The sequence below is a fragment of the Microtus oregoni genome, unplaced genomic scaffold (assembly GCF_018167655.1).
Source record: "Microtus oregoni isolate MIOR12 unplaced genomic scaffold, Mior012 000002F_ref0000024, whole genome shotgun sequence".
Classification (NCBI taxonomy): Eukaryota; Metazoa; Chordata; class Mammalia; order Rodentia; family Cricetidae; genus Microtus; species Microtus oregoni.
Window position 1 is genome coordinate 9,732,164 of NW_024543061.1, and position 72,089 is coordinate 9,804,252.

General features: G+C 37.9%; 3 gene segments (V, D, J or C); 2 read left to right on the forward strand and 1 right to left on the reverse strand.

Moving 5' to 3' along the window:
* The first annotated feature begins 14,045 nt into the window (after positions 1 to 14,045).
* LOC121435169 lies at positions 14,046 to 14,543 on the forward strand. The segment is given in 2 exon segments: positions 14,046 to 14,111; positions 14,233 to 14,543. Coding segments are annotated over 2 exon segments (360 nt in total).
* Positions 14,544 to 31,448: 16,905 nt separating this feature from the next.
* Positions 31,449 to 37,400, forward strand: LOC121434335. The segment is given in 3 exon segments: positions 31,449 to 31,497; positions 31,619 to 31,905; positions 37,368 to 37,400. Coding segments are annotated over 3 exon segments (369 nt in total).
* A 16,780-nt stretch (positions 37,401 to 54,180) lies between these two features.
* LOC121433118 lies at positions 54,181 to 54,945 on the reverse strand. The segment is given in 2 exon segments: positions 54,181 to 54,512; positions 54,878 to 54,945. Coding segments are annotated over 2 exon segments (381 nt in total).
* Positions 54,946 to 72,089: the final 17,144 nt, after the last annotated feature.

Consider the following 72,089-nt stretch of genomic DNA (forward strand, 5'->3'; position numbering starts at 1 on the left):
CTGTGAGAGGATACACTGCCTATTGTTGACAGTAATAAAATCCAATCCACATCCTCAGGCTTTACTCTACTGTATTTCAGTGTAAAATCTGTTCCTTACCAACTGACACTAAAAGCATCTTGACTCCAGAAAATTGTTTGGACACCTATTAGATCTGGAAATAAGAGACTTGTCTGGCCTCTGTGTGAGCTAATGCAAGTAAGTGTTACCATCATTATGTAGTAGACTCTTACTAGACATGTAGAATATGGAAATTGACTCTTCAAGAGTGACAGGAATAGTAAGTGAAGTTTGGGTGATCACAGTATACCCAGTGAATCTTCAAATAACAGAAAGTAAGATTATGTACAAACTTAATGATACTTTAAAATGATTTCTCTTCATCATTTATTTCATACTTATTCTACTCATGGCTTTTATTCATAATCTAAAATACACAACATGAAAGACACATAAAGAGAGCATGGAACCTTCGTAGAAATTACCTAGACTATCCATTTTGGTACTTGTCAGATTTGCCACAAGAGCTGGTGTTCTCTTTTTTTCATCCTGTAAACCTCACAGGCCCATTCCTGAAGAACAAGATTAGCAGTCCCACACATGAAAAGAGCATGCATCTGAATCAGCAGGGCTGCAGAAACCCCATTCCTCTGAATTTTTTCATCATTGTTTCTTTCCATATCAGGAATCCAGAGAAAAATCAGCCCCAAAACCTGAGCATGAATCCTCACTCTGAGAAGTTGATATGAAGACTCCTGAGTAGTCAAGGCAGAATGAGGGGCTAGTTTTGTCCAGCACTTACAAGAAGTGGTCCTTCATAGGGAGGAATATGCAAATCCTCTATTTGGTACAACTATGTGTAAAGTACCAAAAGGTGTTTTTAAAATCTAATCTTAAAAATGAAATAACATAATGTGTTTTCTTTGTTTGTAATAAAGTGGATGCAGCCCATACTGTTTATAACAAGTGTCAATTGGGCTCCACTTGGAAAGTCTTCATCTCTGTGAATGAATACATACATGATCTACAAGTCAGGGTATGCTAAGATACACCTAAATTTCATGCTGGTGTGTGTTCTGGTCAGCACTTGGTAGAGAATGGGCAGCCTCTTCCCAGGCTATTCTGAAAGACTGAAAATCTGTCCTAGTAGTACTACTGCCAAAGGAATTTTAGATAGTTGAAGTAGATCTTTGAATTAGAGTAAAGACATTCAAGAGTATAAGGACAAACAAGAAAGAAAAGGGAGTAAAACAAAATCATGTCATTTTAAGTGAAACCTAATGGACTTCTCTACAACAAGATGAAACAGGGAGAATTTTTTCTTTAGAATATGAATATGAAAGTCAATTATACAATGTAAACAATTTATTGCCAATAAATATTCTACTACAAAGTAACATTATCTGTTTATGGCATGTCTCACATGGCCAATGCATTTGCTACCAAACATGACAACCAGAGTTTATTTCCAGGACTCACAAAATCATCTATCATAATATGTATTACGAGCATGTTTGTATTATATCAGGCATGCACAAATATGCATGTGCACATACACACACACAAACACACATACTTAATAAAGAAATGAAGCTTTTTTTAAAGAATAGCCCTGGAATGTTGAGATTCCATTAATCAAAAAAAATGTCATCTAATTTGGTTTTAGGTAATGGGTTTTTGTTTGTTTTTATTGATTTTTATTGAGATCTACATTTTTCTATGCTCCACTCCCTCCCACTTCCATCCCCTTCAACCCGCTTTCAAGGTCCCAATGCTACCAATTTATTCAGGAGATCTTGTCTTTTTCTATTTCCCATGTAGATTATATTCATGTATATATCTCATATAGATTATATTCATGTATATATCTCATGTAGATTATATTCATGTATATCTTACGATCCACATCGTTGTCTACATTTTCTGGGATTGTGAATGTGGGTGGTTTTCTTTGTTTTATGTTTAAAAACCACTTATGAGTGAGTACATGTGATAATTATTTTTCTGGGTCTGGGTTACCTCACTCAAAATGATTTTGTTTTTGGCTCTACCCATTTTCCTGCAAAATTCAAGATGATGTTATTTTTTTCTGTTGTGTAGTACTCCATTGTGTAAATGTACTGCATTTTCCTAATCCGTTCTTTGGACAAGGGGCATTTAGGTTGTGTCAAGTTTCTGGCTATGGCAAACAATGCTGCTATGAACATAGTTGAGCACATGTCCTTGTGGCATGGTTGAGCATCCTTTGGATATATAACCAAAAGGGGTATTACTGGGTCTTGAGGAAGGTTGTTTCCTAATTTTCTGAGAAATCACCACACTGACATCCAAAGGGGCTGTACCAGCTTGCATTCCCACAAGCAATGCAAGATTGTTTCCTTCACCCCAAACCTCTCCAGCATGATTTCATCAGTGCTTTTGATCTTGGCATTCTTACAGGTGTAAGATGGAATCTCAGACTTGTATTGATTTGCATTCTCTGATGACTAAGGATGTTGAACACTTCCTTACGTGTATTTCAGCCATTTTAGATTCCTCTGTTGATAGTTCTCTGTTTAGGTCTTTACTCCATTTTTATTGGATTATTTATTCTTTTGATGACCAATTTGTTGATTTCTTTGTATATTTTGGAGATTAGATTTTTGTTTGATATGGGATTAGTGAAGATCTCTTTCCATTCTGTAGGCTGTCATTTTGTCTTGTTGACCATGTCCTTTGTTTTACAGAAGCATTTCAGTTTCAGGAGGTCCAATTTATTAATTGTTTCTCTCAGTGTCTGTGCTTCTGGAGCTATATTTAGAGAATGGTCTCCTGTTCCAATGCATTCAAGTGTACTTCCCACTTTCTCTTCTATAAGCATCAGTGTGGCTGGCTTTATGTTGAAGTCTTTGATCCATTTGGACTTGAGTTTTGTGCATAGTAATAGATGTAGGTCCATTTTCATTCATCCACATGTTGATATCCAGGTATGCCAGCATAATTTGTTAAATATGCTTTCTTTTTTTCAATATGATACTTTTTGCTTCTTTGTAAAAAATTAGGTGTTTGAATGTGTGTGGATTAATATCTTGGTCTTCAACTAGATTCCACTGGTCCTCCTGTCTGTTTTGATCCCAGTACCAGGCTGTAATAAGTACTGTAGCTCTGTAGTAGATTTTAAAGTCATGAATTGTGATGCCCCCAGAAGTTCTTTTATTCGACAGGATTGTTTTGCTATCCTGGGTTTTTTGGTTTTCTATACAAAGTTGAGTACTGTTCTTTTGAGGTCTGTGAAGAATTTTGCTGGGCAGTGCATTAAATCTATAGATTGCTTTTGGTAAGATTGCCATTTTTACTACGTTAATTCTATCTATCCAAGAGCATGGGACAACTTTCCACTTTCTGGTGACTTTAATTTTTTTCTTCAAACATTTAATGTTCTTGTCATACAATTCTTCCATGTGTTTGGTTAGAGTTATTCCAAGAAATTTTATGTTATTTGTGGTTATTGTGAAGGTTAATATTCCTCTGATTTCTTTCTCAGCCTATTTATCCTTTGCATAAGGAGGGCTATAGAATTTTTTGGAGTTAATCTTGTATCCTGCTACATTGCTGAAGATATTTATGAGTTGTAGGAATTCCTTGTACTTTGTCCACTTCTGTGAGAGTTATCTGAAAAATTTAATATTTACAGTTAGTCATTGGGCACTCTAGGGACAAACAGTTCCTTGTGGCACATATGAAGCCAACTTGTCCTAGGAATCTGGTTGTAAACAATGTTCATTTTTGGTTTGAAATATATGTCTAAACCTGTTTCCTTTTCTATTTACCCATTGTAGTACAGAGAAATTATGCAGATGCTAGATTGCATATCCTTATAACCTGAATGGAGGGTGTTGGCTAACCTCCTAAAGAGTTTCTAAAGTTGGAAACATAAAGGCCATAGGGAGAAATCAGAATGGAAAATCTGAGAGGAAACATTTTACCTAATAAATCTGATATTGATGTCCTCAATCGGATCTCAGAATCATTTATTAAGTGAAAAGAATAGCAAGAAGCAATATTTCATTGACTAGAAAAATCTGTTTTTTCATTTTATTTAATCTTGAATATTGGTAATGGCATGAATGCATCAAAACCATTTATTAAGATAACAGACCACAGCAATCCTATATTTGAAACCAAAAAGAAACTGGATTTAAGCCAATGGTAGTTTGAACTTCATATCCAAAGCCCCTTTCAATTGTTGTGGAAAAGATCTGAAGACTTGTACTGCTTCTACTCCAAATGTGCAGGGCCATAATGTGTAGTTTCCTTGTGTTCATCAGGCGTCAGTCCATATACTACTCTCAAGGGCCCTAGCCCAGAATATTAAATTAGGCCATCCCTTTTCTTTAAAATGTTTTTTGTGAGTAATCCTATCATTTAATACTGTTCTATGGAAACACTTTGTAGATCCTATGAAGATTTAATCAACACTCCATGAAAAGAAGTTGCAATGTAGTGTTATTTGATTTAAGACAATGAAGGGTGTTGGAAAATGGGTTTCCAAAATACTGTGAAGAATAAGCGATTTAGGTTGACAAAAACTGACATATTTTGTGATAATAATAACTATAGAATGTAGAATGTTCTGAGAATAACTCTTAATGAAGGAAGTGAAATAGTGATAGCCAACTGAAAAGACATTGTCAATCCAACAGTAAAACCATTGTATTGCAAGTGAAGTCTTACTTTCTGGAGATTATGAAAATGTTCTGTTAATTTCCCCAGGTGTGAGTCAGGTGCAGAACACATGAAGACTGTCTTCCACCAGTAATTCTCTTTATCTGAAACATGGGTATCAAAGAATTTACTTCTGCATGTCTGTAGAGAACAAATGTACTCCATATAATCACTGTCCATGTGAATGCACTATGTTTCTCTGCATTGTATAAAAGCATGTGAAAGTCAGTATGTGGTTGGTGTGGGTGTTAAGGACACTTAATGTAAAGTGGGGAAATTATAATTGAAATTGTATGGGTGGCCATAACCCACCAAAGATTAAAATCTTTAGTGGTTGAATTTTACGTGGTTCAGCATTTCACACTTTTTCTTAAGCTTGTAAAGGATTCAGATTCAGTATCAGCTTCTTCATGGTGGCTTGAAATCAAACCATTACAAGGGTGAAGCTGATAAACTCATCTATAAGTACAACCACACATGCAGGCACACCAGTCACACAGAATAAAAGAAACATTTTAAAAACTTAATTATAATATACAGGATGGTATCGAAATAATAAGCCTTGGCACATCAAATATATTTTTCAAAGCAGTTGTTGTCATTTGTTTAATAAATTAACATTTTGATAAACTCTTTATGTTTGTGAGCATACATTTTTTCCTTAATAAAACATTCAAATATGGTATGAGTACATGAAATACATCAATATTAATGGACAGAATTAGGCCATACTTGATACTTTTTATGTCTATTGTAGTCTTTTTGATGAACCCCTCAACAAAACTATTACCACAAGGTCATTTTAGACATTGAATGCCAGGCTCATCAATTTCTTAATATATCTACCTACTGTTTTTACTAACAACTCTCCTCTCTTCGTCTTCCTCATGATTTTCTGGCATTGAGTGGGTGGCTTTCTCAGCCTGCCTGATCTTTATCTCATACAAGATCTTTATCTGCATATGTAAAATCCCATCATTTAATCCCTCATGGAAACTCACACTATGACCATAATATCACTATTTTCAATGAGTTTATGTACTCTGTGTATCATTATGGTTCTAAATACCCATGTGTGGCTTCCACTTTCACTTTCTTACATGCTTCTCTTACCACAGAGTTTGTATCTCACCACCTTAAAACTAAACACAAGTACAAGTTTTCTTGGTATCTGGAAGATATAGTGATCATAGTATTTTCAACTTTAGGAAGCATATACATTTAGGACAAAAAAAAATGAGCCTTTCTGGGAGAAATCTCACATTCCTTAAACACAATAACTTGTGTTAAGGGGAATTGAAGTCATGTACAATAATCTGAAGTCTCAAGGGAATATAGAGCATAGATATAATCCCGGCAGAATCTAGGAAGGAAATTTATATGTATGTATACAGATGAAAAGGGAGATATTCCATGACTTTGTCTTCTCTATAGACATGTAGCTCTTATGTAGCTAATCAATCATAAATAAGTAAAGTTAGATAGATTGTTTACGTGAAAATATTTGTTAGTTACATGAGATCCTTTTCTTCCTTATAAATTATGTTTTCTAGTAGAATTCTCTTGCTCTTTTGGTGATCATTGTGAGGCAGGGGCTGCATGGTGAGATGTGAAGTTCAATCCCAATAGATATAGCTACACAACATGCCAACATCCAAAAATTAAAAAAAAAACATTTTGAAAATGGGGTTAAATTATTATAGGAGCCATAGGAAAACGGGTTTTGCTGTGAGATATTTTGCCTCCAAGTAATATCAGCAGATACAAATGTAAAGTCTCACCATCATTTTTAACTCCACAGGGAAGACACCAAAGAACATGCCAAACTGCATAGGGGAAAGCCTATGAAACTACAAAGCTCTGTAAAAAATTGAAGATAACAGAAGTAGTAGAGGTACTCCTCCCCAAGAAAGAGCACATTAATTGATTACCTGTGACCAAAGGGTTTTTCCTGAAAATAAATACGCAAGTACCATTATAAGAACTTCACAGCCTACCGGGTGGTGGTGTCGCATGCCTTTAATCCCAGCACTCGGGAGGCAGAGGCAGGTGGATCACTGTGAGTTCGAGGCCAGCCTGGTCTACAAGAGCTAGTTCCAGGACAGGAACCAAAAGCTACGGAGAAACCCTGTCTCGAACCTGTCTCGAAAATCAAAAAAAAAAAAAAAAAAAAAAAAAACTTCACAGCTTGTATTTAGAGATAATAGAAAAAAAATGTAGCTGCCTGGCCACAATGACATGTTCAGCTACCTATTAAAGGACCCTGTAGAGAGAGGCTAGGTGTCCAGACGTGGCGGAGAGGCCCGAGGTGCGGCGTCCAGACGAGGCAGAGAGACACCGCATTCAGGAAGGGCTTTGGGGGACTGGCGCTACAGCAGACACAAGCGGCAGGGACCAGCGCAGAGGCAGACACAAGCGGCGGGGACAGGCATGCAATAAGGAGAGCAGATCACCCTACTACAATTAAATCAAAGAGGTAGGCCTCTGGTTAGCCAGGTCACTGGCAAATGGGGAGCCTGGTCCTGTCCTGAAGACACTTCGGAGGGGTGAGAGGGTTCTTGGCCTGTGGCAAGAACCAGGAAACAGAGCGAGGGCATTTCTTAAGTGGAGCACTTGGCCAGCAGGGAAACCTGATCCGGTTTTTAAAAGACCCATTAGATAGGATCAATAGGAGGAGATGGGCAGGCGCCAAGGCAAGAATTCACCCAATAATCTGAAAAACAACATGAAAACACCAGAACCCAATGATCTTACAACAGAAGTATTTGAACAACCTAACACAGAAAAAGCGGAAAAAATTGACTTTATGAAGGCAATAGAGTACCTTAAACAACATGTAAAAAAATGCCCTTATAGAAATGGATGAGAAGTATAACAAAAAGTTTGAAGAAATGAGTAAATACATACATGATGCCCTGGGAAACCAAGAAAAAGCTATCAAACAGGTAATGGAAACAGTTCAAGAATTGAAAACTGAAATGAAGGCAAGGAAGAAAATACAAACTGAGGACCAGCTGGATATGGAAAATCGAAGTCAACGAGCAGAGTCTACAGAAACAAGCATAATCAATACAATACAAGAGATAGAAGAGAGAATCTCAGATTCTGAGGACACCATAGAGAAAATAAACGAACAGATCAAGGTAAACAGCAAAGCCAACAAATTCTCAACACAAAACATTCAGGAAATATGGGACACAATAAAAAGACCAAACCTAAGAATAATAGGAATAGAAGAAAGAGAAGAGTCACAGCTCAAAGGCCCAGAAAATATTTTCAACAAAATTATGGAAGAAAACTTTCCCAACATAAAGAAAGATATTCATTTAAATATTCAAGAAGCATACAGAACACCAAACAGACTGGATCAAAGAAAAACATCTCCTCGCCATATAATAATCAAAACACAAAATATATAGGTTAAAGAAAGAATTCCAGACCCAAAAAGATGAACATGGGATGTACTCACTCATAATTGGTTTCTAGCCATAAATAAGGGTCACGGAGTCTACAATAGGTGAATCTAAAGAAGCTAAGTAAGAAGGGGAACCCAAGGAAAAACATATAGTTATCCTCTTGGCTAAGGGAAGTAGACAAAATAGCCAGGGAGAAAATTGGGATCTTGGGGGTGGGGTAGGATGGGGATAAGGGGAGATGGGGAGAGAAAAGTTAGAAGGGAAGGAGGTCGGGCCTTGGGAAAACAGGAGGATTGGGATAAAGGAAGGTTGGACAGGGGAGCACGGGACCACAATTCTTAGTTAAGGGAGCCACATTAGGGTTGGCAAGAGACCTGACCCTAGAGGGGCTCCCAGGTGCCCAAGCTGAGGTCCCCAGTTAGTTCCTTGGGCAGTTGAGGATAGGGAACCTGAAATGACCCTATCCTAGAGCAATACTGACGAATACCTTGCATATCATCATAGAACCTTCATCAGGTGATGGATGGAGATAGAGACAGAGACCCACACAGGAGCACTGGATTGAGCTCCCAAGGTCCCAATAAGGAGCGGAAGGAGGGAGAATATGAGCAAAGAAGTCAGGACCACGAGGGATGCACCCACCCACTGAGACAGTGGAGCTGATCTATTGAGAGCTCACCAAGACCAGCTGGACTGTTACTGAAAAAGCATGGGATAAAACTGGACTCTCTGAACATGGCGAGCTATGAGGGCTGATGAGACGCAAAGGACAATGGCACAGGGGTTTGATCCTACGTAATGTGATGGCTTTGTGGGAGCCCAGCCAGTTTGGATGTTCACCTTCCTAGATATGGACGGAGGTGGGAGGTCCTAGGTCTTACCACAGGGCAGGGAACCCTGACTGCTCTTTGGACTGGAGAGGGAGGGGGAAAGGAGTGGGGGGAGGGGGAGAAGGGTGGGAGGAGGGGGCGTAGGGTGGGAGGAGGGGGAGGGAAATGGGAGGCTGGGAGGAGGTGGAAACTTGGGTTTTTTTCCTCCTTTTTCAATAAAAAAAGAAAAAAAAGAAAATATAAAAAAAAGAGCTGTAAAGGAAAAAGGGCAAGTAACTTATAAAGGTAAACCTATCAGACTTACACCTGACTTCTCTATGGAAACCATGAAAGTCAGAAGGTCCTAGATAGATGTACTGCAGAAGCTAAGAGACCATGGATGCAAACCCAAACTACTATTCCCAGCCAAGCTATCATTCACTATCAATGGAGAAAACAAGACATTCCAGGATAAGAACAAATTTAAACAATACGTAGCCACAAATCCAGCCCTACAGAAAGTAATAGAAGGAAAATTGCAACCCAAGAAATCCAACACTGCCAACACTGTCTACAATAACTCAGGCATCTAGCGACCCTTCACCAGCACATCTCAAAGAAGGGAGACACACAATCTCTACTATCAAAAACAATAAGAATAACTGGAGTAAACAAGCACTGGTCATTAATATCACTTAATATTAATGGACTCAATTCACCTATAAAAAGGCACATGCTAAGAGATTGGATACGAAAACAGGATCCAACATTCTGCTGTTTGCAAGAAACACATCTCAACCACAAAGACAGGCACCTACTCAGAGTAAAGGGTTGGGAAAAAGTGTTTCAAGCAAATGGTCCTAAGTAAAAAGCAGGTGTGGCCATACTAATTTCTAACAAAACTGACTTCAAACTAAAATCAATCAGAAGAGACCGAGATGGACACTTTATACCCATAACAGGAACAATTCATCAGGATGACGTCTCAATCCTGAATATCTACGCCCCTACTATAAAAGCACCCACTTATGTAAAAGAAATATTACTAGAGTCAAGGCAGACATCAAACCACACACACACACTAGTAGTAGGAGACTTCAACACACCTCTCTCTCCAAGGGACAGGTCAATCAGACAGAAACCTAATAGAGAATTAAGAGAATTATTGGAGGTAATGAAGCAATGGACTTAACAGACATCTATAGAACATTCCACCCAAATAGGAAAGAATATACCTTCTTCTTTGCAGCTCATGGAACCTTCTCAAAAATTGACCACATACTTGGATACAAAGGAAACCTCCACAGATACAAAAAAATATCAGTGTCCACCTGTGTCCTATCTGATCACCACGGATTAAAGTTAGAAGGCAACAACATTGCTAACCACAGAAAGCCTACAAACTCATGGAAACTGAACAGTCAACTACTGAACCACACCTGGGTCAAGGAAGAAATTAAGAAAGAAATTAAAGTCTTCCTTGAATTTAATGAAAATAAAGAGACAACATACTCAAACCTGTGGGACACAATGAAAGCAATGCTAAGAGGAAAGTTCATAGCACTAAGTAACACAAAACTGGAAAATGTAAAAGAAATGGACACTTTTTTAGACAAATATCATATACCAAAGTTACACCAGGACCAGGTGAACAATCTAAACAAACCTGTTGGTCGCGAAGAATTAGAAGCTGTTATCAAATACCTCCCTACCAAAAGAAGTCCAGGACCAGATGGTTTCAATGCGGAATTCTACCAGAACATCAAAGAAGAGCTAATACCTATACTCCTTAATGTATTCCACAATATAGAAACAGAATGGTCATTACCAAATTCCTTTTATGAAGCTACAGTTACTGTGATACCAAAACCACAAAAAGACTCAACCAAGAAAAAGAATTACAGGCCAATCTCACTCATGAACATCGACGCAAAAATCCTCAACAAAATACTGGCAAACCAAATCCAAGAACACATTAGAAAAATTATCCATTATGATCAAGTAGGCTTCATCCCAGAGATGCAGGGCTGGTTCAACATACGAAAATCTATCAATGTAATCCACCATATAAATAAACTGAAAGAAAAAAACCATATGATCATTTCATTAGATGCTGAAAAAGCATTTGACAAAATTCAACACCCTTTTATGATAAAGGTCTTGGAGAGAATAGGGATACAGGGGTCCTATCTAATATAATAAAAGCTATTTACAGCAAGCCAACAGCTAACATTAAATTAAACGGAGAAAAACTCAAAAGCCATCCCACTAAAATCAGGAACACTACAAGGATGTCCACTCTCTCCATACCTCTGCAATATAGTGCTTGAAGTTCTAGAAATAGCAATAAGACAACATAATGGGATCCAGGGGATTCGAATTGGAAAGAAAAAAGTTAAACTTTCGTTATTTGCAAATGATATGATAGTGTACATAAGCGACCCCCAAAACTCCACCAAAGAACTTTTACAGCTGATAAACAGCTTTAGTAATGTGGCAGGATACAAGATCAACTCCAAAAAATCAGTTGCCTTCCTATACACTATAAATAAGGAAGCAGAGAGGGAAATCAGAGAAGCATCACCTTTCACGATAGCCACAAATATCATAAAATATCTTGGGGTAACTCTGACCAAGGAAGTGAAAGATCTATTTGACAAGAACTATAAATCTTTGAAGAAAGAAATTGAAGAAGACACCAGAAAATGGAAGGATCTCCCTTGTTCTTGGATTGGGAGGATCAACATAGTAAAAATGGCAATTCTAACAAAAGCAATCTATAGATTCAATGCAATCCCCATCAAAATCCCATCAAAATTCTTCACAGACCTGGAGAAGACAATAATCAACTTTATATGGAAAAACACAAAACCCAGAATAGCCAAAACAATCTTATACAATAAAGGATTGTCTGGAGGCATTACCATCCCTGACTTCAAACTCTATTACAGAGCTACAGTTTTGAAAACAGCTTGGTATTGGCATAAAAACAGAGAAGTTGACCAATGGAATCGAATAGAAGACCCTGACATTAACCCACAAACCTATGAACACCTGATTTTCGATAAAGGAGCTAAAAGTATACAATGGAAAAAAGAGAGCATCTTCAACAAATTGTGCTGGCAAAACTGGATGTCAACCTGTAGAAGAATGAAAATAGATCCATATCTATCACCATGCACAAAACTCAATTCCAAATGGATTAAAGACCTCAATATCAGTCTGAACACACTGAACCTGATAGAAGAGAAAGCGGGAAGTACTTTACAACACATGGGCACAGGAGACCACTTCCTACGTATAACCCCAGCAGCACAGACACTAATGGAATCATTGAATAAATGGGACCTCATGAGACTGAGAAGCTTCTGTAAAGCAAAGGACACTGTCACTAAGGCAAAAAGGCAACCCACTGACTGGGAGAAGATTTTCACCAACCCCGTAACTGACAAAGGTCTGATCTCCAAAATATATAAAGAACTCAAGAAACTAGACCATAAAAGGCTAATCAACCCAATTATAAAATTGGGCACTGAGCTGAACAGAGAATTCTCAACAGAAGAACTTCAAATGGCCACAAGACACTTAAGGTCATACTCAATCTCCTTAGCGATCAGGGAAATGCAAATCAAGACAACTTTAAGATACCATCTTACACCTGTCAGAATGGCTAAAATAAAAAACACCAATGATAGCCTTTGCTGGAGAGGTTGTGGAGAAAGGGGTACACTCACCCATTGCTGGTGGGAATGCAAACTTGTGCAACCACTCTGGAAAGCAGTGTTTTGGTTTCCCAGGAAATTTGGGATCAACCTACCCCAGGATCAAGCAATACCACTCTTGGGAATATACCCAAGAGAGGCCCTATCATACAACAAAAGTATATGCTTAACTATGTTCGTAGCAGCATTGTTTGTAATAGCTGCCCTTCAACGGAAGAATGGATGAAGAAAGTATGGAATATATACATATTAGAGTATTACTCAGCAGTAAAAAACAAGGACTTCTTGAATTTGCATACAAATGGATGGAAATAGAAAACACTATACTGAGTGAGGTAAGCCAGACCCAAAAAGAGGAACATGGGATGTACTCACTCATATTTGGTTTCTAGCCATAATCCAAGGACATTGAGCTTATAATTCCTGTTCCTAGAGAAGCTAAATAAGAAGGTGAATCCAAAGACAAACACATAGGCATCCTCCTGAATATTAACCTTCGTCAGGCGATGAAAGGAGACAGAGACAGAAACCCACATTGGAGCCCCAGACAGAAATCTCAAGGTCCAAATGAGGAGCAGAAGGAGAGAGAGCACAAGCAAGGAACTCAGGACCGCAAGTGGTGCACCCACACACTGAGACAATGGGTGTGTTCTATCGGGAACTCACCAAGGCCAGCTGGCCTGGGTCTGAAAAAGCATTGGATAAATTTGGACTAGCTGAACATAGCGGACAATGAGGACTACTGAGAACTCAAGAACAATGGCAGTGGGTTTTTGATCCTACTGCACGTACTGGCTTTGGGGGAGCCTAGGCAGTTTGGATGCTCACCTTACAAGACCTGGATAGAGGTGGGCGGTCCTTGGGCTTCCCACAGGTCAGGGAACCCTGATTGCTCTTCAAGAAGATGAGGCAGGGGGACTTGATGGGGGGGGGAGGGAGGAGGGAAATGGGAGGCGGTGGCGGGGAGGAGGCAGAAATCCTTAATAAATAAATAAATTAAAAAAATAAAATTAAATTAAAAAAAAATAAAAAATAAAGGACCCTGTAATGATTTTTGTACTTCCTATGATTATACCATATATGACAGTCCTTGATATTAAGGAAAACATAAAAAAGGAAACTACGTTATTTATAAAAGGCATCAAAGGAAAGTGACACTTCATAGACTAGTGCTATCCATTGTAGCACTATGTAGAGGAACACACTTCCTACAAATAAACATAAATTGCTTCTCTGATCTGAGACATAAGAGGAACACATGTCTATAAGGAATCATTGGGCAGTCCTGTGACTGTGCCCAGCCATTGCTGATTTGCATGTGCCCAGAGGACAGCCCACTGTCCTGAGCATATCTTAATAGCCTGGTCACACCCTGTGTTGGAGTCAGCCTCACACAGATCACAGCACAGATATGAGGTCAGTCACTCATCTCCTGGGTTTGCTGCTGCTCTGGCTTACAGGTAAGGAAGACATCATTGGAAATGTATATTGCTTAGTATAGTTGGTCATGCCTGGTCTCAACGAAAGTTCTCTTAAATTAATTAACTGTGTGGAAATTTGTTTTCAATTTTCCAACCTCAGGTGCCAGATGTGACATCCAGATGACCCAGTCTCCAGCCTCCCTGTCTGCATCTCTGGGAGACAGTGTCACCATCACATGTCAGGCCAGTGAAAACATTTACAATTATTTGGCATGGTATCAGCAGAAACCAGGGAAATCTCCCAAGCTCTTGATCTATGCTGCAAATGTATTGAAAGATGGGGTCCCAACGAGGTTCAGTGGCAGTGGATCTGGCACACAGTATTCTCTTAAGATCAGTGGCCTACAGTCTGAAGATGTTGCAGTTTATTACTGTCAACAGCATAGCAATTTTCCTCCCACAGTGATATAAGCCATGACAAAAACTTACTTTTGTAAGCAGAAGTGAGAGTCAAGTCTGCTAAAACTGTTCATTCTGCGATCTCCAGATGCTAGGACAGTTTTACACTGTGAAGATATAGAAGTCCATGTGATGATTTTGAACAGAAATCAGAGGACATTTTATTTATAAACCTGTCCTCTTTCCAAACAAAAACATTAAAAACACAGGAATTCCTTCATTATTTCCAAGATATAAAAGCTTTTCCGGAGCAACAATAGTAGGAGAGTACAGACTCTCAGTTTTTCCTCTGTAATTCACCGGTGTGCCATAGAAACGTATTGATAACACATATCCCCACACACCATATAACTAATAAATGTTAAAATATTAATTTCCTGAAGCATAATTGCTACATGAAATGTTTTACATATTTAAATCATATAAAATAATAGAGTTGGAATTGACATGTGACATGACACTTGCCAAAACACCAGAGGCCAAAATATCACTTGCAAAGTTTCTTCAAACTAAATTTCTGAGGAATATTAATTTCAATATTCATCACACTTATATTTTCAATATAAACACTTAAAAAACACTTTGAATTCTTTGTGCTACCATGGAGACAAGTTTAATTGAATATAAGAAATCAGCTTCTAATTTCTATATTTAAAAGTCTTAAAAATGGCAGTCCCTTTTTCTGCAAAGTTGTAAAAGAGGAGCAAAAGAATATTTATTCAACTCAAAGACAATGATTGTATACATATATCTTTATTGTTGCTTCTTGCAGTATCTGTGTAATACAGCACTTAAGGAATATCTGTTATCATCTAAATTGACAGTTTTTAGCATATTCTTTCCCCACTAAGCATCACTTTTTGTATTACTACAGTCAACCCTAAGATACAAGCTATTTAATATGATTCTTCCAAAATCAGAAGCCTGCATGACTCTTCTCTCTATATACATGTCAGCACTAACCCAGGCATGTGCATTTTGTTTTCTATGGAGGACCCACCCTGGCTAGTCTCACATAAAATCTCAGTTGTCATCTTGCTGTGACTGATCAGTCTCTTTGGGACGCCTCCTCAAAATGAAGTTTCCTGTTCTAATGTTTGTGATGTTGTACAGTTCAGGATTACTGGTGAGAAAAGAATGAAGTGAGAAACTATCATGGTCAGGTAGGATAAGCCCTAGGTCACATGGTTAATTACATGTGTTCTCCCATATCTGAGAAGGCAGTGAGGATGCTGGGACCATAATCAGGTTTCTTCAGGAAAAGGAGTTAAAGCATGAGCAGGAGAAAAAACAGCAACCTCTTAAACTTTGAGGAGAACATCAAAATGGGATTCTTACCTCTAATTATTTCTGTGATAAAATCTCATAATATACACTGTGGATATGAGTTTCTTGAGGGTGTAATAGTGGTCATGAAAATATGTACCCTAGGTGGGAAGAACCCAAGATATTTAGCAATAGATATTTGATTGCATTTACACAGGAGGAAAGGGAAGGCTCTGTACAAATACTGTAGCTTGTGTTAACTATAACCAGTTATTACCTCTAGCTCAACCTACTAATTTAGAAGGGATACTCTGACATCTTTTACCACTGATAACTGAGTAGAGATCAATAGATATTATGTAACCAATAAAAAAAAACAGTGCATCAGAAATGTTAAGGTTATGTAAATAATACCAACACCTGTGTGGGTGAAAAACAAAAGATGAAAAACTAGTCTAAGTGAAATCATTTCTTTCTCAAATAAAATCACATGCAATACCTTCAATAAATAACAGAGTAAATGCTCAGATTCCCAGACTATTGCAGAAATCATGACCTGAATCACAGGAGAGAAACTACAAAAAGTTAAAAAAAATAATAGTTGAGACAAACTGGCTTGAACAGAAAACAAGATTCCTTACGACAGTTATATGCAAGATAAGTAAAGGAGAAGCAATCTCTTGTGACAGGTATCCAAAGACCAGTTCAGTGGGAAAATTTTAGAAGCAACAATAGCCTGAAAAGCAGCAGGAGAGAAGTACTTGGAGAAGTGGAAATTTGAGTTCAACTGGGCTACTGAGACCATGCTAAAAAGAAAAGAGGGAAAGAAAGCAGAGTACGTCAATAGCTGATAAAAGACCTAATTAAAGAAGATTTCACTGCTTCTAACATAAAGTTAGTCACCAGGAATATTGAAGAGTTGTGATGATCTGTGAAACAAATCTCAGCACTCTGAAGTTTTCAGAATAAGCATTGTGATAACTAATCAGGGACATATATAGAAACATAACAATAGTACTAATTTTCATCATTTTACTTAGAAGTGAAAAGTAGAATAGTAATGAAATGATAGAAAAATAATGGTAGGTGAAGTATCATTCATTTTTAACAGTGTAGACAATTTATATCTAACACCTGCCTCAAGATATTCAATGCTCTTTTACATGAATGTTTTCAAACACTCCACCTTCAAGAGCAGAGTGCATGGTTTTCTCAAATCACATGGGATATTCTCTAATCTACAATATGTATAAGTCACAAACAAGTCATAAAAGGTTTGAAAGACTGAAAACTAACTTCTATTTATGTGGATGTGATGGAGAAGATCTTGTGAATAGATGTCTGCACATATGTGATTATGCCTGCAAATAGGGAGGTCACAATGTAGAACGAGCTGTGGGACTGCTTCCCGCCACCCGGCTAACTTTATCCAAAATAATTACATGGAAACTGTATTCTTTTAAACACTGCTTGGCCCATTAGTTTTAACCTCTTATTGGCTAGCTCTTACATATTGATCTAACCCATTTCTAATATTCTGTGTAGCACCACGAGATGGCTTACCAGGAAAGATCTTAACCTGCGTCTTTCTGGAGTGGGAGAATCATGGCGATTGCCTAACTCAGCTTCTTTCTCCCAGCATTCTGTTCTGTTTACTCCGCCTACCTAATTTTCTGTCCTATCAAAGGCCAAGCAGTTTCTTTATTAATTAACCAATGAAAGCAACAGATAGATAAAGACCCACCTCCATCATCACAGGTCAAATCTCAATGATGATTCTCAGAGGAAATTTACCTTTTTTTAGTTTCATCTTGTTTTGATACAGGGACTTTCACTTGCCTGGAACTTGCTGCATAAGCTATAAGTACTGATTAGTGATCCACCTGGATTGACCAGTCTCTATCTCTCCAATGGCTAGGGTTGCAATATCTTGCCACTGTGCTATATAAGTTCCTAAATGAGTCCTTTGGATAAAACTCGTGTTTTTAAATTGAATAGCCAGTAATTTATTATCTGAGGTTCTCATATTTTTATCTTTACTAAAATGGTATGTAATTACTTGGCAAAGCAGAAGGAGGCCAGAAACAACCCTATGTGCCAATCTGTAGTTGGAGGTCATTTGTTTGTTCCTGGCTTCATAGTCTCCCAAAAATTATTATATAGAATCTGTATTATTTAAATCACTGCTTGGTCAATCACTGAAGTGTACTGCTAGCTACCCCTTGCATCTCAAATTAACCCATTTTCATTATTTTATATTTTACCATGAGGGCCATGGCCTACAAGCAATGTTCTAGCTGACAGCTCACATCTTTTGTCTCTGGCAGTTCTATGGCATCTGCTTGAGTCAACCTACTCTGTATAAATCTTTTCCAGCCTGGCTATATTTTATTAAGCCATTGGTCAAAAGCAGCTTCTTTATCCATTAACCAATAAAACAATACATATACAGAAAGACTTCCCACACCAATTAAATAAAGATAGATACACACAATTATTATTAAATGAGGCAGATGAAGAAATCTGGAAGAAGCTGTAAAATACTATGATGCAGACAAAATGAAAACACAAACATTAATAATGTAATGCAGATAAAGTAAAGGGGTGCTTATGTGGGTTTTTCCTCTGTATGCTGTGACTATCATTCATTCATAAAGAAGCTGTTTTGAACCTGTGATGGAGTAGAGCAAAGCTAAGCAAGAAAACTAAACTGGATGCTGGGAGAAAGGAGGCAGAGTCATAGAGAAGCCATGGAGCCGCTGCCAGAGACAGACATCCTGTAACCTTGCCGGTAGGCCACAGGCCTCATGGTGAAATATAAAATAATGGAAATGGGTTAATTCTAGATGTAAGAGCTAGCCAGCAATATGCCTAAGTAATTGGCCAAGAAGTGATTTAATTAATAAAGTTTCTGGGTGGTTATTTTGAGAGTCAGGGCAGCCAGAAATGCACTAATTGGCCAAGAAGTGATTTAATTAATAAAGTTTCTGGGTGGTTATTTTGAGAGTCAGGGCAGCCAGAAATGCACTAACAGCCTCCTTACTACAAACTGGAACCAATGTGACCAACTAATATCCACTTAAAACCTGGGAGAGTTTGGGAAAAAAATTAGGCATAAAACAACAACAACAAACAAACAAACAAAAAACAGAGTTAAGCACCGCTTAATGCCCTGGCTCCTTTAAGAGAGGTTTTCCTGATTCATCAGTAGCAGAAAAAAAATACTACACAGTTTTAAAATGCCAGCTTTCTGGGCCATGCTGCCAGCGCAACCTCTTGCTCTTTTAGGAAGCTGAGTATTTAAATGGGGTTTCTGGCAGAGTGCTACAACTTGCTTAATGGCACCATAGACTGGCTGTGTGCCTGAAAATGAGGCTCTGAGCATGGCTCTTGAAGGCAGCAAACAGCTCCACCATGCTGGATAGGGCAGACAAAGTAGGAAGGTCCTTGTTCACCCTAGCAAGGCTGCTGCTTAGGTTTTTAAGAAACACTTAGCCCTGGTCAGAAAAGGATTACAGATACACAATAAGGATAGATTCAGATATAAAAGTCCTCTAAATGAGACACAGTGTGTTTTAAATATGTACATAGGCTTGTGAGGAAGAAGATAAAGAGTATAGAGAGTCATAAAAGAAAGTACATGGTTTAGAAAAAATATGTGAAACAGTCTTTAAAGAGACAGAGTACAGTCATAGATTAAAGGAGTAAAGATAATAAAATAAATATTAAAAGGTAATATACTAAAACTAATAAGTTACATAAAGATGGAAAATACACAAAGTCTAGATTATGTATATTATAGTGTTTTCTTTGAATTTTTTGACTGTGAAGAGGCTAAGTAAGCAACATATATGCTTTAAATGTATCTTGTTTTCAAAATTTGAGTCTAAGGATATGTTGCTTTGGGGGAAAAAAAGGTTCTTCTTTTGTTTTCACAGAGGATGAGAACCTGTGGATTCCTTCCAGAATAATGTGGTTTGATGATCCAACACCCCCTGAAAGATCACCTTGGAAACCACTCAAAAAATTACTTCACCCAATAAACAGCAGGAATCAGTTTGGAAAGAACTACACCCATATTCCTAAATATTGTTTGTAAATGTTTCTTTGCATTTAAAGAGGTATATGATATAGAGATTTGCATTGGTATAGATCTTAGTTTATTGATACAAATTTTAGTTTAATTTTGTTATATGTATATTTCTGCTCTTTATTAAGGTATTGTATTTTTGCAGCACATTTAAAATGTTATGTATAATCATAAAATATAGGTTAATAGATAATCATCTATAATAGTCAAGCTTGTAGTCATGTAAGTTGCATTTTCTAGATACATAGAGATATATTTTAGTTAGATGGGTATTCTTCAAATCTTTCAAAGACCTTCAGAATATGATATTGATGATGTTTTAAAAAATTAGGATTTTTCATGACAATAAGACACGTCTGCTCCTGGCAGCATCAATTACTTCAAAAAGAAGATGGACATCAAAGAGGCTCTTCATGGAGACTCTTAACTATTTGAGCAAGAAACTGCTCTTGTGTGTCCATGATGAACTGGAGATGCAGGACCCATGGAAAAATGACTGCTGAACTTGCCTAGAGGTGAGACTGTATTTTGTGGTTCCTGCTACACATATGAGTCTGCCAAATATTCTGTAGGACACAGAAAAATGTGGTGAACAAACTGTCAATATAGGCTAAACTGTCTTTGAAATGTCCTGCTTTATGGAAAAGTCTGCTAGATTCTATGGGCCTGTAGGCTGAAGATTGGATTCCCCAATGGTACAAAAGAACTTTGAGTGACTGTCCAGGCAGCAAGATGTCTGTCACTTCTAGAGTTTTGGAAGTTGCTTACAATGCACTTCTGTTTACCTAGGTAATAATATATCCTTCTGGAGTCTTTGATGGAGTTGAACAGTAGACAGTAATAATATAGTTTTCCTTCATTATGATAAATGATAAAGTAGATATAAGTGTTGTAACTATAATTCTTATTTGACAACTCTTTTGTTATATGTAATTTTACTATGTTAAAGTTAAAACCTTCCTTATTTAAATAGAAAAGGGGAGGTGATATGGGATTCCCCTCTGTATGCTGTGAATACCATTGGTTAATAAAGAAGGTGTTTTGGACCTATGATAGGGTAGAGCAGAGTTAGCAGGGAAAACTAAACTGAATGCTGGAAGAAAGAAGGCAGAGTCAGAGAGAAAACATGAAGCAGCTACCAGAGGCAGACACACTGTAACCTTGCTGGTAGGCCATGAGCCTCATTATAAAATATAAAATAATGGAGATAGGTTAATTCTAGATGTAAGAAGTAGCTAGCAATACACTTAAGTAATTGTCCAAGCAGTGACTTAATTAATACAGTCTCTATGTGGTTATTTTGGGAGTCAGGGCACCCAAGAACACACTAACACCCTTTCTACAACAGGCTGCTATATAGTTAATAGTAATAAAGTGCAAAGTTCCTAAGTGAGATTCATATTGGAGGCCTTTTTTTGAATATTAAAAGAACTTTAACTTTGTAAAAACTGAGATACCAATCCTTGTTGCAAGACTTCCAATCACATAAGAGGCCAATGTAATGGAAAGAATCACTGAAAAAAAGGTCATTTACAGTGTTGCAGTTAGAACAAATCATGTGCAATTAAATCTTACCACATGTTCAGACAATAGAGTAGTGTCGCCTTTAGTTCAATGATTTCGGTCTAAAATTGATGGAGCATGAAGCTGCCTCTACTGATTATTAGATAGTGATTATGAAGTAGAACCTTGCAACAATTACCAGCCTAGTTTCCATAATGAAGCAGATTAAGCAACTAAATAGTGGTGTAAAATCAACGTTGTTCCAAGACCTTAGTACTAGCCACACATAACAGCAGGAATTTTGATTAAATTATAAATATTAAACTTTCCTTGCATTTGCAACACTTCAGTTGATTAGTGATCATGCACACCTTGTGATTAATGGCTTTTTAAATGCATAGTGCACATAGAGTCGTCTTCATTAAATAAGAATATATGGAGCAATGATAGTTTAAAAGGTTACTTTGATCATTCTTAGTTCAGAGCAAACTGTCACCAGCTGTTTTTTTTCTTTTTTTAAATTTATTTATTGTGTGCTTGTATGTGTTTGGGTATGTACATGTTACTCCATCATAAGACAACTCATGGACATTGGTGCCTTTCTTCTACCATATATGTCCCAGAGATTGAACTCAGATAGTCAAACTTGGCAGCAAGCACCTGTACCTTAGGAGCCTTCATGTCAGCCCTTAAGTACATTATTTTTTAATAAAACTTTTTGTTTTATAGGCTTGGTGTGGTGGCACACATCTTTAGTCCTAGATCTGGGAAGACAGAGGCAGATAAATCTCTAAGTTCAAGGCCACCCTAGTATACTGAATTCCAGAACAGACAGGGCTAGACAGAGAAACCCAAGCTTGAAAAGCAAAATAAAACTGGGCAGTGGTGGCGCACATCTTTAATCCCAACCAGCTGGTTTTCTAAAACATTGGATGATTTCATATAATCACTTAACTGGTTCAGAGAGTGTGGTTCAAAGAGTTGGATATTGCAAAGTTTTCTATTGGGAAGGATAAAGCTGTACCTCCAACAGTTTGCTCTGTAGTTCATAAGGGATGTTCTCTCTCTCTCTCTCTCTCTCTCTCTCTCTCTCTCTCTCTCTCGATTTTCAAGACAGGGTTTCTCTGTAGCTTTTGGTGCCTGACCTGGAACTAGAGCTCTTGTTGACCAGGCTGGTCTTGAACTCACAGAGATCTGCTGCCTCTTCCTTGCAAGTGCTGGGATTAAAGGTGTGTGCCACCACCAACCAATGACAAAAGTTGTTCTTTAAAACAAACATCAGTGTAGTTTTGAGACCTCTTCTACTTTACCAATTAAAGTGACATGTCTATTGTGTTTTCCAATTTATGATCCATAACTTGGCAGTCATATTGGTGAGCTTCAAACACACCTAGGAGAAGGGACCTCACACTAAACACTTCTAGGAGAAGGAACCTCACACTAAACTTCCTATCCTTTGGCTTTTGAAATCTTTCCACTCTATCTACTGCAATGATCTCTGAGACTTTGGGTGTAGGAGTGTAACTCTTGTGTCGGTGTTTTACAACTTGGAAATTTCGTTGGTTTTGTTTTTTTATTGTTTCAAAGAAAATTTTATTTGATGCAGTATGAGAACCACAGGCAGCTAAGGAATGCTCACTGTGAGAGAAATACTCTTCCCAGGGAAGAATACAGTAATTGGTTATGCAATATCAAATGGTTATTCCAGAAAACATCCACACGGGTAATATTCTAAAAACTTTGCAGGTTGTGATTATTTATTTAAGAATATATGTTAATTTTAGTATAAAAGCACATGTATGCACACATATATTTATATAACAACAGAAGGAAAAAGGTGATGGCTTTAATAAAGATCAAGTAGTTATACAGGAAGGTTTTGAAGTAAAGAAGGGAAAAGAGAAATAATGTAATTGTATTATAATATGGCATTGACAGAGAAAGACCTGCAGATGGCAGACAAACCCCACAGAAAGAGGACTAGCCATGTTAGGTTCCTGAGAAAGCTAGAGTGGCATTGTCAAGTGTTGTCCAACCAGGATTTTGAGACTGAACAGGGTCTGAACTCTGACTAAAGCCACATGGAAAAATTAAGGTATTATGTTATTAGGAAAACTCATTCGATATATTGTGTTCTATTGTGAGAAGAATTAGCTTGATTTTGAGCCTTTCTCACTTCTGGCTTTTCTGGATTGCCAAATATATATCTTAAAGAGTAAATTTTGTCTCCTGATTTATATGGTGAATCCTTACCTTCAATATGAGTATATTTGGAGAATCTTTTTTAAGAAGAAATGAAGTTTATGATGAATGCTACAGGTGTCAACTAGCCCCCAAACATTAGTTATCTGAGCAAAAGAGTCAACAATAGGCTTTGTATTACAGACGCCAGATATTAAAAGAGGTTCTGTGAGAATCAGACTAGTAAGTGAGTCTGATTCAAATATATATCTTGAAAATCTGCTGGTACTTTATTCTGGACTTTTATTAAGAAATGAATTTCTGGCTCCTGATGTTGTTCTGCTCAGAACAATGTGCCATCTTCACTCTATTCAGACAGGCCAGCATCTAAAGGCCTTTCTTATACATAGGACATCGTTGCTACTTTTTCTTCTTTTACTCTGACTCTGGTGAGGAAAGAGAGTCAGACTTCATCTGAATTGTATTTTCTTTAGGCACAAGTGTTTCCTTGCAAGACACAGGAATTTCTTGTTTAGCTTCTGGTCATAATCACAGGAACTAAATGAAAAGATTGCCTGTTGTTAATGCTTGTGTGCTTATCACCATAGACTAGAGTTGGTACTCTTGCATGTATACTCTTTCCAGAGGCTTTTTTATGTCCCAAGACACAGGGTCACTGCTCTTTGTAGGGAAAAAAAGGAATATTAGTGGTGCTTAATGCTATTACAAGTATATCCAGGCTTGGAGATGGCAAACATTATCTTATTCACTTTAGATGGTGAATGGAACGTCTTCCTGGCCAGTATAGTGCATATTAGAAGCATACATCTTTGACACCAACTTGTCAGGTGATCCACAGTATCACTCATCTTGTGTCTACTTGGGGTTTAATATTGTCTCTGCTGCTTATTATATCCATTGGTTACAGACAGTATCAAGCAGTAAGCTTTTCCTCACTGCTCAGTCTCTTAAGATAATCTTCTGAAAATAAAGAGCTCTCTTTAGTTTCTAGTGCCATTAATGCTCTGGATTCCTGGTAACTGTAGAAGGGAGCTCTGGTCTGCATTCCTGCCACCCAGCTCCCGGCCACCTGGCTAGCTTATGCTCCAAAATAACAACAGCAAACTGTATTCATATAAACACTGCTTGGCCCATTTCTATTAATGTGTGTAGTACCACGAGGTGGTGACTTACCAGGAAGATTCTAGCCTACGTCCATCTTGGGTCAGAGCTTCATTGCATCTGCCCTGGAGAGGAGCGGCATGGCTTCTGTGCTTACTTCCTCTTCCTCCCAGCATTCTGTTTTGTTTACTCCACCCACCTATGTTCTAACCTATCAGGCCAAGCAGTTTCTTTATTAATTAACCAATGAAATCAACAGATTGATATATGACACTCCCACATCAGGTAATGACAGAAAGGAAATGAAGAAGGAGAATGGAATGAGAAGGTGAGCTATAGGATTGTTGTGGTCTAAGACTTTTCTTACCACATTTAAGATGGCAGATTTGTCTACCAGGGTGTACTTTTGAAGTTTAGGTTCATGAAACTAAAATATAAGATGGGACAGTATCAGTGACTGGGAAAATTTTGACACAGATAGAATTAGATGGGCTAATCTATATTACCTTAAGAATCATTTCAGAATCATATTCTCACATTTTGTGTCAAGAATTTTTGATGTATAGAAAAGCATTTCTTCCAAAACATGAAAGTATTTCAGTTGAAATAAATAACATAAAGCTAGTCTTAAATATTTCTTATGAATTTTACACACGATTTTGTCCTCCTCTGTTATTATTTCAGCTTCAATTAGTTATGTTATAATGACCCAGACTTCTGCTCCTTTCTGATCACTCATGAGTAGACATCCTCCATCTCATGCAGGTCTAGAAAGATCATTTTAGTCAGTTATGGCAACACTGATTTTAATTGGTACCTACCAAAGCTGGGAAAGTCCCTACAGCTTCTTATCTTTGAGGCTTCCAACCAGGAATTTGGGGTCCCTGTCTGGCAGGAGTAAGTTAGAAACAAGTTTCACATTGCAAATCAGTAGAGAGGAAGCTGAGGGTCTTGCAGTTAATTACTGTATCTAATCTACTCATGATCCAAATACAGTGAGAAAGATAGAAACAAAAACTTCCTTGCTTGTGGTGTCACAGCTGTCAAATGTGATGCTTATCCCAAAAGAAGCACAGCACATTGTATCTCGTAACATATATTTGACTCAATTTGCTTTATTTTGATTCAGTAAATTACTAAAAAAGAGTAATTTCTAGATTATTAATTATGATTTTCATTCAGAGATAAGTGCTTTTACTTTGTATTTTTATGATTAATTGACTTATAGTTTGATTAATGTGGGATCCCCCTCCTTGTGCTGTGAATACCATTGGTTAATAAAGAAACTGTTTTAGGCCTGTGATAAGGTAGGGTTTTAGCTAGGCAGGGAAAACTAAACTGAATGCTAGGAGAAAAGAGCAGAGTCAGAAAGAAGCCATGTAGCTCTGCCAGAGCCAGACAGAAATTTACCCAGTAAGCCACAGCCACATAGCGATACACAGATTACTAGAAATGGGTTAAATTAAGATGTAAGAGTTAGCCGATAAGAAGCTAGAGTTCATGCATCAAGCGGTGATTTAATTAATACAGTTTTTGTGTGGTTATTTTGAGAGATTTGGCAGCTGGGAAACAAACAAGTGGCCTCCTGCTACACTTTCTGTCTCTGGGTTTTTATTATTCATGCTAAAACCGCACAAATTTTCATTTACAAATTATGGGAAATGAACAACTATGTCCCAGAAGAGTACTCCATCAGATACTCTCTATTTCCTTAGGGGAAGATGAAAAGCAGAATTCTTCCTTACCTCTTCATGTAGGGGAGAGATTGAGGTAGTATCTTAATGTGTTTTTTAGAATGTGAGGCATTGTGGGAATGGGTGTACCTAACAATCAAGCACTACTATAAAAAAAGGTGCAAAACATTCAAATTATGACAAATGAACTTCATTCTAATACCTAAACAGTAGATAGAGGTGCTATATAATCTAGCCTTTAAATTTCAGAGTCTGGAGGTACAAACATAGTTATATACATTCAAATGGTCAGATATGTTCCTACATACAACTGAACAATTAAAAAACATATTTCTAAACATTTTATATTTAATATTCCTTCCAGATTTTAAGGTTTATCATTTCCTGCATTGGGGTTTTCAATACCAGTGTTTATGCTTGATGCTAAGGTATACAGCAGAAAACACCAGGCACCCTGGTGAATGACTAGAAAACACCACTTAAATGTATCATATTTACCAAGCTGCATAAAATATTATACAACATATTATAGAGGTGTGAAACAATGTATATTAGATTCAATTGCCACAATATGACCAAATATGAGTTCTAATGATACATATGCTTAGGGTAATGTTAGAAGGAGGGCCCACTTGCTCATCCCAGCCAACTGGCTAGCTTAGCCCTGAAATAACCACACAGAAATTGTATTTATTAAAACATTGTTTGTCCCATTAACTCTAACTTCTTATTGGCTAATTCTTACATCTTAATTTAACCCATTTCTATAAATGTATATATCACCATGTGGCAGTAGCTTATCGGGTAAAATTCCCAGTGTCTGTCTCTGGTGGATCCATGTCATATCTCTGCTTTCATCCTCCCAGAATTCAGTTCTGTCTTCTCTGCCTACCCAGGTTCTGCCCTCTCAGGCCAAGATAATTTCTTTATTCATTAACCTATACAAGCAACACACAGAGGAGACTCCCACATCAGTATTCCAATGATTAGCCATATTAACTGTATACTTGGCTAATACTATTTCCAGCCTATGTGGTCTTATGTGATATAACTCAAATGTGGATTGATTCTGTGTTTTGGAAGTAACAAATTATCCCTTCCTTCAACATTTGTAAACATGTTTAATTAATTGTCATCAATATTTTCTGATTAGAAAAGTTATTTTTTTAAATAATTCTGGGTCACATGTAGTTTAGGCTGGCCTCAAAATTGCTTTTTTCTCTTTTTTCTATTATTTTTTTTAAATGAAAACAATCTTTTTTATATACCAATCCCAGTTCCCCCTCTCTCCCCTACTCTCATTTCCTCCACCTTCCAACTCCCCATCCACTCCTCAGAGAGGGTAATGGCTCAAACTTGTAGTGGAGGATGACTTTAGACTTCTGACACCCCTTTAAGTCTCAAGAGCTGGGAGTACAAGGGTGTCCACAAAGCTTAGTTCATGTAATGCTCGGGACTCTAATTCATGATTCTCAATGCTAGAAAAGATATCCCTGATTATGCTATATCCAGCACAATATTTTTGGCTTCTTAGTAGCAAGAATTAGACTGCATGTGTGTGCATTCCTGAATATCTTTGTGTGATAGGGTGTGCAGAATTATTCCTAATGCTTCTAATAATCATTACGAAGAAAGAATCTCAGGTTTGGTTCATTAGTTTCTGTTTAGTGCCCTATAATTTTCCTTTAATCATTGTCCAACTTTTTTCTGGATAAACCTGAATAAAGATCCAAACCTGTCCTCATTTTAATCATCTCATTTGTGTGGGATGACAATGATATATGTCCATCCAATAATGTTTTCCAATTTTTGGATTGCCAATCACTGTAACACTAGTGACAAAACAAGTTTCTCCATTCTGATTCACTTGACATTCAGAATTTTCTTCTAATCTTTGCCCACTTATGTGACTGAGCTATAAATTTGGCAAACCCTCTGGTTGACATGCTTTTCTCATGAGTAATCTCATCATTTTATAAACTTCTATGGATAGTACATTATAGATTTTATGGAAGTTTAATAATCACTTCACGAATGAGATTTGAAATATAATGTAGTATTAGTTGATTTAAAACAATGGAGTGTGTTGGAAAATGGGCTTCCATAGTACTGTGAAAGATGAGTGAATTAGGGTGACCAGGAACTGACATAGTTCGCCCCATTGTATCATGTGTTATGTAAAATAATAACTAGAATATTCTGAGAATAAATCTTCATGACCTAAGTGAAGGTAAAGGTGGTCAGCTAAAAGAGTCCAGGCACTGTTTCAATTCCACAATAAAACTAATGTGTTGTAAGTGAAGTCTTACTTTCTGGAGACTGGGAAAATTGTCTGCTGATTACCTTAGGTATGGGGCCAGTGCAGTACACACAGAGATTGTCTTACACTGGCATCTTTCCTGATACCGAACCTGGGTAAAAATGAATTTACTTCTGCCTGTCTATAGAGAACAAATTTACTATGTATAATCAATATCCACTTGAATGTTCTATGCTTCTGTATAATCAGAGAATGTGAAAGTCAGTATTTGGTTAGTGAGAGTTATAAGGACAGTTAGTAGAAAGTGGAGAAGTTATAAATCAAAATGTATGGGTGAAACAGGGTCATAACACACCTAAAATTAATTTTTTAAGGGTTGGATTCTAGGTGGCTCAAAGTTGAGACCATTTCTTGTTCTTGTAGAGGATCCAGGTGCAATTCCAGCTTTCACATGGTGTCTTAAAACCACACCAGTTCCAGCAATCTGATAAACTCATCTATGAGTTCAACCACACATGTGCTGTTTATACAAACATAGCAGTCTCATACATTAAAAGAAAATCTTTAAAAACTTAATTATAATTTTCAGTAATATTTAGGCTATTACCCAAATATTTGTATATCAAAAGTATTTTTTCAAAACAATTTTTGTCAGTTATGAAACAAATTATCATTTTTTAAACTCTATGTTCTTGAGCATGACTTGGTTGCTTAATAAAAATATACATATATGGCATCAATACATGTAAAGCATCAAAATTAATGGACATAATTAGGACATGGTACATACGTTTTATTATGCTATTACCACATACTAGTCACTGATTTCAGGTTAGTCTGTTTCTTAACATATCCACCTACCTATTCTTGCAAACACCTCTCCTGTGTATATCATGATTATCAGGCATGGAATGGGTGTTGTTCCCATCCTGCATGCTTTCTATCTCTTTCAGAATCATTGTCTGCAGATGGAAAACCCCACCATTTAGCCCTTCATAGAAACTCACAATAAGGACATCATATCATTACTCCCAAATGGTATATATATTCTGAATCCCGTTATGGTTCTAAATCCCAATGTGTAGCTTCTAACTTCAATTTCTTATATACTTCTCTCACTACATAGCTTGTATCCCTTTGCCCTAAAACCAAACTAAGAGACATGTCTTATTAGTTTCTGAAAGTTATGATTCTCAAAGTATTTCCAAGTTTAGTAACCATTGTACATTCAAGGATAATTATTGACAATATCTCAAAAAAAACTCATATTTTTAAAGACAAAAACTTGTGTTAAGTGGGGATTGAAGTCAGGAGCAATAATGGAAAGACTTACAGGAACATTGGGCATGGATATAAGCCAAGATATTATTCCCAGACTTAGTAAGGAAATTCATATGCAAAAGTGGAAGGGGAGAAACTCTATGACCTTGTGTGCTCTTGATATAATTACATCTTGCGTAAGGAAATGGTCATAAATAACTAAAATTAGTTTCTTTACCTGAAAAATGTGTTAATTACATGAGAGCCTGTCCTTCCTTCAAATTATGTCTCAAGTAGTATTCTGTTACATATATGGTAATCAACTTGAACAAGAAGCTGTATGATAAGTTGTAGAGTTCAGTCCCAATAGATACACCTATACAATACTCCAATATACACAGCTCAGGGAACATTTTTGGAATGGGGTAAACAGATTGTAATGGCCATAGGAACAGAGAGTCTTCAGTGAGATGTTTGTCTCCTAACAACACAGGAGATACACATGTAAAGTTTCACCAACATTATTAAGCAAATAAGAGTGGAACAGGGCAAATACCAAAGAACATGCTAAACTTGATGGTGTAAAGCTCACAGTGGCCTCACTTCTCCATGAAGAATTAAAGATAACCAAGTAATGCTAGGAGCAGGAAAGGTTCTCCTTCCCAGGAAAGAGCACACCGATTACTAGCAACCAAATAATTTTACATACAAGTAAAATTATATGTGTTCAACAGTTTATATTTATGGATATTTATGTATACAAAAATACATACATGTATTAAATAATAAAGTAATGAAAAATAACCATGGATTTTAAGGAGAATAAAGTGGTGTGTATGGGAGTATTTGAAGAGAAGAAAGGAAAGGAGAAATGCCTTAATTAAAATACAATCTCATATATAAATAGAAAAAAAATGTGGCTGTCTTACCTCAATAATATCTACATATACCAATGAAAAGACCCTCTAATGATTTATGTAATTTCTTTTTTAAAAAAATATTTATTTATTATGTATACAATATTCTGCCTGTGTGTATAACTGCAGGCCAGAAGAAGAGGGCACCAGACCCCATTACAGATGGTTGTGAGCCACCATGTGGTTGCTGGGAATTGAACTCAGGACCTTTGGAAGAGCAGGCAATGCCCTTAATTTCTGAGCCATCTCTCCAGCCCCATTTATGTACTTTCTAGGATCTAGAATTGTACCATATCTGACAGTCACTGACATAAATGAAAACATAAAAAGGAAATTCTACATGATACATAACAGGAATCAAAATAAACTTATAATCCCATGCTGGTTTTTGTTGTCCAAAAAAGAGCACATTCCCTACAAAGAACATATACTTTGCCTGATCTGAGACAGAAGAGGACCACAGGTTTATAATGAATCACTTAGCAATCTTTTGGCTGTGCTCAGTCAATGCTGATTTGCATGTTTCCAGAGCACAACCCACTGTCTTGAGGACTTCTTCATAAACAGGTAAAAAGGTCACAACATGTGCTAGAGTCACAAGTTCAGACAAGTCACAGCACAGAAATGATGATCACCACTCATCTCCTGGGATTGCTGTTACTCTGGCTTACAGGTAAGGAAGAGAGCATTGACAATGTATTCAGCTGAGTATTGTCAGTTCTTCATTTTCTCCATGAAAGTCCTCAAATAACAGGATTAATATAAGGAATTTGTTTACAATTTTCCAACCTTAGGTGCCAGATGTGACATCCAGATGACCCAGTCTCCAGCAATCCTGTCTGTATCTCTGGGAGACAGTGTCACCATCACATGTCAGGCTAGTCAAAACATTTACAATGGTTTGGCGTGGCATCAGCAGAAACCAGGGAAATCTCCCAAGCTCCTGATTTATACTGCAAGCGACTTGGCAAATGGAGTCTCATCAAGGTTCAGTGGCAGTAGATCTGGCACACAGTATTCTCTCAAGATCAATGGTCTGCTGACTGAAGATGTTGCAACTTATTTTTGTCAACAATATTACAGAACCCCTCCCACAGTGATAAAAGCCATGCCACAAACTACTACTGGAAGCAGAAGTGAGAGTCTTGCTGCTCAAATTGCTCATACTGGGGTCTCCAGCTGCTAGGACAGTTTTTCTTTATGAAGATATAAAAGTCCATGTGATGTTTTTGAACAGAGATCAGAGAAAATTTTATGTTATAAATCTCTGTCCTCCTTTCAAAAACAAGCATTCAAAAACACAGGCATTCTTTTCATTCTTTCCATGAAAAAAAAAACTTTTCCTGAGCAACATAATTATGTTAACAGCTAAAATTCATAAAATATACATGTTAAAATACACACACACATACACAAAACAAAAATAAAAAAAACTAAGTATGCATACATACCAAGTGGGAGTATTCTTAGTGAGGATATTGTTACCTAAATATATCATTAAAGTCCCAAGGAAGAAGGCTCAGAAAATGGCTTAGTGATCAGAACACTGGGTGCAGCCAGGTAGTGGGGGTGCATGCCTTTAATCCCAGCATTCAGGAGGCAGAGGCAAGTGGATCTCTGTGATTTCAAGGATAGCCTGGCATATAACGTGAGTTTCATGACTCCCAGGATTATTTCACAGAGAAAACCTGTCTCAAAAAAAATCTAAAAAACAAACAAACAAACAAACAAAAAAAGACACTGGTTGCTCTTCTAGAGGAGTTGGTTTTGATTCCTAGCAAACAAATGGCCGCTAGGGGCTGCCTGAATCTCCAGTTCGAGGATATCGAAACCACTCTTCTGGACTCTGAAGGAAATGTACTAATCTGGCACAAAAAGTTTTGAAGGTGAACACCAATATACTTACTGTAGGGTAAAAGGGACAACTGGAGAACGAAACCAACCAATCACTGAGGACCCTGACTCTGAACCCAGAGCCAGTGAAAGAAACATATCCTGTATTTGAGACTTGAGCTAGGGAAAGAAACATCTTTATTGCTTGACTCAGAACCAAAGAATCATGCCCTGACTCTGAAAGTAGTGTCAAAGAACATATTTTGTGAGAGACCCTCATGAGAGTCCCTCACTCCTTATTTTCAAAGGGACAAGAATTTCCTAGCAAAATGTTTTAAAATTAGAAACACGGATTAGCAGTGCTTTCCTTTCCCCCTCCCACTGGGGAGATTCCAAGCACAAGGTCACTTAGCCAGCCAGCTACCTGATGTTAACAAGTATAACAAGGAGAAAGCTGACTTATCAGGATAGGAGAGGGGGCGGAAGGCCATGCACACCTGCCAAAAGCCTCTTTGTTGATTGCACTTTTAAAAAACTAACCCTGCAAAGGAAATTTTAATTTTTCTCTACCTTGTTGTTTGGGATAATGAAGAGGAAGTTCCTGGCCAGCCAGTAATTGCCTGTACGTGCTTGTGCTCACAATAAAAGAATTAACCTTACGCAGCCACAAATCCAGCATAACAGAAAGTAATTGAAGGAAAATCACTAACCAAGGAGTCCAACAATGTCCACAATAACTCAGACATCTAGAGACCCTTCACCAACACAAAACAAGGAAGGGAAACACACAAACTCTACGACTAAAAAAAAAATGACAAGAGTTAAAAACCACTGGTCATTAATATCACTTAATGTCAATGGACTCAACTCACCTATAAAAAGGCACAGGCTAAGAGATTGGATAAGAAAACAGGATCCAACATTCTGCTGTCTACAAGAAACACACCTCAACCACAAAGACAGGCACCTACTCAGAGTAAAGGGCTGGGAAAAGGCCTATCAAGCAAATGGACCTAAGAAACAGGCAGGTGTGGCCATACTAATCTCTAACAAAGTTGACTTCAAACTTAAATCAATCAGAAGAGATGGAGAGGGGCATTTTATACTCATAACAGGAACAGTTCATCAGGATGAAGTCTCAATCCTGAACATCTATGCCCCTAATATAAAAGCACCCAAGTACATAAAAGAAACATTGCTAAAATTCAAGGCAGCCATCAAACCGCACACACTAATAGTAGGAGACTTCAACACTCCTCTCTCACCAATGGACAGGTCAATCAGACAGAAACCTAACAGAGAAATAAGAGAATTAATGGAGGTAATGAATCAAATGGACTTAACAGACATCTATAGAATATTCCATCCAAATAGGAAAGAATATACCTTCTTCTCTGCAGCTCATGGAACCTTCTCGAAAATCGACCACATAGTCGGTAACAAGCAAACATCCAAAGTTACAAAAAAATATTAGTAACCACCTGTGTCTTATCAGATCACCATGGATTAAAGTTAGAATTCAACAACAATGCTACCCCCAGAAAGCCTACAAAGTCATGGAAACTGAACAGTCAACTACTGAACCATACCTGGATTAAGGAAGAAATAAAGAAAGAAATTAAAGTCGTCCTGGAATTCAATGAAAATAAAGAAACAACATACTCAAACTTATGGGACACTATGAAAGCAGTCCTAAGAGGAAAGTTCATAGCACTAAGTGCCCACTTAAAGAAAACAGAGAAAGCTCACATTGGAGACTTAACAGCCCACCTGAAAGCTTTAGAAAAAAAAAGAAGCAGACTCACCTAGGAGGAGTAGAATACTGGAAATAATCAAACTGAGGGCTGAAATCAACAAAATAGAAACACAGAAAACAATACAAAGAATCAATGAAACAAAAGGCTGGTTCCTGGAGAAAATCAACAAGATTGACAAACCACTATGCAAGCTAACCAAATGGCAGAAAGAGAATTTGTAAATTAATAAGATCAGAAATGAAAAGGGGGACATAACCACAGACACAGAGGAAATTCAGAGAATCATTAGATCTTACTACAAAAGCCTATATGCCACAAAACTGGAAAATGTAAAGGAAATGGACACTTTTTTAGACAAATATTATATACCAAAGTTAAATCAGGACCAGGTGAACAATCTAAATAGACCTGTTAGTCGCGAAGAATTAGAAGAGGTTATCAAAAACCTCCCTACCAAAAAAAGCCCAGGACTAGATGGTTTCAATGCGGAATTCTACCAGAACTTCCAAGAAGATCTAATACCTATACTCCTTAATGTATTTCACAATATAGAAACAGAAGAGGCACTGCCAAATTCCTTTTATGAAGCTACAGTAACTCTGATACCAAAACCGCACAAAGACTCAACCAAGAAAGAGAATTATAGACCATCTCACTCATGAACATCGATGCAAAAATCCTCAACAAAATACTGGCAAACCGAATCCAAGAACACATTAGAAAAATTATCCATTATGATCAAGTAGGCTTCATCCCAGGGATGCAGGGCTGGTTCAACATATGAAAATCTATCAATGTAATCCATCATATAAATAAATTGAAAGAAAAAAACCATATGATCATCTCATTAGATGCTGAAAAAGCATTTGACAAAATTCAACATCCCTTTATGATAAAAGTATTGGAGAGATTAGGGATACAAGGGTCATACCTAAATATAATAAAAGCTATATAGAGGAAGCTGACAGCTAACATCAAATTAAATGGAGAGAAACTTAAAGCCATCCCACTAAACTCAGGAACACGACAAGGCTGTCCACTCTCGCCATACCTCTTCAATATAGAACTTGAAGTTCTAGCAATAGCAATAAGACAACATAAAGGGATCAAGGGGATTCGAATTGGAAAGGAAGAAGTTAAACTTTCGTTATTTGCAGATGATATGATAGTGTATATAAGCGACCCCCAAAACTCCACCAAAGAACTTTTACAGCTGATAAACAGCTTTAGTAATGTGGCAGGATACAAGATCAACTCCAAAAAATCAGTCGCCCTCTTATACACAAAGGATATGGAAGCAGAGAGGGAAATCAGAGAAGCTTCACCTTTCACGATCGCCACAAACAGCATAAAATATCTTGGGGTAACTCTAACCAAGGAAGTGAAAGATCTATTTGACAAGAACTTTACGGCATTGAAGAAAGAAACTGAGGAGTATACCAGAAAATGGAAGGACCTCCCTTGCTCTTGGATTGGGAGGATCAACATAGTAAAAATGGCAATTCTACCAAAAGCAATTTATAGATTCAATGCAATCCCCATCAAGGTCCCATCAAAATTCTTCACAGACCTTGAGAGGACAATAATCAACTTTATATGGAAAAACAAAAAAACCCAGGACAGCCAAAACAATCCTATACAATAAAGGACTGTCTGGAGGCATTACCATCCCTGACTTCAAACTCTATTACAGAGGTACAGTGATGAAAACAGTGTGGTACTGGCATAAAAACAGAGAAGTCGACCAGTGGAATCGTATAGAAGACCCGAATTTTAACCCACAAACCTATGAACACCTCATTTTTGATAAAGGAGCCAAAAGTATACAATGGAAGAAAGAAAGCATCTTCAACAAACGGTGCTGGCAGAACTGGATGTCAACCTGTAGAAGAATGAAAATAGACCCATATCTATCACCATGCACAAAACTCAAGTCCAAATCGATTAAAGACCTCACTATCAGTCAGAACACATTGAACCTGATAGAAGAGAAAGTGGGAAGTACCCTACATCAGATGGGCACAGGAGATGGCTTCCTATGTGTAACCCCAACAGCTCAGACATTAAGGGCAACATTGAATAAATGGGACCTACTAAAACTGAGAAGCTTCTGTAAAGCAAAGGACACTGTCACCAAGACAAAAAGGCAACCTACTGACTGGGAGAAGATCTTCACCAACCCCGCAAGAGACAAAGGTCTGATCTCCAAAATATATAAAGAACACAAGAAACTAGACTCTAAAATGCTAATTAACCCAATTAAAAAATGCGGCACTGAACTGAACAGAGAATTCTCAGCAGAGGAAGTTCAAATGGCCAAAAGACACTTAAGGTCATGCTCAACCTCCTTTGCGATCAGGGAAATGCAAATCAAAACAACTTTGAGATATCATCTTACACCTGTCAGAATGGCTAAAATCAAAAACACCAATGATAGCCTTTGCTGGAGAGGCTGTGGAGGAAGGGGAACCCTCATCCATTGCTGGTGGGAATGCAATCTTGTGCAACCACTTTGGAAATCGGTGTTTCGGTTTCTCAGGAAATTCGGGATCAACCTACCCCTGGACCCAGCAATACCACTCCTGGGAATATACCCAAGAGATGCCCTATCATATGACAAGAGCATTTGTTCAACTATGTTCATAGCAGTATTATTTGTAATAGCCAGAACCTGGAAACAACCTAGATGCCCTTCAATGGAAGAATGGATGAAGAAAGTATGGAATATATACACACTAGAGTACTACGCTGCGGTAAAAAACAATGACTTCTCGAATTTTGCATGCAAATGGATGGAAATAGAAAACACTATCCTGAGTGAGGTAACCCAGACCCAAAAAGATGAATATGGGATGTACTCACTCATAATTGGTTTCTAGCCATAAACAAGGGTCACGGAGTCTACAATTGGTGATCCCAAAGAAGCTAAGTAAGAAGGTGAACCAAAGGAAAAACATATAGTTATCTTCTTGGCTATGGGAAGTAGACAAAGTTGCCGCGGAGAAAATTGAGATCTTGGGGGTTGGGTGGGATGGGGGTAAGGGGAGATGGGAAGAGTAAAGGGAGAAGGGGAGAATGGGGGGAACTTTGGGAAAAAGGAGGATTGGGATGAAGGAAGGTTGGATGGGGGAGCACGGAAGCACGGTTCTTAGTTAAGGGAGCTACCTTAGGGTTGGCAAGAGACTTGTACCTAGAGTGGCTCCCAGGTGCCCAAGCCGAGGTCCCCAGTTAATTCCTTGGGCAGCTGGGGATAGAGAACCTGAAATGACCCTATCCTAGAGCAATACTGACGAATATCTTGCATATCATCATAGAACCTTCATCTGGTGAGGGATGGAGATAGAGACAGAGATCCACACTGGAGCACTGGACTGAGCTCCCAAGGTCCCAATGAGGAGCAGAAGGAGGGAGAACATGAGCAAAGAAGTCGGGACCACGAGGGGTGCACCCACCCACTGAGACAGTGGAGCTGATCTATTGGGAGCTCACCAAGGCCAGCTGGACTGTGACTGAAAAAGCACGGGATAAAACTGGACTCTCTGAACATGGCGAACAATGAGAGCTGATGAGATGGCAAGGACAATGGCAAGGGGTTTTGATCCTACTTAATGTGCCGGCTTTGCGGGAGCCTAGCCAGTTTGGATATTCACCTTCCTAGATATGGACGGAGGGGGGAGGACCTAGGACTTACCACAGGGCAGGGAACCCTGACTGCTCTTTGGACTGGAGAGGGAGGGGGAAAGGAGTGGGGGGAGGGGGAGAAGGGTGGGTGGAGGGGGAGAAGGTTGGGAGGAGGGGGAGGGAAATGGGAGGCTGGGAGGAGGTGGAAACTTGTTTTTTGTTTTTTTTTTCCTCTTTTCTCAATAAAAAAATAAAAAATAAAAAAAAAAGAATTAACCTTGCATTTTGGAGTCCAATCCACTCTGCTTTCTGGTGGTCTCCTTGGGGTGGGGGTGTGCTCTGGGCACAATACTTTATTAGTAGAATCAGAGCTAGTGAAAGAAATATGTCCTAGGCCTAAGATTAGAGTAAAAAAGCTAAAAAGGACCAGTGAAAAATACAGTTTGGTCATAAAATGAGAGCCATTTCTGCCCCTGATCAACTAAATTGACCAATCCCTGAGCATAGAAAAACTAACCAATACCTCTTCTACCTGATCCCAATTTTGTCAGGTCTTGTCCATTTCCCCTTACCATATGAATATATATCTTTCTTAGGGTTTGCTTTGTTAATTAGCTGTTCTATGGTCATGGACTATAACTATAGACTCATTAACCTTTGATTTACACCTAGTATCTACTTATGAGTGAGTACATACCATGTACATCTTTCTGAATCTAGGTTATGTCATTCAGGATGGTTTTTTTTTCTAGTTTCATCAATTTGCAATCAAATTTCAAGATGTCATTTTTTTTTGCCAGTGATTAGTACTTTTATCTGTAAATATACAACATTTTCTTTATCCATTCTTCAGTTGAGGGGAACCTATGTTGTCTACATGTTCTGGCTATTACAAATAATGCTGATATGTACACAGTCTTTGTAGTATAATTGAATATTCTTTGAGTATATGCTCAAGAGTGGTATTTTTGGGTCCTGAGGTAGGTTGATTTCCAATTTTCTGAGAAATGGCCATACTGATTTCCAGAGTAGTTTTACAAGTTTCCATTCCTACGAGCAATGGAGGAGTGTTCCTCTTACTCCACATCCTTTCCATCATATGCAATCATTGGTGCTTCTGGTATTAGCTATTAATCATTTTGAATTGCATTTTCTCTGATGGCTAAGTATGTTGAAAAGTTCCTTATGTGTCCTGTCCATTTGAAATTCTTTTGTTAAGAATTCTCTGTTTAGTTCTATACCTCATATTTTAATTAGATTATTTGGAACTTTGATGTCTACTTTCTTGAGTTGTTTTATATATTTTGGAGTCAGCCCCCTGACCGATTTGGGGTTGTTGGAAATTTTTTCCTATTCTATAGGCTGTCTTTTTGTCTTATTAACTGTGTACTTTGCTCTACGGAATCTTCACAGTTTCAAAGGTTCCATTTATTTATTGTTGCTCTCAGTGCTACAGGGGTTATATTTAGGAAGTTGTTTCCTGTACCAATGCATTGGAAGCTACTTCCCACTTTCTTTTCTATTAAGTTTTGTGTGGTCAGATTTATATTGAAGTCTGCAATTGATGTGGATTTGAATTTTGAGCATGGGGATAGACAAAGATCTATTTTTATTCTTCCACAAATTGACATCCCATTATGCCAGCGCCATTTGTTGAAGATGCTTTTTTTTCCGTTGCATATTTTTAGCTTCTTTTAAAAAATCAGGTGTTCATGGGCATGTGGATTAATATCCAGGTTTTCAATTCAATTCCATTGGTCAACCTTTTTTAATTGCCAATATTAAACTGTTTTCATTGCTGTAGCTCTATAAAAGAGCTTGATATCAGGGATGGTTATGCCTCTGGAAGTTCATTTATTGTACAGGATAGTTTTGGCTATCTTGCCTTTTTTGTTTTTCCACATGAAGTTGATTATTGTTTTTTCCAAGATCTGTGAAGGATTGTGTTGGGGTTTTGATGGGGATTGCATTGAATATATAGATTAATTTTCATATGATTGCCATTTTTATTATGTTGATTGTACCCATCTAAGAGCATGGGTGATCTTTCCATTTTCTGGTATCTTCTTCAATTTCTTTCTTCAAGGACTTAAAGTTCCTGTTGAATAGGTCTTTCACTTCTTTGGTTAGTGTTACCCCAATGTGTTTTATGTTATTTGTGGCTACTGAAAGGGTGATGTTTTACTGATTTCTTTCTCAGCTTCATCTTTTTTTATATAGGAGGGTTTCTGATTGTTTTGAGCAGACTTTGTATCCTGTCACAATATTAAAGGTATTTTTCAGCTGTAAAAGTTCCCTGATGGAAGTTTTGGGTTCAGTTTTAAACTATCGTATCACCTACCAATATTGAACATTTGACATTTTCCTTTCCAATTTGAATCCCCTTGATCCCCATTTGCTGGCTTATGGCTCTAGCCAGAATTTTAAGAACTATGTTTAATAGATAGGGAGAGAGTGACCAGCCCTGTATTGTTCCGATTTTGGTGGGATCAGTTTGAGTTTCTATCCATTTAATTTCATGCTGACTGCCCACTTACCGTATATAGCTTTTATTATGTTTAGATATGTTGCTTGTATCCTTGATCTCTTCAAGACCATTATCATAAAGAAGTGTTGGATTTTTTTATATATTTATCAAAAATTTCCACCTCCATTTTAAAGAAACCATGGGAAGCAATGTTATATTTGAACAATTTTGCAAATCAGGGTGGTAAGTTAGGTACATGGTAGGATTTCTGGACCATTCACCAATATCTCCTAGTGACTTTCAAAGCTAGAGAAAACAAGAGCCTCAGGAGAAGCAGTCAGAACAGCATAGCTTCATACTTCCTCTCTGAGTGGTTTATGTTATGGGTTGTATCACAGTGTAAGGGATATGACTTTGCAGACAATAATAGGTTGCAACATCTTCTTTCTCCAGGCTGCTGATCATGATAGTAAAATATGTGCCATGTCCACTGCCACTAAACCTAGATGGCACTCCAGATTGCAAATTGGTTGCCCTATAGATCAAGAGCTTAGGGGCTTCACCATGTTTCTGTTGATACCAGTGTAAGTAAATATTAATGTTCTGACTTGCTCTGCAAGTGATGGTAACTTTGTCTCCTAAAGGTGCCGACAGGATGGATGGAGACTGGATCAACTGGATGTCACATCTGGATCCTAAATATAGGGATTTAGAAGCAAATATTCACAAAATTAATAATATCATGACAAGATTTCTCTCTTAGACCAGTAAGTTTCTTGATTTGACCTCTATGTTAAGAGAAATACAGTCAGTCATTCTTACCTGGGAGCCAGAGCATAAAAAGGCCAAGGAATTGAACAAGGATTCTCCTCCTCATGTTGTGTTCTGAGTGGTACTGACACTCCAAGTATGATATGACTTTCAAGAAGTACTCAGAGAAGTGGGCTGTGCTCTGGCCACATGCAAATCATTAGGAGTTATTGGGAGGCAGGAACAGCTGCAGATGTTTTACTCAATAAACTGAATCTTTAAGGTTCTGCATTCTTAACAGACAAGCAGATTTCCTGACAGAAAATGTGCTTGTCTGTGGGTCCCAAAGACCAGCATCTAGAGTCTTTGAGCACCATAAAATTTTGATCTGTTTTGAGTTCACTATGTGTTCCGTTACTTCTAATTCAAAAGGACAGAAACTATAAAACTCCTTTCTTTTAGTGGTTTGTATTATTATGGTTATCAATAATTATCTTTGCTGCAATTTTTATATATCCTTACTGTCAAGTTTAAGTGTGAAAGAAAGTCATATGTAACATGGATTGTAAGGAAGGATTTGTTACACCTAAACTTTCAAGTCTAAATAATCTATTTCCTCTATTTACACTTGTGTTGCCCCATTAATTTTATCATGGCTCGCCAAAGTTGTATGACTCTAAAGCCTGTAGAGCTCTGTTCATAATTACAAATACTCATGAAAGATGTCTCCTGGGTGCTTCCAGTAATGAGATTCTTTACCTACTCTTAAACTAAGCTATTATCTAATGAAGTTAAGGAGTTTCTTTACAATTTAGTCATTTCTATTCTTAAACATAGCATGCTGTCTACGTCTGCACTGTCACCAAAACTAATAAAGTGCACAAGGGAACATAGTTCTCAATGAGCAAATTTGTAAATGTATATAAAATTTGCAGTTAATACAGTTTATGTTTTGAACACAATGTAATTTTTTAACATTCATTGAGGTAATTATATTTTTTAATTTATTGATACGATTCCCTGCTTGTCATAGTTCTGATTTGCAGAAGTTCAGGAAATTGTAACCTCATTGTAGACAAGGAGCATCTGTGAATATGAACAGAATGTGTTCACAGGAATTCCAATACTTTCCACACTTCTACATCTGTTTTTTGTCACTTTTTGTTATCAATGATCCTTCCTCCTTGAATGCAAGAAGTGGAGTTTGTGTTTGTGGCATGTGTGCAATTTTAAACACATATACATTTCTTTCATAGTGCTATGTCAGTAAGTGATGATGTTCCTGTTTGAACATCATATTGCCAAGTTTTATGACAACTTGACACAGAAGTGCATCTGAGAGGAGAAACAAATAATTAAGAAAATGTTGCCCTAATATCAGACTATAAGTATACCTATAGAGCATTTTCTTAATTAGTTATTGATGAGGTACGGGCCACACCCATTGTGCCTGGTGCCATCCTTGGGCTTGTAGTCTTGGGTCCTATAAGAAAGTGGACTGAGAGAGCTATGAGGAACAAGTTAAGTAAGCAGCACCCATAGTCTATGCATCAGTTCCTCCCTCCAAGTTCCTGCCAGGGTTGAGTTATTTTCCTGATTTCCTTCATTGTTGAAATTTGATATAGAAACTTAGTAATATACATATATATCCATTCAAATAACTCCCCAATTCAAATAACCATCTTGAACAATATTTCCATATTCATGTTAGTATAGTCAGATATTCGAAAGGATAATTTCCAGTGCAACAACTGAACTAGTCCTCTGTTTTTCTTTACACATATGAAGCTACTTTAGGTGAACTGTATATTTTTTTATTATCTATTATACTGCTGTGAATTACAACAGTACTGTTAACTTTTTGGTTGTGGAAGGCTCTACTTTGTGAATAAGATCACACTTAGTATCTTCACTGGGAAATAGGAAAATATCTTAAACAAAAAGTAGTGTGCCATATTTTGAAGGAATAACAATAATGCTAACATTCTTAGATAATAATATGAATTAATGTCCAGCATTTCAGTAACAGAACACTACTCATATTGTTCATGATAGCAAATTATTGTGAGTCTGTCTTGGTGTACAGTAACCCTAGCCCTAACCAGCATAGGGAAGAACACTGGATAAATAAATGACAGTAGCTTGAAGGGAGTAATGATGTTTTTTCTATATTAGAGAACAGGGCTGATTTTCTTTTTCACCTCTGGGTGGAATAATTGTTCAGACTGAATATACCTGGTATACAGGTTCCAAATGAATGCTATTTTTTCCCAGTACCATGAAGGTTCAAAATCACTTGTCTAGACTGAGATGGATGATGATGTCATCTGAAAAAAAATCTAGGGTTAGGGTTCTATTATATGCTCTCTTGTAATTGCTCATTGCTGTGAAGAGACACCATGACAATAACAATTTGCAGAGAAAAGCACTTAATTAGATACTTACAATTTTAGAAGATGATTCAATGACCAAAATGGCAGAAAACAGAACAGCATGGTAATGGAATAGTACTTTTACTCTTTACAAAATGATTTTGTTCCAGTTTGCTTTATGTTGCTTTGATAAACCGTGTGCAAAACTACCTCATGAATGTGAGAGCTATTGTCACTTACATGGTACAATTCATTATGAGAGAATCCAGGTTGGGAATTAAGGAAGAAACCTGGCAAAAGTAACTGAAATAGAGAAAAAGCATGGAGGGATACTGACTACAGGCTCCCTGCTTTTGACTTTTTAGATCACTTTCTTGCACTGTGAATGACCACCTTGCTAAGGAGGACGTCATCCACAGTTGTGTGGCTCTTCGTACTTTAATAGATATCAAGAAAGTATATCAATGGACACACCTATACTGTAATCCAATGAAGACAATTTCTCAACTAAGGTTTTCTCCTCTCAAGTATGTCAAGTTTCAATAAATATTAACCATAAAGAACTTCTGTATATTAGTAAAAGGAACACATGGGCTTATAAGCCAAGAACCATGGTAAACTTCAGACTACTGTTTCTATGTTTCTTCTTAAGAAATAACAATGGCTCAGAATTGCTTAAAGGAGCCTTACTAACTAAATATTTGCTGACAATTATGATTTATGATTTGTGTGAATTATGAATATGATGTGAATTATGTAGCCTGGGACAGAGATCATAGAGCTATGTTACTAAGTTGTGTCAGCCCTGCAGATGTGCCTAAACCTGCTCAGCCCCCAGAGATTTGCATGCACAGAGCAAAGCTAACTACTATGAAGAGGTTTTATAGCCATCCCAAACCCTGTGCAAGAGTTAGTTGCAATCAGGTCATATGATGACCTCTACTGAACTCAGGGGCCTATTGTGGCTCTGGGTCATGAGTAAGAAAGGACAATACTGGAGATATACTTATTGTGATCAGAGCTGCCTTGTTCTTTGTATATTTTCCCTGTAATATGCATAACATAACAAATCTCTATGTTTCTGTTTTCAGGTGTGAGATATGAAATCCAGATAACGAAGTTCCCATTGTTCATGTCTGCATCTTGAGGAGACTGTGCTACTATCAACTGCAGGGCCAGTAAAGGTATTAACAGATATTTAACTTGGTTCAACAGACACCAGGGAAGACTCCTAGGATGTTGATCAATTATGCATCCAATTTGCTACCTGGGGTTCCAGCAAAGTTCAGTGGTAGTAGATCTGGGACAGATTATTCTCTCACTATCAGCAACCTGTAATCTGATGATATTGCAATGAATTACTGTCTACAGTATTATGAGCATCCTCCCAGATTACAGAAATACAAAAAGAAGTGTAATTGGAAGTATATGTATGTATTAACTCTCTATGAGTTGATAACTGTATTTACTCTTCTTTTAACAATTTTACAGAAAAAAATCTCTCCTTTTAAGAATTTAAAGTGAAGAACTCGGGAGATGTCTTTTCTGTGTTCCACTGAATATGTCTATTGGGGGAGCAGAAAAAATAAAACACTAAGGAAGAAGGTGTTTCTTAAATATTTATTATGAAAATGTAAATAAAATGGATAGTAATTTTTCAGGCATGTAAAGTGTGAGGAAACTTTTGAAGTAATTGATGGACTGCTAGTGTTTGCATAAAATGATATTTCACAGGTGTATTCCAACTCAGTTTTATAAGAATTAAATATGTGTTGCTTATTATGTAGTCATTATACATTAATTAAATGATCTCTTTATTTTATGTTTGTCTGTATGTATGTAGAGTCATGTTTATTCAATAGCACACACAGAGAACATAGAGAACAATTGATTGGAGTATATTCTCTTCTACCATATTAAGCTAAGGAAATCTCAAGTTGTTGACTTGGCAGGCACTTTTATTTTTTGAGACATCTCACCAAACAAACAGTGAAATAACTTTGGTATGATGTTTTGACAGGAACTCTCTTAAGTGGGATTGATAGTTGGTTCAGGAGTTAAGAGCACTTACTTTTCTTCCTGAACACATGGGGTTGATTACTAGTGCCTATGTGGAGCTGCTCACTGCTTTCTGTAATCTATCTCCAGGAAACCCAATATCCATTTCTGTCCTTTATTGGCACCTCCAGACACACACCTATGTCTGCTTACACACAAAATGACACCAATTAGTATACGTCAGTTAAAATTGATAAAATAGATAAACATCTTTCTCACAGAAAGAAAGCTAATAGCTATTATGCACAAAGCTAAGAAAAAAGGCAGTTTTAATACCTCAGAAATAGAATTTGGAGCTCAATGTCAGGTTATTAAACTGATGGGAAATACTTTTTTCCTGGATGTTTCATTTCTTTGTTATGAGTTATGTTTTCATCATTTTTTGTAAGTCGGGGATCACAGGTTTGACCCCATTTGTTTTATTATTTTTTCTTTTCTTATTTTTTTTTAGTTGTTGCAAAAAAAAAAAATTCCGCCTTCTCCCTGTTTCCCACCCCCTCCCCCCCTCGCACACATAGCCCCCCCACCCTTCTCCTCCTCCCCCCATTCCCTTCCCCCGTCCCCTCGAGAACTAAGAGCTGTCCAGACTCCCTGCCCTGCGGGAAGTCCAGGGTCCTCCCACTTCCATCCAGGACCAGGAAGGCTAGCATCCAAACAGGCTAGGCTCCCACAAAGCCAGTTCATGTTTTAGGATCAAAACCCAGTGCCATTGTCCTTGGCTTCTCATCAGCCTTCATTGTCCGCCATGTTCAGAAAGTCCGATTTCATCCCATGCTTATTCAGTCCCAGTCCCGCTGGCCTTGGTGAGCTCTCAATAGATCAGCTCCACTGTCACAGTGGGGGGGGTGCACCCCTCGTGGTCCTGACTTCCCCGCTCATGTTCTCCCTCCTTCTGCCCCTCATCTGGATCCCAAGAGCTCAGTCCGGTGCTCCAATTTGGGTCTCTGTCTCTATCTCGATACATCGCCAGATGAAGGTTCTAAGGTGATATGCAAGATATTCATCAGTATGGCTATAGGATAGGGTCATTTCAGGTTCCCTCTCCTCAGTTGCTCAAGGTACTAGCTGGGGACATCTCCCTGGACACCTGCGAGCCACTCTAGAATCAAGTCTCTTGCCAACCCTAAGATGGCTCCCTTAATTAGGATATATATTTCTCTGCTCCAGTGTCCACCCTTCCTTTATCCCAACCATCCCATTTCCCCAAGCTCCCCCCATTCTCCCCTCCTCACGTTTCTCACCCCATTTCCCCTTAGTCCCATTCCACCTCACCCCCAAGTTCCCAGGTTTTGCCCTGCAATCTTGTCTACTTCCCATATCCATGTGGATGACTACATGTTTTTCTTTGGGTTCACCTTCTTATTTAGCTTCTCTAGGATCACAAATTATATCCTCAATGTCCTTTATTTATGGCTAGAAACCAATTATGAGTGAGTACATCCCATGTTCGTCTTTTTGGGTCTGGGATACCTCACTCAGGATAGTGTTTTCTATTTCCATCCATTTACATGCAAAATTCGAGAAGTCATTGTATTTTTACCGCAGAGTAGTACTCTAATGTGTAATATTCCACACTTTCTTCTTCCATTCTTCCATTGAAGGGCATCTAAATTGTTTCCAGGTTCTGGCTATTACAAATAATACTGCTATGAACATACTTGAACAAATGCTTTTGTCATATGATAGGGCAACTCTTGGGTATATTCATAAGAGTGGTATTGCTGGGTCCAGGGGTAGGTTGATCCCGGATTTCCTGAGAAACTGAAACACTGATTTCCAAAGTGGTTGCACAAGATTGCATTCCCACCAGCAATGGGTGAGTGTACCCCTTCCTCCACAGCCTCTCCAGCAAAGGCTATCCTTGGTGTTTTTGATTTTAGCCAATGTGATAGGTGTAAGATGGTATCTCAAAGTTGTTTTAATTTGCATTTCCCTGATCACCAAGGAGGATGAGCATGACCTTAAGTGTCTTTTGGCCATTTGAACTTCCTCTGCTGAGAATTCTCTGTTCAGTTCAGTGCCGCATTTTTTAATTGGGTTAATTAGCATTTTAGAGTCTAGTTTCTTGAGTTCTTTATATATTTTGGAGATCAGACCTTTGTCTGTTGCAGTGTTGATCTTATCCCAGTCAGTGGGTTGCCTTTTTGTCTTAGTGACAGTGTCCTTTGCTTTACGGAAGCTTCTCAGTTTCAGGAGGTCCCATTTATTCAATGTTGTCCTTAATGACTGTGCTGCTGGGGATATGTGTAGGAAGTGATCTCCTGTCCCCATATGTTGTAGAGTACTTCCCACTTTCTCTTCTGTCAGGTTCAGTGTGTTCAGCCTGATATTGAGGTCTTGAATCCATTTGGACTTGATTTTAGTGCATGGTGATAGATATGGATCTAGATTCATTCTTCTACAGGTTGACAACCAGTTCTGCCAGCACCATTTGTTGAAGATGCTTTCTTTCTTCCATTGAATACTTTTAGCTCCTTTATCAAAAATCAGGTGTTCATAAGTTTGTGGGATAAAATCTGGTGTTTTCATCAACTTAATACAAGATAGTGATTTCTGCATTGAGAGAACTTCAACTGAGAAAATGCTTCTATGATATTCACCTCTAAGCAAGTCTGTCCAGTATTGGCTTGATTGAGGTCAGGTATGGAAATCCCACCTCAACAATACATAGCGCTGATGCTGGGCAGGTAGTGGTGGGTGGTATGAAGAAGCAGGGTGAGCAAATCATGGGGAATAGTCAAATAAATAACTCTCTTCTATGGCCTCTGCTTCTGTTCCTGCCTCCCAATACCTTCTCTGCTTCCATCCCTTCCCTGACTTCCCTTAATGATGGACTACGAAACAGAACTACACACACAACTAAACCCTTCTCTTCCCAAGTTGACTTCTCTCATGGTATATAGCACAACCATAACGAGCAATATAGGACAGACCTCCAGAGTAATTGCATAGCTCCTATATCCAATTAATAAAATAGGTTTCTTAAGAGAAAGGCAAGGTTAGAAATACATGAAAGAATGTAATTGTGTAATTTTATATTTTTTTACATAAACAGGCTGAGAAATACTCTCCCAATTCAGAAATTTTCTCTATAAGGAAAAACAAATTCTGTTAGATTTTTGTTAGTTTTGAATGAGAATCTTTCTCCACATAGGGCTCTGTGTCATTTTTGTAACAAAGTGTCCAATTTCATAGAAGAATTCCACATAGGTGTGTAGGAGGAGGGCCCACTTGTTCATCCTGCCAGCCTGGCTAGCTTAGCCCCTAAATAACCACACAGAAACTGTATTCATTAAGTCACTGTTTGGCCCATTAGCTCTAGATTCTTATTAGCTAACTCTTATATTAATTTAAGCCATTTCTATTCATCTGTATATCCACATATGGCAGAGGCTTACCATCAAAGATTCATCATGTTTCACTCTGCTGGAGGCTCCATGGTGGCTTCTCTCTACCTTCCTTCTTCCAGTCTGCCATTAAGTTATCCCTACCTAGCTCTGTTCCCCACAGCTCTGCTATAGGACCAAAGCAATTCCTTTATTAACCAATGAAAGCAACACATAGACAGAAGGACCTCCTATACTATAGCTGAATGAAAATAGACTGAAAGTTTAGTTCCTCAGGGCAATCATTTCTGACCCCCAGATCCATGGGAGATAGACACTACAGAATATGGTAGTGGGTCAGAGCTCCTCAACAAATGAGTCAGCTTGTGTTCTTTCACCAAATTGGAAGAAAATGTTAATTTTTCCATACTCAAACTCATGATGTTAATTGCTAACTGAATAGTACTTGAAAATTTTATCAGCTTCACATGGTATAGAAGGATAGTTACTTCATGGCAAACATGATTACATATTATGACACAAATAATATTTTGTAATGGCATTAAATGTTGAATAATTTGCTCCTGGTGTGAAAAGTAATTGGAATCAGGAGAGCTACCATACACAGTTTTAAATGAGATAAATTATATGTTATTTACAAATACATCTGTTAACTAGATTTCTATTTTGAATTGTATTTAGGAGACAGATAAAATGGTTAAAATTACTTAAATGTTAGAAAAAATGTAGCATAAATCTCTTCATCAAGTGTGTTGCTTTCTTACCACTTCTATTAGTTCTTCAGTGGATCTTAAAAATAAAGAACTACTACAGCTTTGACCTTATTTCTTTACCCAGTTTTCCTTATAGTTGATGCTCTTCTACTTCCTCAACTTATAGAAACAACATGAGAGTAAATGGATCTGTGTGCAAACTGTTATGCTGCAATTATTTACCTAGACTTTGAGTATATGTTTGACCAATTGTTACCAGAGTTTTTAGAATAATAATCTGAGACATGAGAGCCCTAACAAGCTAGCCTCAATGAACTAATTTCAATGCATTTTACTTAAAGAAACAGGAAATATGAATTAATGGACAAGATAGATGGTCCAGAAGCTTATGGCAGGTATTAATTTTGTAGCAGACCCAGTTTGGTTCCCCAGTACTGTAAGCCATTTCTTGTGATTTTGATCTTAGTCATTTTGACAGGGGTAAGGTGAAATCTCACACTAGCTTTGACTTGCATTTCCTTGATGTCTAAGAATTTTGAGGATTTCTTTATGTTTGACTCAAGCATTTAAATTTCCTCTATTGAAAATCTCTGATTAAGTCTGTACCCATTTTTAAAATGGATTATTTGGTATGTTGAGGTCTAGTTTCTTGATTTCTTTACATATTTTAGATATTAATCCTCTATTAGAAGTGGGGTTTGTGAAAATCTTTTCCCATTTTTATGCTGCCATTTTGTCCTACTGGACAAAAAAGTATCCATTGGCTTAAACAATCATTTCATCTTTATGAGGTTCCATTTATTAACTGTTGATCTTATTGCCTGAGCTATTGGTTTCTGTTTAGGAAATCATCTGCTGTGCCAATGTGGTCAAAGTGCTATTCACCACTTCATCTTCCATCAGGTTCAACATGTCTGGTTTTATACATGGATGTAACCTGTTAAGGTAATAAGGTTTAAAATATAGTCCCAAAGAGGCTAAGCAACATGGAGCACTTAAATGGGTGGTGGATTCCACTTGAAAAAATAGGATAGATTTCAGAATGACCTAGAGACCATTAGTGTTGGGAACAGCAAGGGTCAAGGGTTGAGAGGGATGGAAGGAGAGAGTACAGTAAGAGACAACCAGAATTTGGGGGCAATTCTTGTGCATTGGATACCACTTGGGATTTATGAAGGTGACAATAGTGAAGACACGTAGCTATGGGGGATATATAGCCTGAACTGGCCATCTTTGTTAACCAGACAATGTTCCATGTGTTGGAACTGGATTACCAACCCAGAACCAAAAATTTTGACCTACAGTTTGTCCTTTCTTAAACATGTGCTTGGGTAATGGTGTCTCAGAAAGTGTGAGTATTGACAACCAATGACTGGTACAACCTGAGGCTCATACCAGGATTGGAGAGGTAACCCATGCTTGACACTTTTCTTGTTGGTCTGGCACCAGAGGCATGATTGTGTAAAGTCTTAGGATAGACCCAAAAATGACTGGCCAAAAAGAAAGGATTACTAATGATTTCCTGTTATATTCATAGACCATAATCTATCATAGCATTTATCAGGTTTCATCCAGTAAAAGTTTTAAAAATAGGGAGCGTTTATAATAGAAAGTTAAGGGGGATTTTGTTTGCTCTGTAGGGGTAGCCCCAGCCAATCACCTTGCTTGTAGGGTGGGATCACCTGAGGATATTTTTTACTAATAAATATTGCTGGTGTGCTCTCTTCCTTCCTTTCTGCTTTCCTGTTCTCCACTGGAACCTCTGGTTCTGTAAGTCTTTTCCCAATTAAAGCTGAATATATTATTATAATTTCTGTCTGCCTTCATTTACGCCGCTACATTGCTCTGTTTTGTTATCTGCTGTTTTCCACAGAGTGGCTCTTTGGGAAGACAAATAAATAAATGTAAGAAAAAACCATAAAACCACCCAACTAGAACATTATATGTGCAAAAGAAATGTGTGTTTTGGGGACACAAACCACCAGACTGCCTAAGAAAATATTCTTCCTACTTTTATTGGAGAAAGGTAGCATCAGGTTGTGGGATGCAAGCCAGAGCAGCCTGGGAATCAGCTTGAAGATGTTGGTGTTATTTTTAGAGCCTGTTTGGGCTAATCAGGAGCTTGACGCCCTTTGCCTGAATTAGTAGATTATTGGGGGGAAGATAAGGGAAATAATAACTCTTTAGACAAGCGGCAACACACCTTACAAGGTTTCAGAGGAAAGCCTAATTTAGATTTTTGTTTACCTGATTTTAATCATTCTATTTGCCAAGTGAGAGCCCTCTTTGCACAGGATCTTTGAACCATTTGGGACATTTTCAGGAGTACTGCCATATTTGAAGTACAGTTAAGTCCTAACAATACAGGGACAAAGAGATTCCAACTCTGGGATACACTTGGAAGTTAGTCTAAATAAAGAGAAAAGATGAACAAAATTAAGGAGTTTTTGGTCAAGATCAGTTCTTACCACTATTTATTAATCCTTATTGTCCCATAATTATCATGTCCTTTACAAAATACTCTGATGATTTGTTAAAAGTCCCATTCTTGTATAACCTGTGCTTTTAGTCTTTTCCTTACCCCAAAATGGGATTCCTGGGGAAGTTTCAATGCCTTGTGCTACAAAGTTTAAAATTGTGATAGAACCTATTTTTCTTTAAAAGTCTGTTTTCTTCCAAAGGAGCTATACAGAATATGCTGGAACTCTAGTAATTGCTTCTCTAACAGGTGTTTTACCAGATCTCTGAACCCAGGATTTGTTTCTTCTCAGATTTTTTTCATGTATGTATGGAATATAAACCTGATATGTTGAAATTTTCCTTCTGCCTGATTCCTTTTTATCATTTAAAAATTCTAATTCAAATTCCCATTATTTGCTTTGAACAAAGTTGCATATTCTATTTCTTGTATTTTGAAGTATTTACTGTAGATTATTTTTTTTATTTACGTTTCTATTTTCAGTCAAATTTCTCTTAAGCACCTTCTCATTCCCCTTTCTCCTCTACTGTTTGAATTCTACTGACTTTCCATCTTGTTGTGTTATTGTCCTCTTGTTTCTAATACTCTTTCCAGACCAGCTCCTGCTATTGTTCTTTTGTTTATTTAGATTTCTTGGCTGGAGTTGTGATGCCACCGGTCTTAGTTGCACTTGACTATTGCTGCAGTGAAACTCCATGACCAAAGAAACTTGGGGAGCAAAGGGTTCATAAGGCTTACATTTTAATATCAATGTTCATTATCAAAGGAAGTCAAAGAGGGAAGGAACCTGAAGGCAGGAGTAGAGGCAGATAACATGGAGGAGAGATGCTTAATGGCTTGCTCACTGTAGCTTGGTCAGCCTATTTTCTTATAGAAATCAGGACCACCAGCCCAGAGATGGAACCACCTGCAATGGGCTTAGCCTTTACCAATGCATGACTAATTAAGAAAATGTCTTATTGCTGGATCATATTAAGGCATTTTCTTAACTGAGGTTTCATCCTTACAGACAACTTCAAACTGTTTATTAATTGCCACAATACTAGCCAGGACACCACAACAAAGGAATTAATGCTTCTCTTTTGCCACAGGGAGGAAATCACCATGTTTAGATTCTTTTTACATTTTTCCCACTCCCCTTCTTACTTTCTTGAATGATAATCTCCTGGCTTTGAGAATATTTGCTGTTGCTGCTGTTGATTTTATTCACTCACTTTCTGTTAAGCAAATGTATAATGCTGTTATCTCATAAGTCCAGGCTTGTGTTTTATTTCAAATGATCACCTTTGAATGTCTTATCTTCCTCCCATGCCATTACTGCATATGTGAGTGTCCTCTGGCAATTGGCATTTGCTTGTGGTATACATTTACCAAGATCTTCCCTGAAGCATAAAAAACAAAAATGAATAGTGGCCCTAGGCCACTTCCTTGAAGGTGGAAGTATTTCTGTATATTCATTTTCAAGTGGAGAATGACCTATGTTAAGATGAGGTAGAAAGGAATAAAAACAGAAGTTATCTTAATATTTTCATTCTGTACTGACCATGTATCAGCCATAAAACAAACAAAAATAACTGCAAAAATTTTTTTGGAAAGTAACTATGGGTAACTCACATCAATCTCAAACTCTGTTCTTTGACTATGATTCATGATGAGAATTATACATCCATATTGACATGTTCTAGAGAATGAAGATTCTCTGAAAAACAGTCCTCCATTTCTTTTTATTTTGAAAGGAATCTTTGTCCTGCAGTTATGTTTGTATTCCAACAATGTCAAAGCAGACTTGTGATACCTGATATGAAGAAAAGCATCACCCCATTGTAAAGTTTCAGTTATACACAATTATAAGCAATTCTTTAGCTGTTTCTTTTTCATACATACTTAGAGAATTTGCTTTGATGTTTTCCAGACTAAGAAAACATGTAGCAGCTGGCCTCCCCAGACAGAGGTTTGTGTTCAGGACTGTAACATTGTGGGAGGATGTTCTAGACCTTGCTGACAAAAATAAACACCCACATCCTCAACCTCTACTTTACTGATTTTCAGTGTGAAATCTGTCCCTGACCCACTGCCATGGAACCTGTCTGGGACTCCAGTAGCACGGTTAGATGTTAGATAGATCAAAAGTTCTGGAGACTGCCCTGGTTTCTGGCGGTACCAATGTAAGTAAGTTTTGCCATTAGTATATAGGAGACTTTTACTAGACCTGCAGGAGATGGAAGCTGACTCTCCAGGAGTTACAGGAATGGAGTGTGCATCCTGGGTCAGCACAATATCCCCACTGGCTCCTGAAATAAAAACAATGAAAGATTATGCCCCCAAAGAATTAAGTTTTAAAAGTATTTACCTTCCTCTATTTTCACTTACTGTGTTCATGACTGTCATTTATATTCTAAAACTATTCCACATAAAATACCTATGTAGGGAGATCACAGGGGCTCTCTAGAAATTGCCTGGACTAATCACTTTGATATTTTTCAGAGTTAGCACAAGGATCTAGGTTATCTTCCTTTCCCCCTCTAAACCTCACAAGGTCAAACCTGGAGAACAGTAACAGTCTCACAAAAGGACAGAACATACATTCGCATCAACCAGACCTCCCAATATCCAATTCTCCCCAACTATCCTTCAACATCTTTGTTCCTCTCCTCACCAGAGATCCAGAGCACAAGCAGTCCCAGGAGCTGGTAAGGATATGTCATTCTGAGAACTTAATATGAAGATTCCTAAATAGTCAAGACAGAAAGAGAGATGAGCTTTTAACTTGGACTTCCAAGGAGAGTTCCACCCTAGGGAGCAATATGCAAATCCCCTGGTTGGTACAGCTGCGTGAAAAACACCAAGGAGAGGAAGAAGCACACCCTTACGAATGCAGTGTCACCACTGTTTGTAGAGAAATTGAGAGTCCGTGCTGCCTATGAAGAGTGCAAATGGACCTCACTCTAAAAGCTGGATCTGTGTGAAACAGGATATATTTGATCTATAGTGCTTGGGCATGATAAGCTAGCACCAGGTAACTAATGTACATGGAGGTATTTGTTCTGGGATAAATTTTGGAGAATGAATATTTTTCTTGGCTCTCTCCAGGTTATTCTAAAGACTTAACATTTGCTCCAGTAATAACAGTGCTCAAAGATTTTATTTAGCAATCCCATGTACTTAAGCTAATTGAAGTGATGTTGAATGAGAATTAAAAAATAATGTTCTTAATATACATTATATTCTTTTGAAACAAGTAAAACAAAGAAAGTAAGTGAAATAAACCCTGTCCTTTACAGTTAAAACTAATGAATGTCCTTCTCTATGGCAATCTTAAAAGGAAAAATATTTCATGGCTTTGTGGGAGCCTAGGCAGTTTGAATGCTCAACTTACTAGACCTGGATGGAGGTGGGGGTTCCTTGGACTTCCCACAGGGCAGGGAACCCTGATTGCTCTTCAGGCTGAGGAGGAGGGGGGACTTAATTGGGGGAGGGGGAGGGAAATGGGAGGTGGTGGTGGGGAAGAGACAGAAATCTTTAATAAATAAATAAATTAAAAAAATAAAAATAAATAAAAATATAAACATGAGGCTTTTGTAACAATTTACATAATCTATTATTAACAAGCATTCTTTTGTATATTCTTGTTGTTTGTTTATGCCACACAAGTCAGAATATGAATAATTCCCTTTGATGGGACCATCAGCACGGCTCAGGTGGCAAAGTTGCCTCCAAGCCACATCACCTGAGTTTGAATCCTGAAAAATCATAAAATTTAATTTCCCAATTTGTCTTTTTAGTACCTTTCCACCATGGCAGGAATGTGCACATATGCATAAAAACACAAAATTCAAAAAATAAATAAAGAGTAACCATAGACTATGAGATGCAATATACTAGAAATATTTCACCTACTTTCTCTTAGAGAGGTGTTTAGAGAGCTCTATCCAAGTCTAATTTTTCTTCATATAAAGAAGCTAGTTCTGTCATGTTTGTTAGTTTTAACTTTTGATTTTTGGGCATTTCAGTTGTTTGAGCAGTCTTATACGAATCAGACACAACTAACACAGTTTAACAGTGTTGTGTGTGCATTAAAATAGCAATGATGCAATCCAATGTTTTAATGTCATTGAAGTCTGCTTGTAATTTTAAGTTTCTAGATCTTGATTAAAATAGGTGATAAAGTCAGGAGTCAGAGCTGTGTTGAGGATCCAATTCCAGATCGGAATTAGATTGGATATGGAATCCATAGTACCAAACTGTGAGAAAAACAAGACTCTCTCATCCTTAGATGAAAATGAAGACTCAGAATATAAGAAATCATAGCACTGAGATTTATAATAATTTATCTATAGTAAATTTATTTTATAAAATACTGTTTTCTAAGAACACTCTTTGAAACACATTAACTTCATACAATGTAGTAAAATGAGAATTCCGATATCTTTATGTGACATTAAACTGATACCTGTGTCTAATTCCAATCAAATCCATAAAACTTTATGACCGACTATTTCCTTAAAAGACATAGTGAAGTATATAATGTATTAAAAATGGCTTGTTGTCAAAAAATAAGATACTTTTCTTGTATTTTTTAAATACAGAGAGCATCATAGTCTTTATTCTGAAACATTCTCTTTTGCTTGTTGAATAATGTTCTGTGCTGTGTACAGGTCAGTGAACTTATCCAGAGTCACATGTGTTCAAAGCACACTGGACAGGAAAATGTTTAAAAAGAGTGTGAGAACAAGCATTGTTTGAAGTTGAGAAACTGTGGAGTCCCTCTAATGTATCTCTAATATTGATCATGATCAAGAGTAAATATGGAGAAAGATCAGAAAACTTCACTACAATTTTTCTGTGTTTAAAGATGTTATATATTTTGGGAATATCAAAATGTCAAAGTACTGTAATTCACGTACATTTGACAAATGGTATTGATATATATGTCATCAAAGAAAGCTCAGGGACAGGGACTTTGTGAGCATAATACAATCAGATTTTATAGACTGTTCTCTAGGTCTGTAAACTCACATTTTCCTAAAGTAAAATGCCACAGGATATGACTCAACACACATTGAGACTAATTTATACTGAAGTCTATGGTAGATGCTCTTCTTTAAGGAAGGTGGGTGTCTTGGGATTAGAAATGAATTCAAATTTTCTCTCTCCAGGAATGCTCCAGTTTGAGATTGGTGGGTGAAATGCTAAATCATAGATATGTAGAACAGACGTTTATTGCTTTATTTCAACCTTCTTCGTGGAGTGGATGTTCTTTCCCCATAATTAGAGATGCTGCAAGTTTATTTTGAACACTGACCACACTGTCTATGTCTAAAATACAGGTACTATTTCCCTTTATTGTTACAAAAAGTTATATGTTCTTCAATAATCTGGAAGAGGAGTTTGAAATATGTTCCCCTCTATGTAACAGTATCTCTTTTTGACTGAAAAATATGCTCTGACATAGCATGCCTAATGGTGCCCATGCCAGTGTTAGACCTTGGCTGTGTTGCAGAGCTGGGTAATATTTTTAAAAAATTATTACTATTACAATAGCGCATATTGTCTTCTACTCAGGAAATATCAATGAGCAAAAGTTATGTAATAAAGAAATATAAAGATCAAGAGTTTAATTTGCAAACATTTGAGCAGGTATTTAATGACCAATAAAAATACCATCAAAAACAAACTGAGCACTAACATCATCTTCCTTTTGCTCTCCTTTCTAAAATGGGAAAAATGATGCAGGAAAGTTTACATAACTCTAACATCATCAATAAAAGGATAAATTCCAATAAATAAATTTAAGAACATTCCCACACCGAATCAACAGTATTCAAGTCAAGACAGATGTTTATCTTGCCACAATTTCTACTTCAAAAGTTTTATTTATTTATTGGAATTTATCCTTTTATTGATGCTGTGAGATATTTTTAAAATGTGTGAAGATGTATCGATGTAATCAGTGTAATAAAATCCTGAACAGCCAATAGCTGAGCAGAAGAGTATAGGAGAAATTCCTGGCAGAGAGAGGATGCTGGGGAAAAACAAAAGGTGTCACCAGTCAGACATAAAGAAGATGGACAGTACAGAGATGAGTTAATGAGCCTTGTGAAAGAAGATAGATTAAGAAATATGCAATAATTTATGATATAAGAACTCATTATATCAACAGCTTTGGAGGCCTGCTTGGCAAGACTGTCTTCTAAGGTCAGGTAGAAACCACATAACAGTAAAGTGAATTTAGAATGACTCATAAGCTGAGGGGAAAGTCTCAAACATGTGCTGTTCTAGTCATGTCTATCTTTTTGCTCTTTTTCTAATTCTGCAGTCTCAATTCTAATTCCTCCTAGCTTCTTCTACTCTAGGCTAAACCTCATCTTTAGTAGGAAGCTTGGAGCAAGAATCATCATTATACATGAGTTATTTCTCCTTGGTCAGTCGCACATTACTATGGTGATAATGAACTGAACCATTTACTATTGCACATTTATCATGAGGTTTTAAGGATTCAGGAGTAAGACTGTGATCTGAGTCTGGAGGCACAGTGTCCACGGGTCTTTTATCAGCTAGAATTGACAAGCAAAGAATTGGCATGCTTTTATTAGGGTGATTTGTGTACTAATGTTGTTTGGAACTTGTAATTCTGACCGTGTACATAGCTATAAAGTTTTAAACTTACCTACTTACAGAAAACCCTTTACTCTCATTTGAATTTGATCTGATAAAAGTGAACTAATTGTGTTTAGTTAGTCTGAGCAAAAGTAACAAGTGACGACCATGCTTGAGGGACAATATACCCTCAATGAAACATGTCCTATCATAGTATCTATATATCAAAATTATACAACTAAGTAAAAAGTCACCTTCCTGACCACCCACAGATATCCCACAGATATCTGCACCCAAAAGATTGAGATGGAGAAGGGTGGGAGGAGGGGAAGGGAAATGGGAGGCTGGGAGGAGGTGGAAACTTGTTTTTTTGTTTATGTTTTTTTCTTCTTTTCGCAATAAAAAAAAGATTGAGATGTATTCATGAGATTACAAATACAAATCACATGAGATTACACACTTCAATGCAGGTTTGTGGGAGATAGCAAGATGATTTAGAAAATATGAGCAACAATTTCTAAAATCAGTAGTCCTGTGTGCTTTGCCCAGACAGGATTAACCTTCATCAGAGAATTGTTCTTCTGGTTGGTTGATATCTCAACAGTAGTTTTCACCTGTTGTAACTCTCACAGCCTCCAACATATATAGAAACAAGCCTAACTGAAGGTAGTGGTTTTATAATTAATCATGAGTATCCATGTTATTATTTATGGACTGATGTTCCAAGAGAGAAGATACAAGTACATTTTACATCCCGTGCTACAACGCCCAATGCTCATGGTGTACAGATGATTAAATAGACTCTGTGGCTCAAGGTATAAATTCCCAGAGCTAGGGTGGCAAAGATGTCTCCAGATCAATAACTGCTGACATGAGTCTAGGCTCTTTCTTTTTATTCAAAAAAAAAGAAATTTCTGCCTCCTCCCTGCCTCCATTTCCCTCCCCCTCCTACCGCCCCTCTCCCCCGCCCTCTCCGCTCCAAAGAGCAGTCAGGGTTCCCTGCCCAGTGAAAAGTCCAAGGACTTCCCCCTCCAACCAGGTCTAGGAAGGTGAACATCCAAACTGGCTAGGCTCCCACAAAGCTAGAACATGAAATAGGATCAAAACCCCGTGCCATTGTCCTTGGCTGCTCATCAGCCCTAATTGTCCGCAATGTTCAGAAAGTCTGGTTTTATCCCATGCTTTTTCAGTCCCAGTCCAGCTGGCCTTGGTGAGCTCCCAATAGATCAGCCCCACTGTCTCAGTGGGTGGGTGCACCCCTTGTGGTCCTGACTTCCTTGTTCATGTTCTCCCTCCTTCTGTTCCTCATTGGGACATCAGTCCAGTGTTCCAGTGTGGGTCTCTGTCACTATCTCCATCCATTGCCAGATGAAGGTTTTATGGTGGTATGCAAGATATTCGTCAGTATTGCTATAGGATAGGGTCATTTCAGGTTCCCTATCCTCATCTGCCCAAGGAACTAACTGGGGAAATCGCCTTGGCACCTGGGAGCCACTCTAGGTTCAAGTCTCTTGCCTCCCTAAGGTGGCTCCCTTAACTAAGATTTGTCCTTCCCTGCTCCCCTATCCAAACTTCCTTTATCCCATTCATCCCGGTTAACCAAGTTCCCCCTATAGTCCCCTTCTCAATTTTCTCTCCCCATCTCCCCTTACATCCATCCATTGAAGGACATCTAGGTTGTTTCCAGGTTCTGGCTATTACAAATAATGCTGCTATGAACATAGTTGAACAAATGCTTTTGTCATATGATTGGGCAACTCTTGGGTATATAACCAAGAGTGGTATTGCTGGGTCCTGGGGCAGGTTGATCCCGAATTTCCTGAGAAACCGAAACACCGATTTCCAAAGTGGTTGCACAAGATTGCATTCCCACCAGCAATGGATGAGGGTACCCCTTCCTCCACAGCCTCTCCAGCAAAGGCTATCATTGGAGTTTGTGATTTTAGCCATTCTGACAGGTGTAAGATGATATCTCAAAGTTGTTTTGATTTGCATTTCCCTGATCGCAAAGGAGGTTGAGCATGACCTTAAGTGTCTTTTGGCCATTTGAACTTCTTCTGTTGAGAATTCTCTGTTCAGTTCAGTGCCCTAATTTTTAATTGGGTTAATTAGAATTTTAAAGTCTAGTTTCTTGAGTTCTCTATATATTTTGGAGATCAGACCTTTGTCAGTTGCGGGGTTGGTGAAGATCTTCTCCAAGTTGCCTTTGTGTCTTAGTGACAGTGTCCTTTGCTTTACAGAAGCTTCTCAGTTTCAGTAGATCCCATTTATTCAATGTTGCCCTTAATGTCTGTGCTGCTGGGGTTATACCTAGGAAGCGATCTCCTGTGCCCTTCTGTTGTAGGGTACTTCCCACTTTCTCTTCTATCAGGTTCAGTGTGTTCAGACTGATATTGAGGTCTTTGATCCATTTGGAATTGAGTTATGTGCATGGTGATAAATATGGGTCTATTTTCATTCTTCTACAGGTTGACATCCAGTTGTGCCAGCACCATTTGTTGAAGATGCTTTCTTTCGTCCATTGTATACTTTTAGCTCCTTTATCAAAATGATGTGTTCATAGGTTTGTGGGTTAAAAGCCAGGTCTTCTATACGATTCCATTGGTCGATTCTCTGTTTTTATGCCAGTACCACGCTGTTTTCATTACTGTAGCTCTGTAATAGAGTTTGAAGTCAGGGATGGTAATGCCTCCAGAAATTCCTTTATTGTATAAGATTGTTTTGGCTGTCCTGGGTTTTTTTTTTTGTTTTTCCATATAAAGTTGATTATTGTCCTCTCCAGATCTGTTAAGAATTTTGATGGGACCTTGATGGGGATTGCACTGAATCTATAAATTGCCTTTGGTGGAATTGCCATTTTTACTATGTTGATCCTCCCAATCCAAGAGCAAGGGAGATCCTTCCATTTTCTGTTATCCTCTTCAATTTCTTTCATCAATGCCTTAAAGTTCTTGTCAAATAGATCTTACACTTCCTTGGTCAGAGTTACCCCAAGATATTTTATGCTGTTTGTGGCTCTCATGAAAGGTGATGCTTCTCTGATTTCCCTCTCTGCTTCCATATACTTTGTGTATAAGAGGGCGCCTGATTTTTTGGAGTTGATCTTGTATCCTGCCACATTACTGAAGGTGTTTGTCAAGTGTAGGGGTTCTTTGGTGGAGTTTTTGGGATCGCTTATGTGCACTATCATATCATCTGCAAATAATGAAAGTTTATCTTCTTCCTTTCCAATTCGAATCCCCTTGATCCCCTTATGTTGTCTTATTGCTATTGCTAGAACTTCAAGCACTATATTGAAGAGGTATGGCGAGAGTGGACAGCCTTGTCGTGTTCCTGAGTTTATTGGGATGTCTTTGAGTTTCTCTCTGTTTAATTTGATGTTAGCTGTCTGCTTGCTGTAAATAGCTTTAGTTATATTTAGGTATGATCCTCGTATCCCTAATCTCTCCAAGACTTTTATCATAAAGGGATGTTGAATTTTGTCAAATCCTTTTTCAGCACCTAATGAAATGATCAAATGTTTTTTTTTTCTTTCAGTGTATTTATATGGTGGATTACATTGATAGATTTTTGTATGTTGAACCAGCCCTGCATCTCTGGGATGAAGCCTACTTGATCATAATGGATAATTTTTCTAATGTGTTCTTGGATATGGTTTGCCAGTATTTTGTTGAGGATTTTGCGTCAATGTTCATGAGTGAGATAGGCCTGTAATTCTCTTTCTTGGTTGAGTCTTTGTGTGGTTTTGGTATCAGAGTAACTGTAGCTTTATAAAATGAATTTGGCAATGACTCTTCTGTTTCATTATTGTGAACTACATTAAGGAGTATAGGTATTAGGTCTTCTTGGAAGTTCTGGTAGAATTCCGCATTGAAACCATCTGGTCCTGGTGTTTTTTTTTTTTTTGTTTTTTTTTTGTTGTTTTTTTTTTTTTTTTTTTTGTTAGGGAGGATTTTGATAACAGCTTCTAATTCTTCGAGACTACCAGGTCTATTTAGATTGTTCACTTGGTCCTGGTTTAACTTTGGTATATGGTACTTATCTAAAAAAATGTGTCCATTTCTTTTACATTTTCCAGTTTTGTTGCATACAAGCTTTTGTAGTAAGATCTAATGTTTCTCTGAATTTTCTCTGTGTCTGTGGTTTTGTAACCCTTTTCCTTTCTGATCTTATTAATATCCGTGTTATCTCTCTATCATTTGATTAGTTTAGATTGGGGTTTATCAATCTTATTTTTTTATTGAGAAAAGGAGAAAAAAAACAAGTTTCCACCTCCTCCCAGCCTCCCATTTCCCTCCCCCTCCTCCTACCATTCTCCCCCTCCCCCCACTCCTTTCCCCCTCCCTCTCCAGTCCAAAGAGCCTTCAGGATTTTCTGCCCTGTGGTATGTCCTAGGTTCTCCCCTCTCCGTCCATATCTAGGAAGGTGAACATCCAAACTGGCTATGCTCCCACAAAGCCAGCACATTAAGTAGGATCAAAACCCCGTGCCATTGTCCTTTGCTTCTCATCAGCCCTCATTGTTCGCCATGTTCAGGGAGTCCAGTTTTATCCCATGCTTTTTCAGTCACAGTCCAGCTGGCCTTGGTGAGCTCCAATAGATCAGCTCCACTGTCTCAGTTGGTGGGTGCACCCCTCGTGGTCCCGACTTCTTTGCTCATGTTCTCCCTCCTTCTGCTCCTCATTGGGTCCTTGGGAGCTCAGCCCAGTGCTGCAGTGTGGGTCTCTGTCTTTGTCTCCATCCATCACCAGAAGAAGGTTCTATGATGATATGCAAGATATTCGTCATTATTGCTCTAGGATAGGGTCATTTCAGGTTCTCTATCCTCAGCTGCCCAAGGAACTAACTGGGGACCTTGGCTTGGGCACCTGGGAGCCCCTCTAGAGTCAGGTCTCTTGCCAACCCTAAAGTGGCTCCCTTAACTATCTTTGTGGTTGAGGTGAGTTTTCTGTAAACAGCAGATTGTTGGATCCTGTTTTCATATCCCATCTCTTTGCCTGTGCCTTTTTATAGGTGAGTTGAGTCTATTGACATTAAGTGATATTAATGACCAGTGGTTGTTAACTCCAGACCCTTTTTTAGTAGTAGAGTCTGTGTGTTTCCCTTCTTTGAGTTGCGCTGGTGAAGAGTCTCTAGATGTCTGAGTTATTATGGTCATTGTTGGACTCTTTGGTTAGTGATTTTCCTTCTATTACTTTCTGTAAGGCTTGATTTGTGGCTACATATTGTTTAAATTTGTTTTTATCCTGGATAATTTTGTTTTCTCCATTTATAGTGAACAAAAGCTTGGCTGGGTATGGTAGTGTGGGCTTGCATCCATGGTCTCTTAGTTTCTGCAGTACATCTATCCAGGACCTTCTAGCTTTCATTGTTTCCATAGAGAAATCAGGTGTAAGTCTGATAGGTTTATCTTTATAAGTAACTTGGCCTTTTTTCTTTGCAGATCTTAATATTCTTTCTTTATTCTGTATATTTTGTGTTTTGATTATTATATGGCGAGGAGATTTTTTTTTTTTTGGTCCAGTCTATTCGGTGTTCTGTATGCTTCTTGAACCTTCATAGGTATATCTTTCTTTAGGTTGGGAAAGTTTTCTTCTATAATTTTATTAAATATATTTTCTGGACTGTTGAGCTGCACTTCTTCTCCTTCTATTCCTATTATTCTTAGGTTTTGTCTTTTTATTGTGTCCCATATTTCCTGAATGTTTTGTGATGAAAGTTTGTTGGACTCGCTGTTTTCTTTGATCAGTGCATTTATTTTCTCTATGGTATCTTCAGAATCTGAGAGTCTTTCTTCTATCTCTTGTATTCTGTTTGTTATGCTTGTTTCTGTAGTCTCTATTCATTTACCTAGATTTTCCATGCCCAGCTGGCCCTCTGTTTGTGTTTTCTTCTTTGCCTCCATTTCAGTTTTCAAGTCTTGAACTGTTTCCATTGTCTGTTTGATTGTTTTTCCTTGATTTCCCAGGGTATCATTCACTGATTTATTCAATTCTTCAAACTTTCTGTTATACTTCTCATCCATTTCTATAAGGGCATTTTTTACATGCTGTTAAGGGCATCAATCACTTTCATAAAGTGAATTTTTTCTACTTCTTCTTGATTAAGGTGTTCATGTCTTCCTGTTGTGAGGTTGCTGGGTTCTGGTGGTTGCATGTTGCTTTTCAGATTGTTGGGTGAATTCTTGAATTGGTGCCTGCCCATCTCTTCCTCCGAATGCTACCCTATGGATCTTCTTTTACAGCATCAGGTCTCCTTGCCTACTTATGTACCTTCCCAGTGATGGCTCTCCTGAGTGATGTCTCTCCTGGTGCCGAGATCAGATCTCCGTGCTGGTTGGGTAGCTCGTAAACAAAGCACCTACCTTGCTTGCTGCAAGCAGGCTATTGAAACAAAGGAGCTCCCACCCGCCTGGTTGCCCTCAGGATTCGGCCCCAGCGCCCAGACAGGCTGAGCTGGGTGATGTTATGTGCCCGAAGAGGGGAGGGAGGCAGAAGTGGGGAGGGTTCTGGATGCAAGCTGGGTGGGATAGGAAGAGAGAGGCAGTATGCAGGGAGTATAGGCCCTCCAGGAAGCCCAGGAAGTATAGAGGGGGATGCGAAACTTCTGAGTTTCATGTCCCAGGCTGCTGCCGAGGGTCAGAAGCTCACCCCAATGATAGCTCTCCTTGTGCCGAGATCAGATCTCCGTGCTGGATGGTTAGCTCATAAACCAAGCGCCTACCTTGCTTGCTGCAGGCAGGCTATTGAAACAAAGGAGCTCCCACCTGCCCGGTTGCCCTCAGGATTCGGCCTCAGCGCCCAGACCTAGTTTAGGCTCTTATAGAAGAAGGAGAGCAAAGAAAGCTTTGAAAGACCTGCAACAGTGGTTGAACAATAAAAAGTTTTGTTCATATGGTCATATAATGTTGCATACAAAAAGAAAGCCAGGAACAGACCAGGAAAACCTCTAAAGCATGTACAATATGTTTGAAAAGGCTTAAGAGTTATAATAGTCAGGTGTTGGGGGAGGCTGCTTCTTTGTTTCTTGGCTTCATGGACTCCTGAAATAATCACACAAAAACTATATTATTTAAATCATTTCTTGGCCAATCACTTAAGAATATTTCCAGGTTGCTCTCATAGCTTAAATTAACCCGTTGTTATTAATCTGTATATCACCACAAGACTGTGGCTTACTGTCAATTTTCCAGATGGCAGCACAATTCTTTCTCCTCCAGTGGCTACATGGCTTCTCCCTGACTCCACCTACTCTCTCTCTATATATCTCTTTGAGTCTGACTTTAGTCTGTTAAGTAATTAGCCAAAAGTAGCTTCTTTATTAATCAATGGCAATAAAACATAATCACAGCATACATCACCTCCAACATCAGTCAGGACAGCCAGGCATTGTTGCTTAGTTTGGTCAGCAATCTCTGGAATAGCCACAAACACAGGAACTTTTATATTCTATCACATACTGACAAAATGTCAACGAATTGTGAGAAAATAATGGTTCACCAGGTGAGAAGTTGAACAATCATAACACCAGGTTCTCAAGTTCCCTGTTAGACCTCTGTTTGAATACGCTTAAGTGATAAACATTTAAAAAAGAAAATAGGTATAGGCAATCAGAAAAAAAATAGTTTAAGAACAACGAGTAAAGTCTTTAAAAAAAGAATGTAAAAAAGAAAAAGTCACATAAAGATGTGAAACACACAGAATGTCTGGATCCTGTATGGAGCTTTGATGACAGTTATTTTTTAAAGACTAATGAACAGAAAACAATAGCTGCTTATAGCAAGGTCTCCTAAATGAACCATACCTCTGTCCACCTACACCAGTGGATTCCATGGATCTGCTGCACATTTTATGTCAAATGCAGTTGTACTTTTTCATCAGGACCACAGCCTATGAATGAACATTAATATTGTTATAAAACTCATCCTTAGGGCTGGAGAGATTGCTCAGTGGTTAAAAGCACTGGCTGCTCTTCCAGAGGTCCTGAGTTCAATTCCCAGCAACCATATCGTAGCTCACAACCATCTGTAATGAGAAATGGTGCCCTCTCCTGGTGCTGGGCATATATGCAAGCAGAATGGTGTATACATCATAAAATAAATCTTTAAGCCAGGCGGTGGTGGCGCACGCCTTTAATCCCAGCACTCGGGAGGCAGAAGCAGGCATATCTCTGTGAGTTCGAGGCCAGACTGGTCTACAAGAGCTAGTGCCAGGACAGGCTCCAAAGTTACGGAGAAACCTTGTCTCGAAAAACTAAAAAAAAAAAAAAAAAAAAACTCATCCTTAGTTTAGACTTGTTTCTGACTATTCTTAAATTATAAATTGATCCATAATTCTTAATCTATGTTCTTCTATGAGGCTTGGTGCCTCTTATCCATACTGTGTATTTTTTTTTTGCATTTGGCTGCCAATTTCTTTTTTTCTTCCAAGAATTACAGATCTGCCCAGAAGTACCCACCTATACTCTTCTGCCTAGTTTTTAGCCATCCAACCTTTTGTTACATCAATCATAGCAATTAATCTTCACACAACTCTCTTCTTCGAAATCAAGATAAATAAAATAAAACCTAGATGGAATCTGAGCATTACCATTGATCACAGACTCATTGCTTCTACGTGTGTCTAAGTATTGCCAGGTCCTCACACATAAAAAGAAGATAGTGTGATTGTTTGCAGTCAACTTGAGACTCTTGCCTATTACTCACACTTGTTCCAAGTTCCAAGATCCAGCGTCACTATAAAAAGGTGTGAATAAAATGTGGTACATTTGTACAATGAATTACTATTCAGCCATTAAAAAATGAAATCCTGAAATTTGCAGGTAAATTGTTAAAATGAGAAAAAAAATCTTCCTGAGAGGTAATCCCAGCACAGCAAGACAAATATAGTATGCATTTGCTTATATGTAGATAAATCATCATCACAATAGCAATGATAAAACCCATAGAGTCTTAGAAATTAAAGAGTAAGGTACAAGGTGGGATTTTTAGATCAGCTTAGGAAAATTAATTGATACATATGAATGGTGTGGGGAGAGGAAAACTTGGAAGGTAAGGCAGAGGGGAAAAGGGGAGGAAGAGAACATGAGAGAATGGGATGGTCAATATGGAGGAAGGAAAGAGAAGGAGAGCAAGAAAAGAGATATCTTGATTGTAGGAGCCATTATGAGGCTAGTGCGAAACCTGGCACCACAGAAATTCCCAGGAATCCTCAAGGATGGCTTTAGCTAAGAATCTAGGCAATAGTGGAAAAGATGCCTAAATCAGTTATCCTCTCTAGTTAATTTGATGGCTACTTTAATTGTTGTCATAGAACCTTCATCCAGCAACTGATAGAAGCAGATGCAGAGATTCACAGCTAAGCACTCGGCCAAGCTTCCAGTCCATGAGAGGGAGGAGCAATAATATAAGCAAAGATGTCAAAACCTTGATGGGGATACCCATAGAGACAGCTAACTTGAGCTATTATGAACTCACTGACTCTGGACTAACAGCAGGGCAACCTGAATTCATGATAAATCTCCCAGGAAGCAAAATATGGTGATAAAGGTACTTTACTGTAATGTGTTGTTTATAAACCTCAGGCACATGTAATATACAATGTTAAATGTTTTATGCCTCATGTTACAAAACAGACCAAAATGTCTACTCACCACTTGTATCTAAAACAATAGCACAGATACAAGAAATATAGTATGAACTGATCAAGAAAGTTATGGAGTAAAATATTTCCTAGTAAAATTAGTGCACAAATTTGTAAATAATGAATTTTATCATAAATACTTAGAGCTTAATACTATAAAAGTACTACAAGGAAGAAATAGATGTATTGTTATTTGTAGATGATATGATAGTATACATGAGCAATCAAAAATTTCTATCAGTGAACTTCTACAGCTGATAAATAATTTCAGAAAAGTGGTTGGATATAAGATTAACTCAAAAAATCAGTTACCATTTTAAAAACACAAGATAATATGCTGAGAAAGAAATCAGTAAAATGGCATCCTTGACAATAGCCACAATCAATATAAAATATATTTGGGTAACCCTAGCTGAGTAAGTGAAAGACTTGTATGCAATTTTTTGAAGTGTTTAAAAAAGGAAATCAAATAATATATCGGATGATGAAAATTTCTCTCATGAGCTTGGACTGATAGAATTAACATAGTAAAAGTGGCCATCATACCAAAACTAATCTATAGACTCGAGACAACCCCATATAAAGTTACACACAATTCTTTACATACCTTGACAGGGTAATATTCAGCTCATGGAAAACCAAAAATAAATATAGATAAAACAATTCTAAACAATAAAAGAACTTCTAGACGTATCAACATCCCTAATTTCAAGCTGCAAAACAGTCCTGTAGTAATAAAAACTACAGTATTTTCAAAAACAAAAACACATTGATCAATGGACTCTATTCAAAGAACAAGGCATAAATTCATACACCTCTGGATTTATTATAAAGAAGGCACAAATGCACACTGGAAAAAGGAAAGCATCTTCAACAAATTACTGGCTAGACTGCATGTCTGCATGTAGAGGAAAGCAAATAGATCCATATTTATCAAACTGAACAAAACTCTTGTTCACCTGGATCAAAGACCTCAACATAAACTCAACCATACTGAAGTTGAAAGAAGAGAAGGGAGGGAGTAGCTTTGGACGCATCGGCTTAAGAGACCACTTCCTACATAGACAACTGAAAGTGTAGGCACTAGGAACAAAATTTAATAAATGGGATCTGCTGAAACTGAAAAGCTTGTGTAAGTTAAAAGATACTGTTTCATGGGACAACATTGCAACCTACAGAATGCATCTGACAGAGGGCTACTCTCCAAAACATATAAAAATTCAAGAAACTAGACTAAATAATCTAATAAAAATGGATTAGATATCTAAACAGAAAATTCTCCATAAAGAAATCTGAAATAGCTGAGACACACTTAAGAAAATGAACATTTCCCTTAACAATCAGAGAAATACAAATCAAAAAAAAAAAAACCTGAAACTCCATCTTAAACCACTCAGAATGAATAAGATTCCATCTTGTTCCTGTCAAAATGACTAAGATCTGAGGCACAAGTGACAGTTCTTGCTGGTGCAAATGATGGGGAACACTCCTCCAAGGCTGATGGAAGTGCAAGATTGTACAACCAAAATGGAAATTAAATATGGCAAAGTGTCAGAAAACTGGAAATCATCTACCTCAAGACCCAGATATTCAGGTCTTGGGAATACCCAAAATGTGCTCCATCATACCAAAAGATCACTTGCTCAATGAAGTTTTTAGTGCCTTTATCTATGAGAGCAATAAATTGAAAAATCTAGAGGTCCCTTTGAAGAAAAGAGAATTAAGAAAATATGGTACATTTACAAAAAGAGATGTTATTCAGAAAATTAAGAAAATGACAAAAATTGCAGGCAAATGGGTGGAACTTTAAAAATAATATCAGAGGGAGGTATCTTATACCCAGATAAACATGGTATATGTTCACTTATAAGTGACCATTATCTCTTTTTTTTCCTTTTATCACTAAGTAATCTTTTTTAATTATTATTTATTTTTTTATTTTTTTATTGAGAAAAAAATTTCCGCCTCCTCCCAGCCTCCCACTCCTCCCCCCTCCCCCCACTCCGCTCCCCCTCCCTCCACATCTCCCCCTCCCTCTCCAGTCTGAAGAGCAGTCAGGGTTCCCTGCCCTGTGGAAAGTCCAAAGTCCTCCCCACTCCATCCTGGTCTAGGAAGGAGAACATCCAAACTGGCTAGGCTCCCACAAAGCTAGAACATGAAGTAGGATCAAAACCCAGTGCCATTGTCCTTGGCTTCTCAGCAGCCCTCATTGTCCGCCATATTCAGAGAGTCCGGTTTTATCCCATGCTTTTTCAGTCACAGTCCAGGTGGCCTTGGTGAGCTCCAATAGATCAGCCCCACTGTCTCCGTGGGTGGGTGTACCCCTCGTGGTCCTGACTTCTTTGCTCATGTTCTCCCTCCTTCTGTTCCTCATTGGGGCTTTGGGAGCTCAGTCCAGTGCTCCAGTGTGGGTCTCTGTCTCTATCTCCATCCATCGCCAGATGAAGGTTCTATGGTGATATGCAAAATATTCATCAGTATGGCTATAGGATAGGATCATTTCAGGTTCCCTATCCTCAGCTGCCCCAGGAACTAACTGGGGACCTCGCCTTGGGCACCTGGAAGCCCCTCTAGGTCCAAGTCTCTTGCCAACCCTAAGATGGCTCCCTTAATTAAGATATGTGCTTCCCTGCTCCCCTATGCCCTATCATATGACAAGGGCATTTGTTCAACTATGTTCATAGCAGCATTGTTTGTAATAGCCAGAACCTGGAAACAACCTAGATGCTCTTCAATGGAAGAATGGATGAAGAAAGTGTGGAATATATACACATTAGAGTACTACTCAGTGGTAAAAAAAACAATGACTTCTCAAATTTTGCATGCAAATGGATGGAAATGGAAAATAGTATCCTGAGTGAGGTAACCCAGACCCAAAAAGATGAACAAGGGATATACTCACTCATAATTGGGTTCTAGCCATAAAATAAAGGTCAGTGAGTCTATAATTTGTTATCCTAAAGAAGCTAGATAAGAAGGTGAACCCAAAGAAAAACATATAGCTATCCTCCTGGGTATGGGAAGTAGACAAGTTTGCCGGGCAAAAATCGGGATCTTAAGGGTGGGGTGGGAGGGGGTAAGGGGAGATGGGGAGAGAAAAGTGAGAAGGGTAGGATGGGGAGAACTTGGGGCAACGGGATTATTGGGATAAAGGAAGGTTGGATAGGGGAGCAGGGAAGACCATTATCTCTTAAATAAATAATAAACATGCTAGAATTCATAGACCAAAAGATATTAACTAACAAGGAGGGGTCTAGTGACAGTGCATAAATAGCCCTGAAAAGGGGAAATATAATATATTTTGTAGGGGACTGGGCACAGGTGTGGATAGGAACAGAAGGGATCAGGCAGAGGAGAGAGGAATAGAGGGAGAGTACATGAGGGTGATGTGGAACTCTAGTGCATTGAAACTTCCCTAAAATTAGGAGGGTGATGCTAGCAGGAAAAGCAACTAGTGGAGGATATAAAATCTGAACATGTCATATTCTGTAATGAGGCAGGAATGTGACACCAATTCATAAATCCTTCCACTACAACCATTCCCGACTACAAAATGTGTTGGAGCAATGGTAGTACAGAGCTTGTGGCAGTGGCCAAACAATGAGTGATAATTTGATGTCCACACCACAT